At 47.0% G+C, this 72089-nt stretch overlaps 1 protein-coding gene and 2 pseudogenes across 1 annotated transcript; 2 read left to right on the top strand and 1 right to left on the bottom strand.

Annotated features, from left to right (window-relative positions):
* Window positions 1-14916: 14916 nt before the first annotated feature.
* On the bottom strand, window positions 14917-16707 carry LOC123185419 (transcription factor BHLH156). Its single transcript, XM_044597298.1, has 3 exons — window positions 16066-16707; window positions 15546-15947; window positions 14917-15234 (listed from the first exon to the last, which is right to left on the bottom strand). The coding sequence occupies exons 1-3, from the start codon at window positions 16564-16566 to the stop codon at window positions 15121-15123; spliced, it is 1017 nt and encodes a 338-aa protein (XP_044453233.1). The 5' UTR covers window positions 16567-16707; the 3' UTR covers window positions 14917-15120.
* Window positions 16708-22247: 5540 nt separating this feature from the next.
* On the top strand, window positions 22248-22979 carry LOC123191712 (uncharacterized; annotated as a pseudogene).
* On the top strand, window positions 22825-24180 carry LOC123185420 (cytochrome P450 81Q32-like; annotated as a pseudogene).
* Window positions 24181-72089: the final 47909 nt, after the last annotated feature.

Consider the following 72089-nt stretch of genomic DNA (forward strand, 5'->3'; position numbering starts at 1 on the left):
GAATGATGTGATTGACTTGACCCATTCCGTTAGCTTAGCACCCGATCGTTTAGTATGTTGCTATTGCTTTTTCCATGACTTATACATGTTCCTATGACTATGAGATTATGCAACTCCCGTTTACCGGAGGAACACTTTGTGTGCTACCAAACGTCACAATGTAACTGGGTGATTATAAAGGTGCTCTACAGGTGTCTCCGAAGGTACTTGTTGGGTTGGCGTATTTCGAGATTAGGATTTGTCACTCTGATTGTCAGAGAGGTATCTCTGGGCCCTCTCGGTAATGCACATCACTTAAGCCTTGCAAGCATTGCAACTAATGAGTTAGTTGCGGAATGATGTATTACGAAACGAGTAAAGAGACTTGCCGGTAACGAGATTGAACTAGGTATTGAGATACCGACGATCGAATCTTGGGCAAGTAACATACCAATGACAAAGGGAACAACGTATGTAGTTATGCGGTCTGACTGATAAAGATCTTCGTAGAATATGTGGGAGCCAATATGAGCATCCAGGTTCCGCTATTGGTTATTGACCGGAGACATGTCTCGGTCATGTCTACATAGTTCTCGAACCCGTAGGGTCCGCACGCTTAACGTTTCGATGATAGTTATATTATGAGTTTATATGTTTTGATGTACCGAAGGTTGTTCGGAGTCCCGGATGTGATCACGGACATGATGAGGAGTCTCGAAATGGTCGAGACATGAAGATTGATATATTGGAAGCCTATGTTTGGATATCGAAAGTGTTCCGGGTGAAATCGGGATTTTACCGGAGTACAGGGAGGTTACTGGAACCCCCCGGGAGGTTAATGGGCCTTAGTAGGCCTTTACGGAGAAGAGAAGAGGCGGTCAGGGCTGGGCCGCGCGCCCCTCCCCCCTAGTCCGAATAGGACAAGGAGAGGGGGGGCGGCGCCCCCCCTTCCTTCCTCTCTCCCTCCTCTTTCCCCCTCCCAAATCCTAATCCAACTAGGAAAGGGGGGAGTCCTACTCCCGATGGGAGTAGGACTCCTCCTGGCACGCCCTCTCTCCTGGCCGGCCGCACCCCCTTGCTCCTTTATATACGGGGGCAGGGGGCACCCTAGAGACACAACAATTGATTAGTTGATCTTTTAGCAGTGTGCGGTGCCCCCCTCCACCATAGTCCGCCTCGATAATACTGTAGCAGTGCTTAGGTGAAGCCCTGCGTCGGTAGAACATCATCATCGTCACCACGCTGTCGTGCCGACGAAACTCTCCCTCAACACTCAGCTGGATCGGAGTTTGAGGGACGTCATCGGGCTAAACGTGTGCTGAACTCGAAGGTGCCGTGCGTTCGGTACTTGATCGGTCGGATCGTGAAGATGTACGACTACATCAACCGCGTTGTGCTAACGCTTCCGCTTTCGGTCTACGAGGGTACATGGACAACACTCTCCCATCTCGTTGATATGCATCACCATGATCTTGCGTGTGCGTAGGATTTTTCTTTTTGAAATTACTACGTTCTACAACAGTGGCATCCGAGCCAGGCTTTATGCGTAGATGTCATATGCACGAGTAGAACACAAGTGAGTTGTGGGTGATATAAGTCATACTGCTTACCAGCATGTCATACTTTGGTTCGGCGGTATTGTTGGATGAAGCGGCCCGGACCGACATTACGCGTACGCTTACGTGAGACTGGTTCTACCGACGTGCTTTGCACACAGGTGGCTGGCGGGTGTCAGTTTCTCCAACTTTAGTTGAATCGAGTGTGGCTACGCCCGGTCCTTGCGAAGGTTAAAACAACACCAACTTGACAAACTATCATTGTGGTTTTGATGCGTAGGTAAGAACGGTTCTTGCTAAGCCCGTAGCAGCCACGTAAAATTTGCAACAACAAAGTAGATGGCGTCTAACTTGTTTTTGCAGGGCATGTTGTGATGTGATATGGTCAAGACATGATGCTAAATTTTATTGTATGAGATGATCATGTTTTGTAACCGAGTTATCGGCAACTGGCAGGAGCCATATGGTTGTCGCTTTATTGTATGCAATGCAATCGCCCTGTAATGCTTTACTTTATCACTAAGCGGTAGCGATAGTCGTAGAAGCATAAAATTGGCGAGACGACAACGATACTACGATGGAGATCAAGGTGTCGCGCCGGTGACGATGGTGATCATGACAGGTGCTTCGGAGATGGAGATCACAAGCACAAGATGATGATGGCCATATCATATCACTTATATTGATTGCATGTGATGTTTATCTTTTATGCATCTTATCTTGCTTTGATTGACGGTAGCATTATAAGATGATCCCTCACTAAATTATCAAAGTATAAGTGTTCTCCCTGAGTATGCACCGTTGCGAAAGTTCTTCGTGCTGAGACACCACGTGATGATCGGGTGTGATAGGCTCTACGTTCAAATACAACGGGTGCAAAACAGTTGCACACGCGGAATACTCAGGTTAAACTTAACGAGCCTAGCATATAACAGATATGGCCTCGGAACACGGAGACCGAAAGGTCGAGCGTGAATAATATAGTAGATATGATCAACATAGTGATGTTCACCGTTGAAACTACTCCATCTCACGTGATGATCGGACATGGTTTAGTTGATATGGATCACGTGATCACTTAGAGGATTAGATGGGATGTCTATCTAAGTGGGAGTTCTTAAGTAATATGATTAAATTGAACTTAAATTTATCATGAACTTAGTACCTGATAGTATCTTGCTTGTCTATGTTGATTGTAGATAGATGGCCCGTGTTGTTGTTCCGTTGAATTTTAATGTGTTCCTTGAGAAAGCAAAGTTGAAAGATGATGGTAGCAATTACACGGACTGGGTCCGTAACTTGAGGATTATCCTCATTGCTGCTCAGAAGAATTACGTCCTTGAAGCACCGCTGAGTGCCAGGCCTGCTGCTGATGCAACTGACGACGTTAAGAACGTCTGGCAGAGCAAAGCTGATGACTACTCGATAGTTCAATGTGCCATGCTTTACGGCTTAGAACCGGGACTTCAACGACGTTTTGAACGTCATGGAGCATATGAGATGTTCCAAGAGTTGAAGTTAATATTTCAAGCAAATGCCCGAATTGAGAGATATGAGGTCTCCAATAAGTTCTACAGCTGCAAGATGGAGGAGAATAGTTCTGTCAGTGAGCATATACTCAAGATGTCTGGGTACTGCAATCACTTGATTTAACTGGGAGTTAATCTTCCGGATGATAGCGTCATTGATAGAATTCTCCAATCACTGCCACCAAGCTACAAGAGCTTCGTAATGAACTATAATATGCAAGGGATGGATAAGACAATTCCCGAGCTCTTCGCAATGCTAAAGGCTGCAGAGGTAGAAATCAAGAAGGAGCATCAAGTGTTGATGGTCAATAAGACCACCAGTTTCAAGAAAAAGGGCAAAGGGAAGAAGAAAGAGAACTTTAAGAAGAACAGCAAGCAAGTTGCTGCTCAGGAGAAGAAACCCAAGTCTGGACCTAAGCCTGAGATTGAGTGCTTCTACTGCAAGCAGACTGGTCACCGGAAGCGGAACTGCCCCAAGTATTTGGCGGATAAGAAGGATGGCAAGGTGAACAAAGGTATATGTGATATACATGTTATTGATGTGTACCTTACTAATGCTCGCAGTAGCACCTGGGTATTTGATACTGGTTCTGTTGCTAATACTCCCTCCGTCCGGAAATACTTGTCGGAGAAATAAATGAAAATGGGTGTATCTAGAACTAAATTGCATCTAGATACATCCATTCCTCCGACAAGTATTTTCGGACGGAGGGAGTATTTGCAACTCGAAATAGGGGCTACGGATTAAGCGAAGATTGGCTAAGGACGAGGTGACGATGCGCGTGGGAAATGGTTCCAAAGTCGATGTGATCGCAGTCGGCACGCTACCTCTACATCTACCTTCGGGATTAGTATTAGACCTAAATAATTGTTATTTGGTGCCAGCATTGAGCATGAACATTATATCTGGATCTTGTCTGATGCGAGATGGTTATTCATTTAAATCAGAGAATAATGGTTGTTCTATTTATATGAGTAATATCTTTTATGGTCATGCACCCTTGAAGAGTGGTCTATTTTTGTTGAATCTCGATAGTAGTAATACACATATTCATAATATTGAGGCCAAAAGATGCAGAGTTGATAGTGATAGTGCAACTTATTTGTGGCACTGCCGTTTAGGTCATATCGGTGTAAAGCGCATGAAGAAACTCCATACTGATGGACTTTTGGAACCACTTTATTATGAATCACTTGGTACTTGCGAACCGTGCCTCATGGGCAAGATGACTAAAACACCGTTCTCCGGTACTATGGAGAGAGCAACAGATTTTTTGGAGATCATACATACAGATGTATGTGGTCCGATGAATGTTGAGGCTCATGGCGGATATCGTTATTTTCTCACCTTCAAGATGATTTAAGCAGATATGGGTATATCTACTTAATGAAACATAAGTCTGAAACATTTGAAAAGTTCAAAGAATTTCAAAGTGAAGTTGAAAATCATCGTAACAAGAAAATAAAGTTTCTATGATCTGATCGTGGAGGAGAATATTTGAGTTATGAGTTTGGTCTTCATTTGAAACAATGGGGAATAGTTTCGCAACTCACGCCACCCGGAACACCACAGCGTAATGGTGTGTCTGAACGTTGTAATCGTACTTTACTAGATATGGTGCGATCTATGATGTCTCTTACTGATTTACCGCTATCATTTTGGGGTTATGCTTTAGAGACGGCCGCATTCACGTTAAATAGGGCACCATCGAAATCCGTTGAGACGACGCCTTATGAACTATGGTTTGGCAAGAAACCAAAGTTGTCGTTTCTGAAAGTTTGGGGCTGCGATGCTTATGTGAAAAAGCTTCAACTCGATAAGCTCGAACCCAAATCGGAGAAATGTGTCTTCATAGGATACCCAAAGGAGACTGTTGGGTACACCTTCTATCACAGATCCGAAGGCAAGACTTTTGTTGCTAAATTCAGAGTTTTTCTAGAGAAGGAGTTTCTCTCGAAAGAAGTGAGTGGGAGGAAAGTAGAACTTGATGAGGTAACTGTACCTGCTCCCTTATTGGAAAGTAATTCATCACAGAAACCGGTTTCTGCGACACCTACACCAATTAGTGAGGAAGTTAATGATGATGATCATGAAACTTTAGATCAAGTTGTTGCTGAACCTCGTAGGTCAACCAGAGTAATATCCGCACCAGAGTGGTACGGTAATCCTGTTCTGGAAGTTATGTTACTAGACCATGACGAACCTACGAACTATGATGAAGCGATGGTGAGCCCAGATTCTGCGAAATGGCTTGAGGCCATGAAATCTGAGATGGGATCCATGTATGAGAACAAAGTGTGGACTTTGGTTGACTTGCCCGTTGATCGGCAAGCAATTGAGAATAAATGGATCTTCAAGAAGAAGACTGACGCTGACGGTAATGTTACTGTCTATAAAGCTCAACTTGTTGCGAAAGGTTTTCGACAAGTTCAAGGGATTGACTACGATGAGACCTTCTCACCCGTAGCGATGCTTAAGTCTGTCCGAATCATGTTAGCAATTGCCGCATTTTATGATTATGAAATTTGGCAAATGGATGTCAAAACTGCATTCCTGAATGGATTTCTGGAAGAAGAGTTGTATATGATGCAACCGGAAGGTTTTGTCGATCCAAAGGGAGCTAACAAAGTGTGCAAGCTCCAGCGATCCATTTATGGACTGGTGCAAGCCTCTCGGAGTTGGAATAAACGCTTTGATAGTGTGATCAAAGCATTTGGTTTTGTACAGACTTTTGGAGAAGCCTGTATTTACAAGAAAGTGAGTGGGAGCTCTGTAGCATTTCTAATATTATATGTGGATGACATATTGTTGATTGGAAATGATATAGAATTTCTGGATAGCATAAAGGGATACTTGAATAAGAGTTTTTCAATGAAAGACCTCGGTGAAGCTGCTTATATATTGGGCATCAAGATCTATAGAGATAGATCAAGACGCTTAATTGGACTTTCACAAAGCACATACCTTGACAAAGTTTTGAAGAAGTTCAAAATGGATCAAGCAAAGAAAGGGTTCTTGCCTGTGTTACAAGGTGTGAAGTTGAGTAAGACTCAATGCCCGACCACTGCAGAAGATAGAGAGAAAATGAAAGAGGTTCCGTATGCTTCAGCCATAGGCTCTATCATGTATGCAATGCTGTGTACCATACCTGATGTGTGCCTTGCTATAAGTCTAGCAGGGAGGTACCAAAATGATCCAGGAGTGGATCACTGGACAGTGGTCAAGAACATCCTGAAATACCTGAAAAGGACTAAGGATATGTTTCTCGTTTATGGAGGTGACAAAGAGCTCATCGTAAATGGTTACGTTGATGCAAGCTTTGACACTGATCCGGACGATTCTAAATCGCAAACCGGATACGTGTTTACATTGAACGATGGAGCTGTCAGTTGGTGCAGTTCTAAACAAAGCATCATGGCGGGATCTAGGTGTGAAGCAGAGTACATAGCTGCTTCGGAAGCAGCAAATGAAGGAGTCTGGATGAAGCAGTTCATATCCGATCTAGGTGTCATACCTAGTGCATCGGGTCCAATGAAAATCTTTTGTGACAATACTGGTGCAATTGCCTTGGCGAAGGAATCCAGATTTCACAAGAGAACCAAGCACATCAAGAGATGCTTCAATTCCATCCGGGATTTAGTCCAGGTGGGAGACATAGAAATTTGCAAGATACATACGGATCTGAATGTTGCAGACCCGTTGACTAAGCCTCTTCCACGAGCAAAACATGATCAACACCAAGGCTCCATGGGTGTTAGAATCATTACTGTGTAATCTAGATTATTGACTCTAGTGCAAGTGGGAGACTGAAGGAAATATGCCCTAGAGGCAATAATAAAGTTATTATTTATTTCCTTATATCATGATAAATGTTTATTATTCATGCTAGAATTGTATTAACCGAAAACATAATACATGTGTGAATACATGGACAAACAGTATGTCACTAGTATGCCTCTACTTGACTAGCTCGTTGATCAAAGATGGTTAAGTTTCCTAGCCATTGACATGGGTTGTCATTTGATTAACGGGATCACATCATTAGTAGAATGATGTGATTGACTTGACCCATTCCGTTAGCTTAGCACCCGATCGTTTAGTATGTTGCTATTGCTTTCTTCATGACTTATACATGTTCCTATGACTATGAGATTATGCAACTCCCGTTTACCGGAGGAACACTTTGTGTGCTACCAAATGTCACAATGTAACTGGGTGATTATAAAGGTGCTCTACAGGTGTCTCCGAAGGTACTTGTTGGGTTGGCGTATTCCGAGATTAGGATTTGTCACTCCGATTGTCGGAGAGGTATCTCTGGGCCCTCTCGGTAATGCACATCACTTAAGCCTTGCAAGCATTGCAACTAATGAGTTAGTTGCGGAATGATGTATTACGGAACGAGTAAAGAGACTTGCCGGTAACGAGACTGAACTAGGTATTGAGATACCGACGATCGAATCTCGGGCAAGTAACATACCGATGACAAAGGGAACAACGTATGTAGTTATGCGGTCTGACCGATAAAGATCTTCGTAGAATATGTGGGAGCCAATATGAGCATCCAGGTTCCGCTATTAGTTATTCACCGGAGACGTGTCTCGGTCATGTCTACATAGTTCTCGAATCCGTGCGGTCCACATGCTTAATGTTTCGATGACAATTATATTATGAGTTTATATGTTTTGATGTACCGAAGGTTGTTCGGAGTCCCGGATGTGATCACGGACATGACGAGGAGTCTCTAAATGGTTGAGACATGAAGATTGATATATTGAAAGCCTATGTTTGGATATCGGAAGTGTTCCGGATGAAATCGGGATTTTACCGGAGTACCGGGAGGTTACCGGAACCCCCGGAAGGTTAATGGGCCTTAGTGAGCCTTTACGAAGAAGAGGAGAGGCGGCTAGGGCTGGGCCGCGCGCCCCTCCCCCTAGTCTGAATAGGACAAGGAGAGGGGGGCGGCGCGCCCCTTCCTTCATCTCTCCCTCCTCTTTCCCCCTCCCAAGTCCTAATTCAACTAGGAAAGGGGGGAGTCCTACTCCCAGTGGGAGTAGGACTCCTCCTGGCGCGCCCTCTCTCCTGGCCAGCTGCACCCCCCCTGCTCCTTTATATACGGGGGCAGGGGCACCCTAGAGACACAACAATTGATCAGTTGATCTTTTAGCCATGTGTGGTGCCCCCCTCCACCATAGTCCACCTCGATAATACTGTAGCGGTGCTTAGGCGAAGCCCTGCGTCGGTAGAATATCATCATCGTCACCACGCCGTCGTGCTGACGAAACTCTCCCTCAGTACTCGGTTGGATCGGAGTTCGAGGGACGTCATCGGGCTGAACGTGTGCTGAACTCGGATATGTCATGCGTTCGGTACTTGATCGGTCGGATCATGAAGACGTACGACTACATCAACCGCGTTGTGCTAACGCTTCCGCTTTCGATCTACGAGGGTATGTGGACAACACTCTCCCCTCTCGTTGCTATGCATCACCATGATCTTGCGTGTGCGTAGGATTTTTTTTGAAATTACTACGTTCTACAACACCGCGCCCCTCCTCTCTCTTCCCTGTTTCCCACGCGCCTCGCCGCGCACGCACCTGCGCCTGCCGCTGCCGCAGCCACCCCGTGCCTCCCTGTCCGCGCGCTGCTCGCACCCGCGTCGACCGCACGCGCTCACCGCGGCCGCCTCCATGTCCGATGTTCGCCGCCCCGACGCCCCTCTGCTCCTGCCCCGCGCGCGTCGTCGCCGCTCCGGCGCGCACCTCTGCAGCCGCCGCCGCTGGCCTCTACCGCCCGCGCCGACATCCCGCCGAGCCCACCACCGTTGCCGTCGAACCATGACATGTTGCACGCGCCGCCCGCCATTGACCTTCCCTGGCCGCCGCCCGGTCCGGCCCCGACCGCGCGCCCGCTCTGCGCCATGGCCTCGCTCGTCGCCGCCCCCCTGCTGCCTTGGACGCTCGTCACCGCTCGGTTCGTACCCCGCCTCTGCTCGCCCACCGGCTGCCCGCGCTGTCCGTGGCTCACGCGTAGCCGCCCCTGCTTCCCCCTCGACGCGCTCGTCTCCCGCCTCACTCGTCACTGTCCTTGGCCTCGCCCCGTCCACCGCAGCTCGTCCCCCCCACTGGCCGGCGTTCTGGCCGCCGACGCCCATTCTGTGGGTTGCGTCCAGGGCCAGCCCCGTTCGGCCTCTGGCACGGGCACCACGCCCGCACCCAGCGCCCGTAACCCGCATCGGCCACATGGGCCCATGACAGTTGGGCCCCGCCCCCTGTGACAATGACTGGTGGGCCAAGCCCCACAACGATTTAAAAAAAGAATAAAAAAATATAATAGTAAAAATAATTAATTAAATAATTAACTTAATTAAACTAAACAATTAATTAAGTTAACTAATCATAATTAGATTAATCTAATAACTAATTAAACTAACTACTGTTAGTTAATTAGCCTTAGTCAATGATAGTGGGGCCCACCCCTAATTAATCCTGGTTAGGTTAATTAAAATGTGTCACTAACAGGTGGGACCCACATGTCAGGTTGACCAGTCAACCCCTGTTGACTGCTGATGTCAGCATGACATCATGTTGATGTCATAAATCCAATTTCGAATTAAATTAAATAATTAATTAAATTCCAGAAATTAATAAATTCTTTTGAAAATCATATCTTTTAATCCGTAACTCGTATTAAAATACTTTATACATGAAAGTTTCTCAGAACGACGAGACGAATCCGGATACGCGGCCCGTTCGTCCGCCACGCATCCCTAGCATAGCGAACACGCAACTTCCCCCTTCGATTCATCTGTCCGAAAACGCGAAACACCGGGGATATTTTCCCGGATGTTTCCCCCCTTCATCGGTATCACCTCATACCGCATTAGGGCTCCCCTAGCACCGCTACTTGTCTTGTCATGCATCACTATACATCTGTTTGCATTATATTCATTGTTTCTTCCCCCTCTTCTCTCTGATAGACTACGAGACTGACGCTGCTGCTGGTGCCCCAATCGACTACGCTGTTGACGACCCCTCTTTCTTGCCAGAGCAACCAGGCAAGCCCCCCCTTGATCACCAGATATCGCCTATTCTTCTCTACTGCTTGCATTAGAGTAGTGTAGCATGTTACTGCTTTTCGTTAATCCTATTCTGTTGCATAGCCTGCCATTGTTGCTACAACTGTTGATACCTTACCTGCAATCCTACATGCTTAGTATAGGTTGCTAGTACTTTATCAGTGGCCCTACATTCTAGTCCGTCTGCCATGCTATACTACGGGCCGTGATCACTCAGGAGGTGATCACGGGTATATACATACATATATACATACTATACAGGTGGTGACTAAAGTCAGCTCGGCTCGTTGAGTACCCGCAAGTGATTCCGATGTTGGGGGCTGAAGGGGCAGGTGGCTCCATCCCGGTAGAGGTGGGCCTGGGTTCCAGAAGGCCCCCGACTATTACACTGTGGCGGAGCAACAGGGCAGGTTGAGACCACCTAGGAGAGAGGTGGGCCTGGCCCTGGTCGGCGTTCGCGGTTATTTCAAGACTTGGTATTTGATATGAGTCTGGCCACTGGCCTATACGCACTAACCAACTACGCGGGAACAATTATGGGCACTCGATGTCGTGGTATCAGCTGAAGCCTTCGTGACGTCAGCGATTGAGAGGCGCGCACCGGGTTGGACCGCGTAACGCAACTTCCTTTGTAATGGAGGTTGCTAGGTCTGCTCTCCAGCCGCCCACGCAACGTGCAGGTGTGCAATGGGCGATGGGCCCAGACCCTGTGTCAAAGGATTTAGACCGGCGTGCTGACCTCTCTGTTGTGCCTAGGTAGGGCTGCGACGTGTTGATCTTCCGAGGCCGGGCATGACCCAGAAAAGTGCGTCCGAACAAAGGGGATCGAGCGTGTTGGGAAATGTGGTGCACCCCTGCAGGGAAGTTAATCTATTCGAATAGCCGTGATCTTCGGTAACAAGACGACTTGGAGTTGTACCTTGACCTTATGACAACTAGAACCGGTTACTTAATAAAACACACCCTTCCAATTCCAAGTGCCAGATACAACCCGGTGATCGCTCTCTAATAGGGCGATGAGGAGAGGATCGTCGGGTAGGATTATGCTACACGATGCTACTTGGTGAACTTACCTTCTACTCTCTTCTACATGCTGCAAGATGGAGGTGGCCAGAAGCGTAGTCTTCGATAGGACTAGCTATCCCCCTCTTATTCCGGCATTCTGCAGTTCAGTCCACATATGATACCAATGCATACATATGTAGTGTAGCTCCTTGCTTGCGAGTACTTTGGATGAGTACTCACGGTTGCTTTGCTCCCCCTTTTTCCCCTTTCCATACCCGATTGTTGCGACCAGACAATGGAGCCCAGGAGCCAGAAGCCACCGTCGACGACGACTCCTACTACACTGGAGGTGCCTACTACTACGTGCAGGCCACCGACGACGACCAGGAGTGGTTTAGGTGGATCCCAGGCAGGAGGCTTGCGCCTCTTTTGATTTGTATCCTGGTTTGTGCTAGCCTTCTTAAGGCAAACTTGTTTAACTTATGTCTGTACTCCGATATTGTTGCTTCCGCTGACTCGTCTATGATCGAGCTCTTGTATTCGAGCCCTCGAGGCCCCTGGCTTGTAATATGATGCTTGTATGCCTTATTTTATTTGTAGAGTTGTGTTGTGACATTTTCCCGTGAGTCTCTGATCTTGATCGTACACGTTTGCGTGTATGATTAGTGTACGATTGAATCGGGGGCGTCACAGGCGGCTGCCACGGCACCAGCATCGACCCGGTGGCGATGGTTGGTGGCGCGGCCGGCGGCAGCTCGTAGGGCCCGGCCAAGTAGAGGCAGATCCCCTGGACCGCGGTGGCGAGATTGCGGATTGCTCCGGTGACCTCCTCCGAAGAGAAGACGACGGCGACCGGCGCGGCGGTGGTGACGGCACCAGCGGGGGAGGCGCGCTGGCCGTTATGGACAGCAGGGCGGTGGTGGCGGTGGGCAGCAGGAGGGATGGGGTGGGCGGCGGTGAAGACATGATCGCAACCGAGTTAACTGATACCAAAGTGGTAGGAACTAGGGTTCTACCGGGTCTAGGCCGAAGGTTGTAGGGGAAGGAGGGAGCTGGACGTGGATGAACACGCGGCCGCCGGCGGCTGGGCGCCGTCATGCACGAGGGAGGAGGAGGCGGCGTTGGCAGGAGACGGCTAGGGTTAGGTCTCCCGGCTCCCTAAGGAAGCCGAGTAGATATGATTGCTTCTTGCTTAATCCCAAAACGGGTCCTTACACGAGTTTATATAATCCTCCTAATAAGATAATTGGGCTAAGCCCCTAATACCAATAAGATAAACTTAGGCCACAACTAACTGGGTTAAGCTCCTAATATGCCGGTCATAACAAAATGCTACTCCCTCCGTCCTATAATTTAAGACGTTAGGGAGTATAATTTAAATTTGTGTTTGATTAATCAGATTAAACTGTTTTTATTTTATTTTGGAGTTCTTTTTAGATTTGAGTAATCTTGGAATTTTATCAATTCACAAATTGACATACTGAGAAACTGGTAATAAGTGATCGCTCGTGGGAATAATCAGCGCTTTTGAACATTGTTGTATGGGTCTTCTGTGGCAACTACAAAACATAATCGGTGCGCCTGACGTAATAATACAGATACAACATGTATTTGACATTTCACGAAAACTCAAATCCGAATCCAGTCCAGAACTCTAGAAACCAAAAGAACAAAGGCAGGGCTGGCAGTGTTAATGGGCAAAATTAATACTCCAACCCAAATTAGTTAGTATTCATAGTCTGATTTTTTTTGCTTCTTGGAGCTGCGGGTAAAATTTTGATTTGAATTTTTGTAGAGCTGTGCATACATATTGTACCTATGTTTTCGAAAAGAAAATAGGATTTGTAGAGTTCAACTGGCGTTAAACAAGACCCGATGCGCTACGCATTGGATGTGTTCTCGTACAAACTATGTCAGCCACACTGCGTGCCTTTTCTTCTTCTTTTGAATAAAAGAAATATATTAATAAAAAAGAAAGATACCAATTACATCCAATTTATCCATTAACATGGTCTCAAGAGCTACTTAGGATATCAAGTGTAGAGGAATATGATGCAACTCTCAGTGTGGCTGACAAATCTATAAGATATCAAGTACATAAGGCAGTCAAATCCTCAGCTATACACAAGGAGGAAGACTTGAAGTACAAGAATACACGTGCTAAATACATTTACTCAACATCAAGGATGCACACAATCAAATTATTAAAAAAGAAAAAGAAGCGAACAACAATAATGTAACACCCCAGGTTTTCACTCGGATCGGCAAGTGGCCCTAAAGTCTGATACTCCTCAAGTGGTGGGAGCTTGTTTGAATTCTTGTATTTTATCCTCTATCTTCTATAAAGCCATGGCACACAGTTTGCATGCTCTAAAAAACATCATCGCATAGGAGATCCCTTCACACCACATCTGTCCCCTCCCCTCCATTTTTCTCCACGACTAACTCAAATCATAAGATTGACAAATCATTATTCCTCGATAAGAAGCCAATCGTCACTGGTAACAAGTTATCAATGACAAAATATTAGTGACGAGTTGCTTGCTTTTCAGTAATGAACGTTTTGGGCCCGTCACTGATAAATGATTCTACAGTAGTGATACTCACACAACAATTGAAGACCCAAGTTAGTTACTTCAAGATTAACAAAGTCACCATATATGCCTAGATGTCGAAGAGATTGCCGCCTTCCGTTGAAAAAATATTTGGGTTCAGTTAGATACAAATAGCTTCCGACATAATGTTTGATCCCCTATGGGATGGGGTATAATAATGACTTCTGCCCTTCAAGCTACATGTAGCTTCTCAATAGAAACATACATAACATTAGAGTAAATTAAAGATATGTCAAATAGCACCAAAACAGCCCTAGATAGGTCTTACTACAAGCTAAGTGAGCAGAGCATCCGAAGAATGCAAGGTGCTTAGACAGCTGCTTGACAAATAACCATTTTCCCCTTCGGAGACACCTCTCTAAATACCTTGCATTGTGCGAACTGAGTGTAGGTTCCTTGTGGTGGGACTAACCCACCAGGGTTCAAGTCCTAAACTTGGCATTGATGGTCACATTTTCCTAGATTTATTTCAGTTCTTCTGGTGATGTGCGTTCACGAAGGGGTCTGCAGTGACTTTGTCAATCTGAAGATAATGTGCCGGCTTAGAGGTTCTCACAGGGGTAAGGTGTGCATGCGTGCGTTCATATGGATAAGTGCAGTGGCGGAAGCAGGAATGCATATAATTGGACGTTAGGGAGGGCCGACTGCAGGTAACAGTAAAAAGATGTCACTGTTCATATGCATATTACCAAGGAAATTAGGATGTTGGGGAGGGCCCGGCCCTGGCTGGCCCCTCTGTGCCTCCGCCACTGGATAAGTGTATATGCAGCAATCTGTACGAGCGTCTGCGCTTATACCGTGTTAAAAAATACTCTGCATTGTACAAGGGCCAATATAACTCAGAAGTCAGAACCAGGAAGTTACAACATGGAAATTATAAAAGACATAACCTACTTAATCGCTTACCTTTACTGTTGAGTCCCTACCAAAGTGAACTTTGCAGTCCTAGTTTATAATCCGTGTCATGGTCTCGATCGAGCACTTGACCGATGCCTACGTGCTTGAATGCGAGCGAATGAGTTACGGAGTGAGTGTGTAACTGGGTACACTGCATATATACCATGGGCAAAAATTGTGTACGAGTGTCTGTTCATGGCACGGCATAGTTGAGCGAACGATAGTGCATCACAGTCACAGGCGGCCATAGCTAGCGTTTGTTACCGTCAATTGCTTGATACATTTAACGGCGCCGTTTGACCAGCCATGCGGGCCGGGCGACGGCCCTGGTCGACTGAAGCACAGCAGCGGTACAACTCGGCCACTTTCTGTAGTACTCAGTTACGGATCGGACGGACAGGGACAAACCAGAGGACACGCCACACGCCACACTACTAACAACACATGGAATGACGACACGTGGCTTAGCAGATCTCCGACGTGGCTTCTGGCCGGAAGCCCTCGCTGAGCAGCGCCGCCATCACCCACAGCTTCACCGTGCGGTCGCTGATCATCACCTCCTCCCTTGCTTCACTAACCTGCACACACGCACGGCGATACCACATCAGTACAACTAAGTATCACTCGTTTGGAGCCCTGGAATTCCATGCACAGAGAGAGCATCACAGTTTCTAGAGGAATCAATCGAGAGAAAAATTCATACTATACTACAAGTACGTAGTATAGATATGTTCTTTCCGTCCGAGTTACTTGTCGCGGAAATGAATAATGATTATTTATGGGAGTCGTTGCTTGCAACTAAAAAAGATGTATTTAGGTGTATTTTAGTTTTAGATACATTTTTTTATCCATTTTGATAACAAGTATTTTCGGACGGAGGGAGTAGTACCTTGAGTGTGAGAGTTGACACGACGCGGTCTGACGAGCAGCCGAGGTTGGAGCTCTCCACCAGGAAGCCGGCGAGGGACTCGACGGCCGCGCAGAGAGGCGCCGCCACGCCGTCCCGCCGCTCGCACTCCACCGTCACGAAGAACCGGCCCTCGCCCACCTGGGCCGCGCTCACTAGCGTCACCCGCGCGCCGCCGCCCCCTCTGGAGCTGCCGCTGTTCCCCTCGTCGTCGCCGCCGTTGCGGCCGTGCCGGCGGCCCTGCTTCTGCTGCAGCTGCTGCCGCCGGCCGGCCAACCCCGGCCGCGCCTCGAGCGTCGCCACGTCCTCCTTGAGCTTCCTGGCGTGCGACTGCAGGTTCTTGACGTACGCCACTGCGTCGGCGATGATGGAGGCCTTGTCCATCTGCAGAGGAAAGTGACGCGCGCTCCCAGTAAGAATTGGTGTGTACTCCACAAACTGTTTCTATCGATCACGACATGAGAGGATCCTGAGTAGTACAAACTAGAGTAGTAGTACTAACCTTTGTGATGTTGGGGACGAGAGCTCTGAGCTCGTATAGCTTCTCCTTCATCCGGAACCTCCTCTTGCGCTCCGACACGATGGTCTTGGAGCGGTCTCGCCTCTTCCTCGTCCCCGACAGGTCGCTGTCGTCGCGGCTGGGCTCGAAGCCCGCGCCTTGCTCCCCGGAGACAGGGCTGATCACGTCGTCGTAGCTGCAGGGGTGGTCGTCCGGGGACGCGCCCTCGCATTCCTGCCGCCATGCCTGGTCAGCAGCAGCAGCAGCGCCCACCATGTCGTTGTCGTCCCCGGCGCCGCCGCCGCCGCCACCACCGCCGAACAGCTCGTCGCCGAGATGCATGAGGTCCTCCATCCAGGCGCCATCGTCGGCGGCCGGCTGCACCGCGAGGAAGCCGGCGTCGTCGCCGTGGAAGTGCATCGGGTCAACGTCGAAGAAGCCCGGGCCGATCATGAGGTGCTCTTGGTGTGGCGACAAATGCAGCAGCCGCTGGTGGTGCTCCATTACCGATTCGATTGGGTACGGCCGGTGGTGGGTTATCTTGGTAAAGTGATTGAGGCAAGGCGGGCGGGAGCTCCGGTGGGTGCCGCGCTTTTTATATATAGCCCTCGCAGCCTTTTGGATGTGGAAGGAATCTTGTTTGGATCCAGTTTGTGCTGCGCCCTACTATATGGAATTTACAGCGGAGGGGAAGAAGATGGTGGTGATTGGAGGGGGTTGTTTATGCCGTCGACGGCCAGCCAGCGGTTTGACACGAAGCAGCTAACCGTATACTACTACAAAATGTTGTTAACAGGCATGAACTGAGCACCTCCCCATGGATCGATTAGATGCACAATAGATTAGATTAGATTAGATTTTTTTGCGGGAAATATTAGATTAGATTAGGGTGACACTTGAACAATTTTCTTTTAATCAAGGTTAACTGCTACTAGTGCATGGGAATCGATACTAGTACTCCCTCCGTCCGGGTTTATTAGGTCTAAAGACAACTTCTCTTAGACCAAGACACATAATAATTTGCTCACATTAATTATTCCATTCCACTCCCAATGCACTCTCTCACATGCATGCAGCCAATGAAAAAGCACACATGAAGTGTATTAACTTTTCAGTCATGGCACCAACAACAATAGCTTTCAATACAACCAATGAAATGGTTGCATGCATGCACCTTTCCAATGCGGGGCCTTATAAAAGGGGACATGCTTGTGATGCTGAGAGGCCTAATAAACTCGGACGAAGGGAGTAGACCGCTACCTAGGTCTATCTTTTTTTTTGCGGGGGGCTACCTAGGTCTATTTGACTGGCCACCTACAAATCTAAACTTGTGTAGACTGTAAGTTGTCTCTAGCTGGGTTGATTCTTGCTTGTTTAAACATGGATATGTAGCTGTGCCAGTTAATTATTGGTTCACTAAGAGCATCTACAACCAGGATTGGTAAATTGCGGCTCCCACACGCCCGCGGGTTTGTCTGGGCACGTCGGTTGGCAATGCCCGGATAGTTGTAATTTTGTCCTCCCTACAACCACGGACACCAAATATTATACCATTTTTTTCTTACAAACACATGCAAAATACACAGATCATACGAGATGGCATAGAACATATCATTTCGGTCATTGAACATCCACAAAGTTCATCCAAAAGGGTCGACGGAGTTCAAATTCACCTTAAAACATAAAAAAAACTACAAATATTAACATAGCAGTGCGGGGTGACCGGAATTCACCACTTCCTAACCGGGCCGTTGCCCTTGCGGTTGGCGGCACGGTGGTTCATCTCCTCCATGTAGGCTTTCGCGGCGGGAGGATCATCGTTGTCGTCATCGTCGTCTGTGGTGGTGCCGCTCTCCTCCGACGAGGAGATGTAGCACGAGAGGCGGCGGAGGAGACACTATTGCTCCTTCGCGTGTCAGGCCGCCTTCGCCTTTGCGGGCTCCTTCTTCCTTGTGAGGCGCTCGGATGCCTCGATGTCGAGGCGAAGCGCCTTCGCGTTCTTGCGCCGGAGGCGTCACGCGTTGGCGGGAAGAGTCAGGCTCCGCCGTCACTGCTCGCGTCGGGCCGCCTTGGGCTCCAACTCCGGCATGCGCATGCACATGAGAAACGCGGGCATGAGCACCCAACACTGCCTGGGCTATGCAACCGTTGGAGGGGAAGGGGACACGCCCGCCCTGCTTCGGATCTGGAGCAGTGCAGAGCGGGCTAGGTGGGCGCGGGATTGGTTGTTGCCGCCAGCATTACGCCGGCGGGATACGGAGGAGCTGGCGGATGCGACAGAGCTCGCGCTTCCTCCGGTTTCGATGCGCTACCGCTCGATGGTGGGAGCGCAAGCTCCTCATTGTCGGGCGTGTCGCTGCTAGATCAGACGTCCTCCTCCTTGACGAGGCCATCCCAGTCTGTGGGATCCGGCTCGTTGCTGGAGCTGGCATCGGAGTTGGCCATAGCGAAGAGGAGGAAATGGAGTTGGGAGGGAGTAGGGAGGACGAGGGGAGCAGAGAGGACTAGTTGACTGAGAGGAGTGAGGGGTTTGACTAGGGTTCGTCCGGTCAGGTGGGTTTTTTGTGGGGACATTGGTTGGGGCGGTGTAGGCCCTAGCATGCCGATCCTATGTGGCAGCGGTGTTCGGACAATCCTATGGAGTTGCCGGTCAGTCCGGGCGTTTGGACCGGATTTAGGGCTCCCAGTTGGCTATCGCTTTTGCGATTGGTCATTGATCGGACAACCCATCCAGACGTTTGGGGGAGGATTTGAGAGGTCCAGTTGTAAATGCTCTGAATGTTGAGTATATATATAATTCCGTCCAAGTTTTTTTAATGGAATTACCCTACCCAACTTGTAACTCAATGATTACATGGTTGATCCTCCATTTGGTCCAAGTTGGGACATGGGCTAGCCATAAGGTAAATATAAATAGAATGTCATTCACTTTTACAAAAAAAACCTACAGATATGATAATGTAATATTGTTGCATGTTCACAAGAGTAAATATTTCTTACCTGCGTATTCAGCTAGGAGCAATAGTCAAAACTGCATGTCCAAAAAAGAGCTCCCTAGAACCATGGAGGCATGGTGGATCCATGTCTTTGCTGGTGGGAGGGCTCTGTTCTGGATGTTTTCTGAGTTTTGTTATGATTTGTGTCCGGTTCAGAAAGACGAGACGACGACGACTCCGTAAAAATGGAATAAGGCTTTCTCCGCCAAGTCTTCGTCCTGGTGGTGCATCTAGCATCGTTGAAGGGCATGTGAAGGTGTGTCTTCGTAGAATCTCATGGAATTCAGTCAGTGGTTGTCTTTGGTGGATCTATTCGGATCCAGTCTTCGTTTTCTACGCTCATGTGTCTTCAAGTTGAATCTTTTATATTTACGCGTCTTTTCATGAGCGGCGGTTGCTGTTCTGATGCATTAGTCCTACGGGGCTTTAGCCCGACGACTTCACGATTGTTTAGTAAAACAAGTTCTGTCCGGCTCTGGCAAGGAATGAGCGATGACGATGGCGCGTCTTTGACTCACTTCAGTGCTTGTAGTCATCGTTAGATGGTCTACGAATCTAAATGAGACTTTTATTATTTTTGAAGAGGAATAGATTAAAAGTTTCTTTAAAAGAATTCATACTTTTTCCCGATAAAAAAACAAACAAACAAAAAACTGCATACTTTCCGGGACAGAACCGTCATGCGTTTCTTCGATAGGGATGGCGGCCTCTCGTTGCCGGTCAGTCAAGGCAGTACATGTGTGTGTACTGGATGTACCATCAAGTTTGGGTCAAAGCGACAAACCCCTGCTTTTCAAGGCGTTCTTCTTGATATCCATTGCAACCAAAACTTCAAGCTGGAGTACAGTTCCTACTCTCAATTGTTAGCTTTAAAGTAATTAATTCACATATATAATCAATATGAATGGTTCATGTCCCATTTTCTTTTTTGGAAAAGGAGGTTAAACCTTCGGTCTCTGCATCAATCGGTGCATATAACCATCTTTATTAATTATTTCACAAAGCTCTGACAGAAAAATACATCAAGTCACCCGAAGCCACTACTCACACCTACAAACTCGATAATGTAAAGTGCTCTCACCCCCACATCTAAAATCGATGTCGTCGTCGATCTATCCACATAACTTATCGGGACCAACATCCGGTGCAGCAGACCTAAAGCGCGCACCACATGCATACGTTTTAGAAGCCAGAAGCCGCCATCATCCTCGACCGCTGACCCATCTCCAGAATAGAGATCCGAATCATCCTTGCCATTTCAGACATCCGTCGACGCTATCACGACGCCCAACGGGGCCACCGCCCTGCGCGCATTCATCCAGACACGAAGGCTCTGGAAGATCTATCGTGCGTAGCACCTGCCGACCAGGCATGACACAGCGTAACACCTGTCGGTCAGGCATGACTTGACATCTCCATCGAAGCTCCGTGCAAGACTTAGCCGCTCCACCTTCTGCCTCTGTCTTCTAGCGCTGCTCCAGAAACGATGCTCCTAAGAGAGTAACGATACCGCAGTACCGCCATCGTCCGATCTGGATGTCCAGATCTTAGGGTTTTTCTCGAAGCAGCACGAGTGGGTCGACAGAAGTTACACGACGATGCCTTTATCAAGATAACTACGCAAAACGCCGCCATCGTCCGCCGTCGGCTCGGTTTTCACCGGCAACTCTGTCTCTCCAACTCGCAGCCGGGACTAGATGCCGGATCTGGAGATCCGACCACCCAGCCTCAGGCCGACCATCTTCGGCGGAGGAGGTGGCCACCACCGCCACGCCCAGGGCCGCAGCCCCCGACGTCCTCAAGTTGCGGGTCGATCCCAAGAACAACAAGCCATTGACGGAACGGTACACGAGGTTGCGGCCTGCCGAAGCCCATCTAGGCCCAGATCGAGCGCCACTGGTCCTGTCGCCGTACGCAACCGCCCCGCACACCCCACCGTAGATCCAGCCATCACGGGCCGCCGCCGTCCTGACCGATGCGCGGGCTGAGGAGAAACGCCGCGGCCGCCACTGCAGCACACAGGCTTTGCCCGCGACGCCCCTGGCGGCGGCAACGGCGGCGGGAGGAGGCGCTGTAGTGAACGGGAGGAGCCGGCCGGCGGGCGGCGCCGCACCGGAGCGGGATAGGGTTAGGTCATGTGTTTGAGAAATTTTTGGTTCCACATTTGTCTCTTTCTAAAGCATTCAAACGCCATTTCACGTGGCAGCTTGGCGGCGGGAGTAAATCGCGCAGAAATGAAATTCGGTAAAGATTTCTGATTATATATGAATCTTACAAGGACTGGAGGATCTTCAAATCAATTTTATTTAAGAATTAATTAATGGCACGATGTGTGTGAAATCTGACAGGTGGTGTGCAGATAAGGTTGTCTGGAATCCACCACCAGGAGGATTTGCTAGTGCAGAGTGACTAATTATCTCGCGCATTCGGTTCTGGCTCATTGCTCGCTGAGTGGTTCTGATCCGAAGTGACACACAGAGGCGGCTCCGGTCGACGAAAGCGGTCTGGTCACTTTGGACGAACCATCGACGGAAATATCACCTGGTTTTTCCTAGAGCGCTTGCTGGATCACCCAATCGCCCACCGGATGAGATTCATCCATCCAATTCACACTACACTTCGCTCCATTGATTCTTGGTTATCTTATCTTAAGTACTAGGACCAAGAAGAAACAGTAGTAAGAACTTTTCCGAAAGCTCTGACAAGTTGGCTGTGAATTGTGTAAAGCCATAAAATGAAACAAAATGGTTGACCTGTTATCATCCAAAATCTCAAATGTATCATCTTGGAGGTAATAGCACCCCAGGTACCCTAACTTGCACCCAATGTGATGATCTAGTCCCAAAGTTGCAAAACTAGATCAACTCATACCCCAACTTGCATACAATGTGATGTTTTAGTCCCAGGCCAATCAGAGCTCGCCAATTGGCTGGGCCGGTCAGCGCACGCAGTTTTGCAGAAACCTCCCTGCCGTTTCCAAAACCTGTTCTATTCTTCAGAGCAGAGCAAGCCGTTGGAAAAAAGAGCACGACGACGCCGGCCTCCGCACGCGCCCGACGACGCCGGCCTCCGCCGCGAACTCCTTGTACCGCTCCGGGGCCGCGGAGCAGCTCGTCCAGCTCCATCTGGAACCCCTTGTCGATCGCCACCAGCTCCCCGTCCTCGCCGCCGCCTCCGCCCCCGGAACCGTTGCCGCGTTTCTTCTCGCCGCCGCCCGCGTCGGACCCGTCCGACGAGTCCCCGCAGGTGTTTGCGCGCATGCACGGGCAGGCGAAGAGCCCTCGCCCCTCCTCGTCCTCCTCGTCGTCGACATCATCCCCGCGCCGGTCGCGCAGCTTCCAGTATATGTACACCACGATGACTCCGATGAGGGCGACGCCGGCCGCGTCGGCGGCCGAGATGAGCACGATGAAGCTGGTCTTCATCGGCTGGCTAGTGCCGCCGGCGCTGCCGCCGGAGCCAGTGGTGGTCGGAGGCGGCGTGGAGGAGGATGCCGACGGCGGGGCCGCGCGGCAGGGGACCTGGAGCGGGAAACCGCAGAGCCCGGGGTTGTTGAGGAAGGCCGTGGCGCCCTGGCTGGCGAGGGACCCGGACTGCGGGATCTCGCCGGAGAGGTTGTTGAAGCGGAGGTCGAGGGTGACGGTCGCCGGGAGACGTCCCAGCTCCGGCGGCACCGCGTCGGAGAGGCGGTTGCGGGAGATGTTCAGTGTGCCGGCCAGCGCCTGGAGCTTGCCGAGCTCAGGCGGGATGGCGTCCGTGAGGGTGTTGGACGACAGGTCGAGCACCTGCAGGCTCTTCATCTGCGGCAAGGCGGCGGCCGGTATGTGACCGGAGAACCCATTGTTTGCAAGGAGCAGCCGCTGCAGCTGCCTGCAGCGCCCGAGCGCCGGCGGGAAGGCGCCGGTGAGGTTGTTGTCGTAGAGGAAGACGGAGCGCAGGGACGTGGCGATGGACATGTCCCTGGAGGCGCAGGAGTTCAAGCAGGTGGTGGACGAGATCATCCCGCTCATCGGCGCGGCCAACGTGTGGGACTACCTGCCGGTGATGCGGTGGCTCGACGTGTCCGGCGTGAGGAGCAGGATCCTGGCCACGGTGAGCAGGAGGGACGCCTTCCTCCACCGGCTCATCGACGCCGAGCGGCGGAGGATGGACGAGGGCGGCGCCGGCGACGAGGGCGAGAAGAAGAGCATGATCGCCGTGCTCCTCACTCTGCAGAAGACGGAGCCGGAGCTGTACACTGATCAGATGATCATCGCTCTGTGTGCAGTAAGTCACTTTTCCACTTGGTTGCTTCTCACATACCCGAGTACTTCAACTGTCAGTTTCTTCATTAAGGACATTGGCAATTTGGCATCATCAGTAGATAGTGGTCATCAGATAGCAACAACTCGACCTGAGTCATTGTGTTAGTCCAGTACTCCACTTTTTATCTGTCTTATCATATATCTAATCAGATAGTGGTCACTCAACGTAGGCGAGTAACACGGCCATGTCACTTAGCTGGATGAATCCCACTTCCAACGTGTTTATTTCTAGTAATTTAATTTTGGCCTTTCCCACTCTCAGCGCCGACGACGTGCCCCGCCTCAGCTACCTCCAGTGCATCATCAACGAGACGCTACGCCTGTACCCGGCGGCACCGCTGCTGCTGCCGCACGAGTCCTCCGCCGACTGCAAGGTCGGCGGCTACGACGTGCGGAGCGGCACCATGCTGATCGTGAACGCGTACACCCGGCTGTGTGGGAGGACCCGACGGCGTTCCGCCCGGAGCGGTTCGAGGACGGCAAGGGCGACGGGCTGCTGATGATGCCGTTCGGGATGGGGCGGCGGAGGTGCCCCGGCGAGGCGCTGGCGCTGCAGACGGTCGGGGTGGTTCTCGGGACGCTGGTGCAGTGTTTCGACTGGGACCGGGTGGACGGCGTGGAGGTGGACATGACGGAGGGGGTGGGGATCACCATGCCCAAGGCCGTGGCTTTGGAGGCCGTGTGTAGGCCGCGCGCGGCCATGCGCGATGTTCTTCAGAAGCTCTGAAGGATCGAACTTCTTGGCATCTCATATGTACAGTAGTTTCCAGTAGCATTGGCCCATATGTACAGTAGTTTCCAGTAGAAGTGGGGGTGACTGCGGGTTGATAATTGGAAACTGCAGGGGTTTTTTTGCAAAACTGCGTGCGCTGACCGTCCAGCCACTTGGCAGCCAATTGGCGAGCTGTGATTGGTCTGGGACTAAATCATCACATGAGGTGCAAGTTGGGGTATGGTTTGGTCAAGTTTTGCAATTTTGGGACTAAATCATCACACTGGGTGCAAGTTAGGGTACCTGGGGTGCTATTACCTCTTGTATTCCTCGCGCTAAATCTATTTTTTCTATGCTATCTTGCTGGCTGACCAGCTTTCTGCACCTCGAGTCAGAGTGGTATGACTGGCCATATGGGTAGCTCTACCGGTTGCTCCCAATATATTTTGTGTTACCTAACACACCCACCCACGTACGTCTTCCACTGTGCACATAAAATTTTCAAACTAAAAAGTATGATGCGTACGGGTGTTAATGTTATATAAACATGTAAAATTTTGAGTTCAACATAGTGTATTTGCGAGCTGTAGAAAACTTATGTTATATAAGCACGCGAAATTTCAAGTTATTATTGAGCATTATACAATTACAAGTTCAAACATAGTGTATTTGTAAGCTACAGAAGAGATTCAACTTGAACTCTGATTCTTAGTTCTCTCTCGCTATTCGTTCATTTGTTCCTTCCATTTCTCTCAAATGTTATTGAGTTTGGCCTTCAAATTCACATGTTTATAGAACATCAGTTTCTTAAAATATTTTATTTCATACTTGTATACGTAATTTTCCATAGTTTTTCTACTACAAGGTTGTTTTCCGAATTTTTTGCCTAAACGGCTGCAGCCGTCGATCTGCCATGACCCGGACACATGTTTCCACGAAAATTGTTTGGAAAATGGATGGAAATTCTGAACTACCTGAAAACAACACAGTATATGTGTTTATTTTGTACAAATACTTCCGTGGACCCTTCTTATACGTCTTTCTACCTGTGCGTATGTTACGCCCCCTTTTCTGTTACATACTCTGTTCCACGAGTTTGCCACACTGCTCATCTTCTTCTTCCTTGGTCCATGTCCTGTTATGCTCTTATGTTCGAGTTCTGTTTCGTCCTCTTCTTTTTACATTTGCTTCCCTCTACGTCATCTCCCCTCATTAGTTCATCGTGTGCTATCCCTTCGCTAATTCATGCATCGTTCTTCCCATGAAAAATTTCTACACTCGTTCTCTCAAGTTTTCTTTTTTCTTTTCTCAAATGCGCATCCTTCTATCCTTCAACAGTTGCATCCTTATGTTGACGCTCAAAAGTGGCATAGTCATAAAATTAGCTTAGGCTATATAAAGACTAATTCAAACTCAGGATGGGAGGTCACGCCGGATGGCTCTCTTTAATAAGATCGAGATGGATATGAAGATGGTATATAGAGGAGCTCAGATGTAATAGTTATGACAAGTTCGGAGATGCTTATGTTGACACCAGATTAAATAATGGCATTAAACTCAATTAAGACGACCTCCGATGGAAAACGTTTCAACATGAAAGTTGTGCGTCTCGTCGAAACGGTGGATTTTGATATAAAAATCGTCTTAATACGAGGTCGTACGCAATCTGTGGAGGCAAAACAAGGTCAGAAACAGAAGCTGCAGAGTCATTTCGGACCGACCGAGTTTATTTGATCGGTGAGACAGAGTTGGTCCGAAAATTTACCAGAGAGTTGACAATGTTGACTTGGTAGGACCGAAGCAAACCAATCGGTAAGACCGAGATTGATCCGGAAATTACACAAAGTTACAGAGAGTTGGCCACGTTTACTCGATGGGACCGAAGCAAACCAATCGGTGAGACCGAGATTGATCCGGAAATTGCCAAAGATTCCTGTCCAAGTTAGGTTAGGGTTTTTGATGTTTTGGACGGAATTTTTAGTCTTTTTCTTGTACGGAAAGTCCAGCCGCCTCATAAATAGATGTGAGGTGACGACCGATTGAACAACACACAATCGCAAAAAACACATCTACTACTTTTTCATCTATGTTTTGTCCCTCCCTTGTTTTTGCTTCCTCGTTCTTCGTCGTTCTTCGTGTTGGAGAGCTGCAAATCCCGAGGCTCTAGGGGCGGTTGGACCGACCTAGGGCAGCCCATAGCCGCCGCACTCCCTGACGGGGTCCCTCCCGGGAGTGTGGGGTTTCGGGTCCTCAAAAGCTCTCGACGGTCGACTTGCGAATCGCGCTTCCGGTGAGACTCCTTCGACGTGAGCTGCGGTGCATCACCCCCGGCGTCGAGGGTACACGTGACGTGTTCATGTGCGAACACACTTTTTGGCGACTCCGCTGGAGATCGAAGCTTTGAACGGTCTCCAGCCCGTTCTTGCTACGAAGAGATTGTCATCTAGGGTTTGCAATCTACAAAGGTAATATGAATACCCAATTCCCTACTATAGATGCAAATAATTCATATGGTGTTACTAGATCGTTCAATGAGTATACTCTATCGGCCAGCCCTAGTTTGTTCAATCATGCATCTAATTACGTGCATAGGCCGATTCAAAGTAATTTACATGCTTCAACTTTTTATGATACTAGTAACATGCATCATATGTATCTCAACTCTCATGCATCGACAACCCCACAAATTTATATGCCGATGAACAACATGATGAGTTCGGTTAATCAAGTTGAAACACCTCATGCAAGAATTTTCAATAACATGCAACAAAGTGTTTCACCTTTTTATTCATCGGCAACTAATTTGCAACATGTTAATCTGAACATGCCGGTGGATAGGGGAATTAGCCATAGTACTAGTTATTTAGCCAATTGCCATCAACAATCATATGCTACACCTCATGCTTCTAATTTTTGGGCACCATATGCAACTGAAGGTATTCATAATTCGGCTTCGCACCTTCTTGCTAATGACCGAATAAGTGAAAATTCTATAGGATCACATGTGTGTTCACCTACTACTGTAACATATAATGTTCCCCCTACACAATTACAGAATTTCGGCAACATCTCATTGCCGAAAGAGTCTAAGAGCATCGGGGGGCAACCATATCCAGACTGGGTAGTTGAGAACAAGCTTACATTCTATTGGGATTTGTGCAACTCCATTCGAAAGGAACTAATAGAAGGCGGGAAGCCTCATGATTTTGCTGCAGTAAAAGCTAGAGTTGTGCAAATGATGCAGTCGCCCAGTGTTATACCATCCAGTGCACCCCCTAAACAATTGCAAAGTTTCGGCACCTCATTGCCGGAAAAGTCTAAAAGTATTGGGGGGCAATCTCATGAGGAGTTGATGGAAATTGAGATGAAAAAGTTTAAAGCTCGCCAAGCTGAGATGTGGTAAAATTAGACAAGAGCGAGAAGCCTTGCAAATTAAAAAAGATAAAGTTATTGATTTAGGTAACAGAGAAAATTCGGTTGTTGGAAAAGCCGAATCAAGTAGTATATATTCTGAGTCCATCAAATCTAAAGAGGCAAGCATTATTGAGAAAGGGCATGGAAAGCCTAGCAAAACAACCATGCTTGGTTTTTCTGAAATTAATGGAACCTACTTCCTTCCCTACGAGTTTTGTGCCATAGAAATTGACGAGCTTCATGGACAAGAACAAATAGCCGAACAAAGTTCGGTTGAAAAAGATCTTCAAACTAATGATGCACGGAATCAAGAAAAAGATCATGAAGAGGCATTGGGGAGCCATCCAAAGGCGGATCAAGATATTGTTCAAGTCACACCACCATCATGCTCTCCCAACATATTTGAAGAGGTATGTTTAGCAAGTAATTTACCTATTTTCAGATTTGGTCAAAACTTTATTGTTGATGCATCTATTAGAAAAATCCTCTTAAGTAATGTTGAAAGACCAATGAAGAAGGGTAATTTACTTGTTAGCAATAAAATCATTATAGAATATATCGGTCAACCCATTGCGCCATTTATAAAGACCGATAATGACTTATTGTTGCAGCCAAAGCTTTCCCTGTTGCTTTATTTAAAGTTCGTATCTACATGGGTAGCTTTGCTTGTTTCATACTTGGCTTACTCTTGGTCTCAATTGAGGCATGCATGTTCTAACTATTTTTGTTTCAGAAACTTAAAGCCAAGGTTAGATTCTTTTCAGAAAACCGATGTTAGTATAATATCTTATCCAATGACACTGGTAAGAGAATTCAAAATAAAATTCATAGCCGAATGGGGTGATACAAAATCTGAACCATTCGTTTGCTTAACTCCAAAGCCATTCTCACAGCAAGGTCGGCTAGAAAATAAAAAATTTACCTTCAATTCAAGCATGTGTGATCAAATATTTGATTTGTTGCTGAAAAATAATTACATAAGAATTCTTGATCACCATGTCAAGCCATCAATTCAAGGACGAATATATTGTAGGTTGCATCATTCGTTCAAACATAATTTTGAGGATTGCAATATGTTTCGTCAAATGGTTAAATCGGCCATTGATAAAGGACGATTGAGAATTGTTGAAACACCAAAGGATGACCAGTCTATTCTGATTGGTCTTGATGGCAAAAAGTTTTTGCATCGGCTACTTCAAGCCGCTCCATCTAAAGAGAAGGTAAAAACTGCAGGTGACGGGATCATGCTTTCAAGTAAAGAAGTTGTTGAAGAGCACAATGAACATAAACTTGAGGGCGAGAATTCCATCGAAGCTACAATGAAGACGCCAAGGACTAGGGGGGCAGCAAGGAAATCCAATGATCAATGAAAGCAAACCAAAAGAAAACAAAGGCCGAAATAAGCGCAAGTGTAAGAGATCAAAAGTCACCTTCGCTGAACTATTGGATAAATATCAAAAGAAGAGTGAAGAGCAGAATGCTTATCGGCCAAACCATGCAAAGAAACCAAGATCACCCCAAGGCGCAAATATGAGGATCGGTATTGGCAAAGTGAGAATCTTCATGCAACCTATTCATATCCTTATTTTGGGCCGCCAATGCCAATGCCGTGGATGCCTCCCTATGCTCATATAGATCCATATCCATCATGGGACAGGTATGATACAAGGGCACATTCTCCATCTTATTTTAGACCATCTCACCAATATTATGCAGCTCCGAGAAGATCAACATTTGAACAATCACATGTTGAAGACCATTTCAATCATAAGGAATCGGTCCAGAGCTCAAGGAAGAAGAAAGAGGTGGTCAAGCAAGTTTACCGTGTTAAAAGAGATGGTCGTAAGAGTGCAACTTCAGATTTGATCTCAAATGAAAAGGAGCCAATTAAAGTGTTGACATTGGCTACTAAATGCAATGAGACGAAGAAACCAATTATTGAGAGTCAAAGTGCCAAATCTGAAGAGAATAAGTTGAGAGTGCACAAGGCCAAAAAAGAATTGCCATTGGTCAAAACAGAATCACAGCCGAGATGCACACTCGGCTTATCGTATTGGCAAAATAAGGAATTACAAAATCTTAGTGCACATGAGCTGAGACAGAAGAGCATGACATGGGTTCCCAAGAGGATCAATCATAACAAAAATGATGTGCATGCTTCTACTGCAACAAGTACAATAAAAGTGAAGAAAAAGAAGAGTGGAAGCAACAAACAATTAAGCCGAAGGTGTGCATCACAACCTAAAAATCTTCAGTTAGCACATCATCCATTTTCTTTGATCATGCCATTGATGCCTTTGCCATGGAATTCATCCATAGGTATGATCAATTACCCTCCATGGATTTATTTTGATCCATGGATGCGACATAATTTTCTATATCATGACAGGATATTACCAAATCACTATACATTTGGTTAGTTACATCTTTGTTGCTAATACAAAGGGGCCAAAATATTTTATTGCTATTTCATTTGTTTATTTCGGCTATACATACTTTGGTGGGTGAATTCTACATGGACCTCATAGTAATGGCCGACATTTATCTATCGCCCTAAGAATATATCTAACAATGGCCGGTGTGGTATTCTAACATCATCCTTAGTTTGAGTAGAGATTGAGATAAGTGCTTGCAAAGGAATTTGTCAAATTGATGCCATTGAAGATATTATGCATAGACCAATTCACCAAAATTGCAAAGTGAACTTATGTTTTGATTGGGTGTGCTTTGGCTTATTAGTTTTCAGAATTTACATAAGGCCAAATCATGGTTGATCTTATTATTGATCATCATATTGACATCATGCATAATATTGATTTTAGCTTGATCTCTCTAGTACCATGGAGATTATATATTGATGGTTAAATTTGTAGCAATGGCCAAGGTGTTGGTGTTGTTTTATATATCTCCTTATGGTGCTATTTTGTGAAGCCTCATGCCGCTTAAAATATTTTTGCACAATGATCAAAGCCGAATATGCATTGTCATTCGGATTGGAGCTTTGCCTTGCTATTGGTGCTATACATATTGAGGCTTCCGGTGATTCGTTATTAGTAGTGAAACAAATATCTAAGGGTTATCAATGTTTTGACGAATCACTTATAGTTTATCTTTTGGTATGTCTAGATACAAGATTTACCTTGGGTTGCTTTAAAATTATTCATATATCTAGACATGACAATTCGAAAGAGTTGGCATAGCAAGCATCCAGCTACCATGTCCGTCATGGTGTATTGCACATCTATCAATAGCCGATGCTTATTCTTTCCAACATAGGTAAGGCCGAATTGGAGCTCACCACCTCGGCCACTAATGAAACTTTTATGCAGGCAAAGCAAGGATTGGAGGAAGTTCATTCTTGATTATCTGTAAAATCCTAGCGAAAGGGTGAATAATATGATTCAGAGGATGGCTTTGAGATACATATCTATGGAACCTTATCATCGGATTGTTATATAAATTGAGAAGTTTTCACCCAAGTTGCATCAAGAGGTTCAAATAAGCAACGACCGATATATGACTATCGTCCCTAAGCAAAGACATGGTCGATAAATAACTATCACCCTTAGCATAAACATGACCGTACATAATTATCGCCCTGAGAAATATAAATGGCCGATGGAGTGTTGGTATCGTCCTTAGAACAAATACATTGCAAATTATTTTTCGGCACGCAAGTTTTGCCGAAAAACAGGGGGGCATGTGTTGACGCTCAAAAGTGGCATAGTCATAAAATTAGCTTAGGCTATATAAAGACTAATTCAAACGCAGGATGGGAGGTCACTCCGGATGGCTCTCTTTAACAAGATCGAGATGGATATGAAGATGGTATATAGAGGAGCTCGGATGTAATAGTTATGACAAGTTCGGAGATGCTCATGTTGACACCAGATTAAATAATGGCATTAAACTCAATTAAGACCACCTCTGATGGAAAACGTTTCAACATGAAAGTTGTGCGTCTCGTCGAAACGGTAGATTTTGATATAAAAATCGTCTTAATCCGAGGTCGTACGCAACCCGTGGAGGCAAAATAAGGTCAAAAACAGAAGCTGCAGAGTCATTTCGGACCGACCGAGTTTATTTGATCGGTGAGACCGAGTTGGTCCGAAAATTTACCAGAGAGTTGGCAATGTTGACTCGGTAGGACCGAAGGAAACCAATCGGTAAGACCGAGATTGATCCGGAAATTACACAAAGTTACAGAGAGTTGGCCACGTTCACTCGGTGGGACCGAAGCAAACCAATCGGTGAGACCGAGATTGATCCGGAAATTGCCAAAGATTCTTGTCCGAGTTAGGTTAGGGTTTTTGATGTTTTGGACGGAATTTTTAGTCTTTTTCTTGTACGGAAAGTCCAGCCACCTCATAAATAGATGAGAGGTGACGGTCGATTGAACAACACACAATCGCAAAAAACACATCTACTACTTTTTCATCTACGTTTTGTCCCTCCCTTGTTTTTGCTTCCTCATTCTTCGTCGTTCTTCGTGTTGGAGAGCTGCGAATCCCGAGGATCTAGGGGCGGTTGGACAGACCTAGGGCAGCCCATAACCGCCGCACTCCCTGACGGGGTCCCTCCCGGGAGTGTGGGGTTTCAGGTCCTCAAAAGCTCTCGCCGGTCGACTTGCGAATCGCGCTTCCGGTGAGACTCCTTCGACGTGAGCTGCGGTGCATCACCCCCGGCGTCGAGGGTACACGTGACGTGTTCGTGTGCGAACACCTTGTATTGTCAAATGTTCATTTGTCGAAAGAATTTGATGCCTTGTGAATTTTCCCCTACCAGACAGCATTTGCATTTCATTCTTCAAATGCACTACTTTTTGTATGATTTTATTTCATTTTCAGCCCTAACATATTTTCTCTTGTTCTACCAAGTTACAGTCTTCGAAACAGACAGGTTTTATCATGAAACTTACTTTGTACATTCCATTTTGCCCCTAGGAACTTGTGCCGATTCAACTTATTAATGCGCACAACCTACAAATCGTGCCGCCAATGTAGCTCTTTTTAGGTGAGCGTCCAACTTAGCTGATATTAATATTAATATTTATGGTGTGCAGACCGCAGACGCCTCATCTTCTTTCTCGCTCCTATTTCCTACTCTCATCCTTTAGAGATTTGCTATACCTAGACTCCTACCGAATGTTGCTGCCACCGCTTGCCGGATGTTGACTGTGACAATCAACGACAAAGATGACGGCGATCGTGTGTGGTTGTATACATTGCCGCTCGAAGAAGAGCCAGAAAAAAACCCAGTCAACCTCAACACAGTTCATGTTGAGGTAAATCACGATGCTTTTAATCTTGTAAAATCAGGTCCGACTACTTTTTTGTACTAAACTGCCTGTTGATACTATTCTAATGCCCAGTTTGTAACGACCACACAGCCTTGTGCCACAAGGACAACATTCGGAAGAACAGCTGCTTCTCTCTCTCATTTTTCGCATTGTTGTATAGAAAGAACGCAAGTTTCAAATACTTATTCCAATCTTATTGATCAGGTGTCTGATTTAATTACTAGTTCAATATAGATTTTGCATAACTATGTGTTCACTTACTGACTGCCCATATGTAGATCCAACATTCTTTCAATCACCTTTGTTTATTTCATCATGTTTTCAAAGTTTTGCATTATTTCAATTACCTGACATGTCCTTTTAATATATCCTGATTACCACTACCTAACAGTATATCAGTTGCCCCAACAAAATTCTGAAGATAAACTACTTCTCTCTCTTTTTTCCACATCGTTGTACAGAAAGAACGACACATTTTAAATATTTATTCCAATCTTGTTGATCAGATGTATGATTTAATTGTTAGTTCATCATAGGTTTTGCATAACTATGTGTTCGCTTAATGATTGCACAAGATGTAAATTCAACATTATTTTAATCGCATCAGTTTATTTCATCATGTTTCCAAAATTTGCCTGATTTCAATTACCTAACATGTCCTTTTAATATATCCTAATTACACTGCCTAACCGCACATAAGTTATATTTCGATAACAAATTCATATTTATGTCTACGTATTTGTAGTTTTCACGTTCCGTCACATGAAACTTCTTGCATTTCAATACTAAGCCTACATATCGTTATCTAAAATATATCTTTATTGAAAACAATATCTCAAACAAATAGCCTTTTTTCGTGAGGAATATTTAGTTCATTGTTCTCTGTAACAATAGTTATTTTTTACTTCCATTTTCATTAGATCATCCTCTGCTTTGCAAGAAATGATTTCTTAAACATATCGACATTACAAGATCTGTTCCAACTCAACTTACAGTCTTTTTTAGAAAAAAAGGCCAAGGCCCGACTTTATAAATAAAGCCACACGGCAGAGTCACAGAGCAACCACAACAACAACGGGGACGAAGCCACCACCAGTTCACCCAAACACAGACACACAACGACGAGCACGAAAGTATGACGGATACATGGCACCCTGCCAGACATGACACGCAAGCCGGATAACTAAGGAAAGACATAGCCAGCAACTAAGTCGAAGAACCTCCAAAATGTGAGATCATACATCAGGATCCTGCCTAGAAAGAGACGATGCCGAGGCCCGAACTTTAGATATGAGCAGGTCAAGAGCATCCCGGTTATCCACTTTAGTCAATAATCTCCACTGCTGCAAGAAGATACAAGATTTAAATAAACAATCAGCTGGTTTAGTAGGAAAGGCATGTTCGATCGTAAATTTGTTCCTAATGGTCCATAACGACCAGCACATGGCACCCAGACCAACCCAGAAGACCCTCTTTGTCACACCAGCCAACGAATTGGCAAGGCCTCTCAGCTCATTAAAGGAGGAGGGATCCCAAGTGACCTGAAGCCAGGATCTGACACAACTCCAAACTAGTTTAGCAAGCACACAATGGAAGAAAATATGATTCATGTCCTCCAAGTCACCACAGAGAGCACAAACTTCCGAGCCTAGTCCATTCCTCTTATGGATTTGGTCAGCCGAGGGAAGACAGCCGCTAAAGGCCTTCCAGAGGAAGATTTTGACTTTCGGAGGCACACGAGAACGCCAAATGCTAGAAAATCTATTAGTAGGGGCACCACCAATAAGTTTAGAATACAAAGACTTAACCGAGAAACGGCCCAAGGCGGTATGAGGCCAGACCACCGAATCCGGAATCTCCGAGAGCGTGGGGAATAAGGCAGAGAGACTTTGCCAATCTTCCAACTCTTCAGGAGAAAGGGAGCGGTGGAAAGCCAGGTACCAATTATTAGCTGACACCTCCACGCTGGAGATATTCGGGTTAGGGCAGTAAGAGAAAAGAATAGGAAATCTCACAGAGAGAGGAGAGTCTCCGCACCACCAGTGAAGCCAAAAACGAACCGAGGAACCGTCTCCTACGATAAACTTAACATGTTCGAGGAAAAGAGGCTAGACTTTAATAGGGTCTTTCCAGAATTGAGATCCATGTCGGGCCCCTGCAAACATCGGGCTAGAATGGGGAAAATACTTAGCTTTAAGAATGGAATACCATAAAGAACTGGCCCCACTAGACATGATCTTCCACCACCATTTGATCATAATGCATTTATTCATGACAGATGTGTTAACGATGCCCAACCCCCCGAGGTTTTTAGGCCTACACATGAGTTGCCATTTAACAAGCCTATATTTTCGTCTGTTGTCAGCAGCATTCCAATAGAAAGCACCCATGTGTTTGTCAAAACCCGCATGGGTCACAGCCGAGAGAATATAAAATCCCATTAGGTACATAGGAAGGGAAGACAAACAAGCATTGATCAAAGCTACTTTCCTGGCGTTAGTATTATATCTGCCACGCCAGGGAAGAACCCTATTTCCCACCTTAGAGACAGCCGGAGCAAAGTCTTTTGAGTGAAGCAAGTCTGGTGAAATGGGAAGGCCCATGTATTTAAAGGGGAAGGAGCCCAGGTTACAATTGAGGAGCCGGGCCACTCTCAACGCCTTCGAATCATCAACGCCAGTGACAAAGACCTCACTCTTAAAAAAATTAATTTCCAGTCCTGAAACGGCCTCAAAGCACAGGAGGATAAACTTGAGGTGGGCAATGCAATCGTCATTCAAGTCAACCATAATGATGGTATCATCAGCGTACTGCAAGTGAGTAACACCCTCCGGAATTGGATGAGAAACAACCGGCGTAATATGACTATGATGGGCAGCCCTAGACAAGATGCGGGAGAAGGCATCGGCAGCGAAGTTGAACAGCACAGGAGACACGGGGTCACCCTGTCGCAGGCCCCTGCCATTGACAAAGAAGTTACTAACGTGACCATTAACAGAGACCGCACTGTGGCCCCCCGAGACCAGCTGCATAATACGGTGAACATACGCCCCATCGAAGCCTTTCGCTAAAAGAACCTTTCTCAGGAAAGGCCAACTGACCGAATCATAGGCTTTCTCAAAGTCTAATTTGAGGATAACAACTTTAGAGTTACGAGATTTCAAGTCATGAACAATCTCATGGAGGCAAATAATACCGTCTAAAATGAAACGCCCTTTGATGAAAGCAGATTGGAACGGGCTGATAGCTCTATGAGCGACGGGGGAGAGACGGTTCGCAAAACCTTTAGCCGGAAACTTGGTGAAGTTATTGGTCAATGCAATAGGCTTGATATGGGAAATCAGCTCGGCACCTTTAACTTTAGGGATCAAGGTGATCACCGCATAGTTGAGGCGAGATATATCAATGGTGCCCAAACAAAAACCCTAAATAACATGGCAGACCAACTGTCGCAATTGTGGCCATAATTTTTTGAAGAAGGGGATCGAGAACCCATCCGGCCTAGAAGCAGTGTTGGGGTTGGCAGAGTTAACCACATCCAAAATTTCCTTATCAGAGAGGGGAACCATTAAGGCTTCATTTTCCTCGGCCGAAACTTTCATATTATTGTCCCACAGGGAGGATGAGATAGTAAAGCCAGAAGGAGGTTTGGCCCCTAATAAAGTAGAAAAAAATCCACCACATGAGAGAGGATCAAGGATTGGTCCGAGGACCGAACACCATTAATGATTAGGCTATTTATAAAGCACCGCCTTCTTCGACCATTGGTGATGGCAAAGAAATAAGCAGTAGGGGAGTCCCCTTTTAGCGTCCAGTTCAACGTGCCACGTTGGCGCCAATAGATTTCTGCCTGATGATGCAACCGCATCAAGGCAGCCTCGAGGTTATAGTGCATAGCCCACCCAGCATCGGAGAGACCCAAGGTATCAGCCGTTCGGTCAAGGTCCTTAATTTGGGATTCAAGAGCATCCTTCTGAAGGAAATATGCCCTAGAGGCAATAATAAAGTTATTATTTATTTCCTCATATCATGATAAATGTTTATTATTCATGCTAGAATTGTATTAACCGGAAACATAATACATGTGTGAATACATAGACAAACATAATGTCACTAGTATGCCTCTACTTGACTAGCTCGTTGATCAAAGATGGTTGAGTTTCCTAGCCATAGACATGAGTTGTCATTTGATTAACAGGATCACATCATTAGGAAAATGATGTGATTGACATGACCCATTCCGTTAGCTTAGCACTTGATGTGATTGACATGTTCCTATGACTATGAGATTATGCAACTCCCGGTTACCGGAAGAACACTTTGTGTGCTACCAAACGTCACAACATAACTGGGTGATTATAAAGGTGCTCTACAGGTGTCTCCGATGGTGTTCGTTGAGTTGGCGTAGATCAAGAATAGGATTTGTCACTCCGATTGTCGGAGAGGTATCTCTGGGCCCTCTCGGTAATGCACATCACTATAAAACCTTGCAAGCAATGTGACTAATGAGTTAGTTACGGGATGATGCATTGCGGAACGAGTAAATAGACTTGCCGGTAACGAGATTGAACTAGGTATTGATATACCGACGATTGAGTCTCAGGCAAGTAACATACCGATGACAAAGGGAACAACGTATGTTGTTATGCGGTTTGACCGATAAAGATCTTCTAGAATATGTAGGAACCAATATGAGCATCTAGGTTCCACTATTGGTTATTGACTAGAGACGTGTCTCGGTCATGTCTACATAGTTCTCGAACCCGTAGGGTCCGCACGCTTAAAGTTCCGTGACGATCGGTATTATGAGTTTTTGTGTTTTGATGTACCGAAGGTAGTTACGAGTCCCGGATATGATCACGGACATGAAGAGGAGTCTCGAAATGATCGAGAAGTAAAGATCAATATATTGGACAACTATGTTCGGACACCGGAAGTGTTTCGGGGTTTTTCGGACATATACCGGCAAGGTTGTCAGAATCGTGATTTTGAATCGGATCGGAGCTCCGATGGTAGGATCGTAAATCATAGAATCTTCACTATCAGGATCGTAGAAATGTTGATTCTATGAAGTAAAATCGTAGAATCGGAGGGGTTAGTTTGGATCGTAAAGTGGTAGAATCATATAACGGAATCACGATTCTGACAACCTTGTATACCGGAGTACCGGGGGGTTACCGGAACCCCCCGGGGAGTATATTCTGACAACCTTGTATACCGAAGGTAGTTCGGAGTCCCGAATATGATCACGGACATGACGAGGAGTCTCGAAATGGTCGAGACATAAAGATCGATATATTGGACGACTATGTTCGGACACCAGAAGTGTTTCAGGAGGTTTCAGACATATACCGGAGTATCGGGGGGTTACCGGAACCCCCCGGGTTGTATATTGGGCCTAATGGGCCCTAGTCGGAGAAGAGGAGGGGCGGCCAGGGGAGCCGCACGCCTCTCCCTCTCTAGTCTGAATTGGACAAGGAGGAGGGCGCGGCGCCCCCCTTTCCTTCTCTCCCTTCCTTCTCCTCTCCTACTCCTACTTGGAAGGGGGGAGTCCTACTCCCGGTCATTGAGTCTTACTCAACTTCACACCTTGTAACACATGCAAGAACCCTTTCTTTGCTTGATCCATTTTGAACTTCTTTAAAACTTTGTCAAGGTATGTGCTTTGTGAAAGTCCAATTAAGCGTCTTGATCTATCTCTATAGATCTTAATGCCTAATATGTAAGCAGCTTCACCGAGGTTTTTCATTGAAAAACTCTTATTCAAGTATCCCTTTATGCTATCCAGAAATTCTATATCATTTACAATTAGTAATATGTCATCCACATATAATATCAGAAATGCTACAGAGATCCCACTCACTTTCTTGTAAATACAGGCTTCTCCAAAAGTCTGTATAAAACCAAATGCTTTGATCACACTATCAAAGCGTTTATTCCAACTCCGAGAGGCTTGCACCAGTCCATAAATGGATCGCTGGAGCTTGCACACTTTGTTAGCTCCCTTTGGATCGACAAAACCTTCTGGTTGCATCATATACAACTCTTCTTCCAGAAATCCATTCAGGAATGCAGTTTTGACATCCATTTGCCAAATTTCATAATCATAAAATGCGGCAATTGCTAACATGATTCGGACAGACTTAAGCATCGCTACGGGTGAGAAGGTCTCATCGTAGTCAATCCCTTGAACTTGTCGAAAACCTTTTGCAACAAGTCGAGCTTTGTAGACAGTAACATTACCGTCAGCGTCAGTCTTCTTCTTGAAGATCCATTTATTCTCAATTGCTTGCCAATCATCGGGCAAGTCAACAAAAGTCCACGATTTGTTCTCATACATGGATCCCATCTCAGATTTCATGGCTTCAAGCCATTTCGCGGAATCTGGGCTCACCATCGCTTCTTCATAGTTCATAGGTTCATCATGATCTAGTAGCATGACTTCCAGAACAGGATTACTGTACCACTCTGGTGCAGATCTTACTCTGTTTGATCTACGAGGTTCAGTAGCAACTTGATCTGAAGTTCTATGATCATCATCATTAACTTCCTCACTAATTGGTTTAGGTGTCACAGAAACCAGTTTCTGTGATGTACTACTTTCCAATAAGGGAGCAGGTACAGTTACCTCATCAAGTTCTACTTTCCTCCCACTCACTTCTTTCGAGAGAAACTCCTTCTCTAGAAAGGATCCATTTTTAGCAACGAATGTCTTGCCTTCGGATCTGTGATAGATGGTGTACCCAACAGTCTCCTTTGGGTATCCTATGAAGACACATTTCTCCGATTTGGGTTCGAGCTTACCAGGTTGAAGTTTTTTCACATAAGCATCACAGCCCCAAACTTTAAGAAACGACAACTTTGGTTTCTTGCCAAACCATAGTTCATAAGGCGTCATCTCAACGGATTTTGATGGTGCCCTATTTAACGTGAATGCGGCCGTCTCTAAAGCATAGCCCCCAAAACGATAGCGGTAAATCTGTAAGAGACATCATAGATCACAAGTAAAGTACGATTACGACATTCGGACACACCATTACGTTGTGGTGTTCCAGGTGGCGTGAGCTGCGAAACTATTCCGCATTGTTTCATATGTAGACCAAACTCGTAACTCAAATATTCTCCTCCACGATCAGATCGTAGAAACTTTATTTTCTTGTTACGATGATTTTCAACTTCACTCTGAAATTCTTTGAACTTTTCAAATGTTTCAGACTTATGCTTCATTAAGTAGATATACCCATATCTGCTTAAATCATCTGTGAAGGTGAGAAAATAACAATATCCGCCACGAGCCTCAACATTCATCGGACCACATACATCTGTATGTATGATTTCCAACAAATCTGTTGCTCTCTCCATAGTACCGGAGAACAGCGTTTTAGTCATCTTGCCCATGAGGCACGGTTCGCAAGTACCAAGTGATTCATAATCAAGTGGTTCCAAAAGTCCACCAGTATGCAGTTTCTTCATGCGCTTTACACCAATATGACCTAAACGGCAGTGCCACAAATAAATTGCACTATCATTATCAACTCTGCATCTTTTGGCTCCAACATTATGAATATGTGTATCACTACTATCGAGATTCATTAAAAATAGACCACTCTTCAAGGGTGCATGACCATAAAAGATATTACTCATATAAATAGAACAACCATTATTCTCTGATTTAAATGAATAACCGTCTCGCATCAAACAAGATCCAGATATAATGTTCATGCTTAACGCTGGCACCAAATAACAATTATTCAGGTCTAAAATTAATCCCGAAGGTAGATGTAGAGGTAGCGTGCTGACAGCGATCACATTGACTTTGGAACCATTTCCCACACGCATCGTCACCTCGTCCTTAGCTAATCTTTTCTCAATCCATAGTCCCTATTTTGAGTTGCAAATATTAGCAACAGAATGGTAAGCAGTATGACTTATATCGCCCACAACTCACTTGTGTTCTACTCGTGCATATAACATCAAACCATAAAACCTGGCTCTGATACCACTGTTGGGGAACGTAGTAATTTCAAAAAAATTCCTACACACACGCAAGATCATGGTGATGCATAGCAACAAGAGGAGAGAGTGTTATCTACGTACCCTCGTAGACCGAAGCGGAAGCGTTGACGCAACGTAGAGGAAGTAGTCGTACGTCTTCCCGGTCCAACCGATCCAAGCACCGTTACTCCAGCACCTCCGAGTTCTTGGCACACGTTCAACTCGATGACGCTCCCCGGGCTCCGATCCAGCAAAGCTTCGGGGAGGAGTTCCGTCAGCACGATGGCGTGGTGACGATCTTGATGTTCAACTGTCGCAGGGCTTCGCCTAAGCACCGCTACAATATGACCGAGGTGGAATATGGTGGAGGGGGGCACCGCACACGGCTAAGGAACGATCATGAAGATCAACTTGTGTCTTCTAGGGTGCCCCCCTGCCGCCGTATATAAAGGAGCCAAGGGGAGGGGGCGGCCGGCCAAGGAGGGCGCGCCAAGGGGGAGTCCTACTCCCACCGGGAGTAGGACTCCCTTCTTTCCTAGTTGGAGAAGGAGAAGTGGGAAAGAGGAGGAAGAGGGAAAGGAAAGGGGGGGGGGGGCGCCACCCCCTCTCTCCTTGTCCTATTCGGACTAGGGAGGGGAGGGGCGCGTGGACACCTCTTGCCTCCTTTCCTCTTCTCCCTTAGGGCCCATGTAGGCCCAATAACCCCCGGGGGGGGGGGTTCCGGTAACCCCCTGGTACTCCGGTAAAATCCCGATTTCACCAGGAACGATTCCGATATCCAAATATAGGCTTCCAATATATAGATCTTTATGTCTCGACCATTTCGAGACTCCTCTTCATGTCCATGATCACATCTGGGACTCCGAACAACCTTCGGTTCATCAAAATACATAAACTCATAATGAAACTATCATCGTAACGTTAAGCGTGTGGACCTTACGGTTCAAGAACAATGTAGACATGATCGAGACACGTCTCCGGTCAATAACCAATAGCGGAACCTGGATGCTCATATTGGTTCCTACATATTCTACGAAGATCTTTATCGGTCAGACCGCATAACAACATACGTTGTTCCCTTTGTCATCGGTATGTTACTTGCCCGAGATTCGATCGTCGGTATCTCAATACCTAGTTCAATCTCGTTACCGGCAAGTCTCTTTACTCGTTCCGTAATACATCATCTCACAACTAACTCATTAGTTGCAATGCTTGCAAGGCTTATGTGATGTGCATTACTGAGAGGGCCCCGAGATACCTCTCCGACAATCGGAGTGACAAATCCTAATCTCGAAATACACCAACCCAACATGTACCTTTGGAGACACCTATAAAGCACCTTTATAATCACCCAGTTACGTTGTGACGTTTGGTAGCACACAAAGTGTTCCTCCGGCAAACGGGAGTTGCATAATCTCATAGTCATAGGAACATGTATAAGTCATGAAGAAAGCAATAGCAACATACTAAACGATCGGGTGCTAAGCTAATGGAATGGGTCATGTCAATCAGATCATTCACCTAATGATGTGATCTCGTTAATCAAATAACAACTCTTTGTCCATGGTTAGGAAACATAACCATCTTTGATTAATGAGCTAGTCAAGTAGAGGCATACTAGTGACACTCTGTTTGTCTATCTATTTACACATGTATTATGTTTCCGGTTAATACAATTCTAGCATGAATAATAAACATTTATCATGATATAAGGAAATAAATAATAACTTTATTATTGCCTCTAGGACATATTTCCTTCATATACATGTTCCTATGACTATGAGATTATGCAACTCCTGATTACCGGAAGAACACTTTGTGTGCTACCAAACGTCACAACGTAACTGGGTGATTATAAAGGTGCTCTACAGGTGTCTCCGATGGTGTTTGTTGAGTTGGCATAGATCGAGAATAGGATTTGTCACTCCAATTGTCGGAGAGGTATCTCTGGGCCCTCTCGGTAATGCACATCACTATAAAGGCTTGCAATCAATGTGACTAATAAGTTAGTTACAGGATGATGCATTGCGGAACGAGTAAAGAGAATTTCCGCTAATGAGATTGAACTAGGTATTGAGATACCGATGATCGAATCTCGGGCAAGTAACATACCGATGACAAACGGAACAACGTATGTTGTTATGCGGTTTGACCGATAAAGATCTTCATAGAATATGTAGGAACCAATATGAACATCTAGGTTCCGCTATTGTTTATTGACCGAAGACGCGTCTCGGTCATGTCTACATAGTTCTCGAACCCGTAGGGTCCGCACGCTTAAAGTTCCATGACGATCGGTATTATGAGTTTTTGTGTTTTGGTGTACCGAAGGTAGTTCCGAGTCCCGGATATGATCACAGACATGATGAGGAGTCTCGAAATGGTCGAGACGTAAAGATCGATATATTGGACGACTATGTTCGGACACCGGAAGTGTTTTGGGGGGTTTCAGACATATACCGGCAAGGTTGTCAGAATCGTGATTTTGAATCGGACCGGAGGTCCGATGGTAGGATCGTAAATCATAGAATCTTCACTATCAGGATCGTAGAAACGTGATTCTATGAAGTAAAATCATAGAATCAAAGGGGTTAGTTTGGATCGTAAAGTCGTAGAATCATATAACGGAATCGCGATTCTGACAACCTTGTATACCGGAGTACCGGGGGGTTACCGGAACTCCCCGGGGAGTATATTGGGCCTAATGGGCCCTAGTGGGAGAAGAGGAGGGGCGGTCAGGGCAGCTGCACGCCCCCTCCCCTCTAGTCCGAATTGGACAAGGAGGGGGGGCGGCGCCCCCTTTCCTTCTCTCCTTCTCTCCCTTCCTTCTCCTCTTCTACTCCTACTTGGAAGGGGGGAGTCCTACTCCCGATGGAGTAGGCCTCCTCATGGGGCACGCCATAGGAGGCCGGCCCCTCCCCCTCCTCCACTCCTTTATATATGGGGAGGGGGACACCCCTTGGAGACAACAACAATTGATCATTGATCTTTTAGCCGTGTGCGGTGCCCCCCTCCACCATAATCCACCTCGGTCATATCATAGCGGTGCTTAGGCGAAGCCCTGCGTCGGTAGCTTCATCAACACCGTCACCACACCATCATGCTGATGAAGCTCTTCCTCGAAGCTCTACTGGATCGTGAGTTCGCGGGACATCACCGAGTTGAACGTGTGCTGAATGCGGAGGTGTCGTACGTTCGGTACTAAGGACCGGTTGATTGTGAAGACGTACGACTACATCAACCGCATTGTCATAACGCTTCCGCTGACGGTCTATGAGGGTACGTAAACGACACTCTTCCCTCTCGTTGCTATGCATCACCATGATCTTGCGTGTGCGTAGGAATTTTTTTGTAATTGCTACGTTCCCCAACATCTTCGACCTACGTTCCTCCGCAACATGGTTTCGGGACCAACCTCTAAGGAATTTGCGAAGTTCATAGGAATAGGAATGCCAGTCATCCATAGGGCCAAAGGAAGGAGAGTTGGGGGCCAAGAAGTTAAGGTCTTAGTAGCCAGCATGTCAGTAAACCAATAATCAGTTTTGCTTGAGACAAAACAAGGATTCAATTTTCTTATCAATGTCACCAATAATCAAGAAAAAACTTATTTCACTTGCAAATGAGTTCTTATATGGGTACCACCTGCACCTGGGATTTCATGAGGAGATGCACCTCACATCATGTGGCAACCCAGGTTGCTCCATATCTGTCCAGCTCTCAACTCGTCCAAGTATTCATCCATGTATGTATCTACCATAGTTCTGTTCAAATCTCCTTCTCTTATACTTGCACATTTTCATAGTATTATCACTAGTTACTACTTGTACTGGTAGTATTACACCATTATTTACTCCTTCTCCTCAAGTTTGAGCTTACTATTTAAATAACCTTTCTCATATACATGTCATAGCTTATTTCCGATTGGATCCAACACAGAAAGAAATTGTGAGGAACATTGATAGTAAAAATAGCACATACGATAGTTGGAAAGACATGGGCCGTGCAATTAAAGTTATTAATCGTATTCAACATTTTTCGAAAGAAATACAGAATTCAGATTCCTGATCATCTGTATACTCCACTATTGCACTCCACTACTGCAGGATGGTGCTAACGCTAATGCGACACATGTATCAGAGACCCTTCGACCAAGCTGTGTGCATTGCATGAATCGCAAATGATATCGTAATAAAACCGTCACTAGAAAAACGAACTGTGTGCGATGGTAGAGACATCAAGCATGATTCAGATTAGAGTCGTGTGTGTGATACGAGGCATATAGTTGATCCATACAAAGTGTTTGTGATTAGCCAAAACAACAAAAATGGTCAGCCAAATCAAAATTTGTGTGATAGACGGTATACAGTTTTGTTGAATTCTGTTTGCGGTGAGCCAAAACAACATAAACGGTCAACCAGATCAAGCTGTGTGTGATAGATGGCAAACATTTCACTCGGATAAAATGTTTGCGATGAGCCAAAATAAACACAAATGATTCAACTTAACAATATGTGTGTGATACGCGGCAAACGAGTTAGTAATCAAAAATTGTGTGGGAAGATGGATAATAACACAGACAATTCCTGCTAATAAGCCATGTGTGCTGTGGGCAAACGTTTACTGGTATACAGTTGTCAGCGATTGATGAAATCATCACCGACGGGTTCTGTAGTTCAGCCTGTGTGTGATGTGATTTGCTTAGTTGGGCACACGCGTCGTGCTAGCTCGCGCTTCCTTCTTTGCTAAGTTTTCCATCAATTGATGGTGTTTGGTGAACACGCCACTGTTTCCCGCCACCAGTGATTTCGCATATGCCTAGGCGGGTGCGACACACAGAGGCAGAAGCGCAGCCTATAGCCCCTCTACCTTTCCAATCATGCCAACCACCGAAGCGCTCTGCCATCAACCTCCTCGATGAGGAAAACGAGCCGGCAGGTGCAGGCACCATGGCCCGTCGAGGCCGAGGGCGTCCCCAGCAACGCGACGGACGATGCTGTATTGTGCCTAGTTGCCAGTGTTGAGCATACCCTTGGCGCAGGGCGCGACAACATCGATCAAGATAGGCGCGTCAGCACCGAGAGGCTGCGGCTTGCTGCACAACATGATCGGTGGTCCGCCACAGTGCAAGATAGGCGTGTCCGTGTCGATAGGCTGCGACGCGCCGCACAATTAGACCAATGGAGTGCCACAGAGCGAGAGGCGCGGCGCGCTGCACAACAAGAGCGGATCCATTGGTGCTTGCCTTCCGTCGACAGGGCATTGCAACTGGGTACATGACCCGTCAGTAGCCCCATTCCTCGCCAGGAGCAGAGCCATCTGTGTCGTACTTGCACCGGAGGCAGGCCGCACCGTACTTGGACCGGACGCCGGCCGCACCATTCGCATGGGTCACGCTGTTCTCCTTGTCCGCGGCCCTCTTGATGCCAACGTGCTGGTCGCTACTCTCGAGCGCCTCCTTGGTCCAGGTGTCCACCTAGGCATAGTAGAGGAACATGGCCTTCGCATCCTCGAGCTGATGATCTTCAATGAAATAGCCAACTTGGAGCTCAAGATCGCGCTCCAGATGTACCGCGAGCGTGTCAACCGTTTGGACAAATGCCTGCATGAGTTCAGGTAGAGCCAAGAGCTTTCGTAGGCAAAAGTGGTGGTCATGGACATGTTTTATTTTGTTGAGTCGTTTTGAAGTTGATCGCTATGTATTCACAACAATGATAAATTTGCCCTGTTTCAATGTGTGTACTCTATTTTCCCTTCTTGTATATTGTTCTATTTCAATGTGTCTATACTTTCCATTCTATACATGTGGACGGTTGAAGAGGAAAGGGTGGTGCAGCAAAGTAGCATAAGTATTTCCCTCAGTTTTTGATAACCAAGGTATCAATCCAATAGGAGGCTACGCGCCAGTCCCTCGCACCTACACAAAACAAATAAATCCTGGCAACCAACGCGATAAGGGGTTGTCAATCCCTACACGGTCACTTACGAGAGTGAGATCTGATAGATATGATAAGATAATATTTTTGGTATTTTTATGATAAAGATGCAAAGTAAAATAAAAGCAAAGTAAAAAGCAAAGGAAATAACTAAGTGTTGGAAGATTAATATGATGAAGATAGACCCGGGGGCCATAGGTTTCACTAGTGGCTTCTCTCAAGAGCATAAGTATTTTACGGTGGGTGAACAAATTACTGTTGAGCAATTGACAGAATTGAGCATAGTTATGAGAATATCTAGGTATGATCATGTATATAGGCTGTCGGTGTACTAGAATAGGGGTACCCTAGTACCCCGAACTTGTGCACGGGCAGTTGCAGCACCCCGCGGCAAGGCTTGCCAGGTGAACGCCAAGATCCCCCAAGGTTCCCTTGGAGCCATCCAAGAACAAAGTATTTAAGCTAAAGAGACAAGGCCCCGGCAAGAGGAGCTTGCCGGGAAGGCCAACCAAGGCGCTCCAAGGAACTTGCCACGACGCGCCACGCGCTCCGGCAAGGCAACAAGGCCCCGGCAAGAGGAGCTTGCCGGGAAGGCTAAACAAGGTACCCCGAGGCCCGGTGAGCGACGAGCTTCTGGACCCGACAAGATAACAACAGCGGCAAGGCGCTTGCCGCGGCAGGCGGCCACTCTGCGCCCACGCTCCAGCGCATCCACCAACGTGTCGCTCTAGGGGCTTCTCCGGGCGCGCGTGGCGGGAGGCTGTGCAGCCAGCGGTGCGCAGTGGCATGCGAAGCTGACAAGATCGCCATCGTGGCGAACGGTGGCGCCCCTAACGGTCCTTTTCTGCACTGTTTGGGCGACTCAGACGGGCATTTAATGCCCTTGTCCCCTGCCGTCAGGGTTAGGTAGGGTGCACTGTACAAGTAACTGTATCAACTACCTCGCTTTTTACGTTTTTACCCTCCTCTGCGTTGCCACCTGTCGGTGACCCCTTTAGCATATAAAAGGAGGCCCATGCGCAACGTAGAGGAGGTTCGGACAGTTTGCTTCGATTCATTCGTAGCCCAGAAAACATCACGCTCTCTCTCTCTCGAGCAAGAATACCAGATAATACAACCAGACAAGCAGCAGTAGGAGTGTTATCTCTCCGGAGAGCTCCGAAGCTGGGTAAACTGCTCGTGTGCCTCGCCTCGATCTGCTCTTCGTGCGATCTCCGCCCCCCGCCGAACCGAAAGGGGCCCGGTCCGCCGGCCCCATAGGTGTTCGCGGATCAGTTTCCCCGACATCTTTGGCGCGCCAGGTAGGGGGCGTCGAGATTGTGTGAACCTGATCCGGCGTTCACACGAGCTAGATTTTCATTCCCTTCATCAACATGCCACCGAAGAAGAAGACTTCGGCGGCAGCCGCTCCGTCCACGTCACTTCCGCCACCGTTGGAGCAAACGGGTGGTGGAATGGACGCCGGCGGAAGAAAGGACGTCGACGAGGAAGCTCATGATGCCGCCAGGTCCAAGAACAAGGCTGCACAAACCTCGGCGACTGTACATGTTCCACGCCACTCTCAGGAGGCGCAAGATCAATAGTGTCATGGCACTAGCAGTGCCATTCGCATGATAGGCCAAGACCAAGCTGGTGGATCTCGGGGCGCTCAAGACCAGCATGCACGCCAGTGTGCTGGCACGAGCGGGGCACAGTCGCCTGGACGGGATACTGCTCCTTCTAACATAGTTAGAAGTTCGAGCACGTCCCGCTCCTCGCGCCGTCCGCCACTGCTAGCCACCACTCCAGCAGAAGCTTTGGCACGAGCTCAACTTTTCCTAGATTACCCTCCAACGTCGGACAAGATCGACGAATGGAGAGACACCATTCAGAGTCTCATCGGTTACGCCAACGGCGACACTCCACGGCGGCCGAGCGCGTCGCCACCGCGGCAGGGCTGCTGGACGCGAGCCGGTGGCGACGAAACTGGCGGAGGTGCAACTACCATGCAATCACCGCCCCGAAGGCCAAGATCACCGACTCGCCGGATCCACCTCGACAGCGACTCCACTGCATCGTCGGATCCACGAGCTCGTCACGATCAGCGCCAAGTTCTTCATGATCGACAACAAGAAGACGCTCGAACCCGTATCGAGCGCCAAAGAGAAGCGCGACGTCAATCCGACAAGCGCGCTGGGCCCTCTATTGACATGCATGCGCCAAGGGAACCAGGCGATCTGCCGTACGCGGTAGGTTGTCCTGCGTTCACTCGTGAGCTGCGGCAAGTCCAGTGGCCCAACACAAAGAACTTCAAGCCAGACGTACCGGAGAAGTACGCCAGCAAGACGCATCCGTCGGAGTTCCTCAGCATCTACACCATTGCGGTACAGGCTGCCGGGGGACAAGATGACAAGATCCTTGCCAACTACTTCCCGCTGGTGCTCAAGCCCAACGTCAGATCCTGGCTCATGCACTTGCCGGACAACTCCATATCCTCTTGGGCTGATCTGTGCCATCAGTTTGTCGGCGCCTTCACAAGCGAACACAAGCCTCATGGCCAGGAGAGTGATCTTCATCTGCTCGCCCAGAAGGAAGGAGAGCCCCTGCGCAAGTACATTCAGAGATTCAGTAGTGTGCAGCACAACATCCCAGATGTCCACCCTGCCGCGGTGATCAGCGCGTTCCATCAGAACGTGCGAAACCGCAGGATGCGGGAGGAAATGGCGATGTGCAAGATCAGGGACGTCAATGAGTTATATGCACTGGCCGACAAGTGTGCACGTGCTGAGGAAGGGAGGAGACTCCCCGGAGAAAATATAGGAGCGGGAGGATCTGACAGTGAAGATGCTGCCCCGACAAGGAAAAACCGGCGGCGGAACAACAGAAGGAGGAAAGGCAAAGAAGTGCTAGTTGCTGAGCAGTCCGGCAACGGTGGCGGCGCCAAGGAAGCCAAAGCTGGTGACTCCGATAAGGAGGTTGCCGCGGAGGCGGTTGTCACCGACAAGCAGGACGACACCAACAAGCAGTATTGCAAGATCCACCGCACCAAGGGCCATGATCTCCAGAACTGTAAGAAAGTCGAACAACTTGTTGAGCAACAGAAAGCTGAATACGAGCGGCGCGACAAGGAGAAGGCCCAGGAAGGAGCTGGTGGATCCGGCAAGAAACGTCCCGGTCGAGGAGGACACCGCGGCAAGGCCAAGCAGTGGCAAGGAGACAGACCTCCTCGCGGCCGCGACAAGGATGAAGATGACGACGACGATGAAGATATGGATGATGAGGAGACTGATGAGCAGGAGTTCCAGAAAGCAACAGAGGTCCTGTGCGTTGACGGCGGTGCTTCTCTGCATGCCTCGCACCGCCAGCTCAAGCAGTGGGTGCGGGAAGTTAATGCAGCAGAACCACCCGTCGAGTCATGCAAGCCTCTGAAATGGTCCGGCACGCCTATCATCTTTGATATTGAGGACCACCCGGATCGCATAACTGCGGTCGGGTGCTTGCCGATGTTGGTTTCACCAACAATCCGCAACCTCAAGGTCACTAAGATGCTAGTTGAAGGCGGGGCCGGCTTGAACCTGATCTCCTCCGTGGTGCTTCACAAACTCCAGATCCCTGACAGCGAGCTCGAAGAGACTGGTACATTTCAAGGAATCAACCCGGGAAGGAGCAAGCCGAAGGGAAAGATCACGTTGCCGGTAACATTTGGCAACGAGCTGAACTTCAGGACTGAGAGGGTCACGTTTGACGTTGCCGACTTTCCATTACCTTACAATGGAATCCTTGGCCGACCGGCACTCGCCAAGTTCATGGCAGCCTCTCACTATGCGTACAATGTACTGAAAATGCCAGGCCCAATAAGTGTCATCTCTGTCCCTGGAGACAAGAAGGATGCTCTTATCTGTGCCGACAAGATCTACCGGGAAGCAGCAGCCGCAGCAGAACACAAGACACTTGCCGCTGAAGCTCCCGGGGGGAAGAAGAAGACCAAGTCCGGCAAGAGCTCTGATGCCCACTCCGGCAAACGCACCTCTTCGGAGTGCTGCGCTACCGTCGAGGACGCACCATCGAGCTCCACCGGCAAGTGTAAGAAGGCAATGACAGCTCCACCTGAGACCAAGAAGGTGTCCGCCAAGGAGGGCGGCACTGGTGGTACCTTCACCATCAGCGCCACTCTTGACCCCAAATAGGAAAGCGCGCTGGTTGCTTTCCTGCGGGCGAATGTCGATGTGTTTGCGTGGCAACCGTCTGATATCCCCGGTGTTCCCAGGAAAGTAATTGAGCACCACCTTGCCGTGTTTCCTCATGCGCGGCCCGTCAAGCAGAGAGTCAGGAAGCAGGCAGTAGAGCGCCAAGAATTCATCGCAGAAGAAATCAAGAAGTTGGAAGCAGGAGGCCTTGTCAGAGGAGTACTCCATCCTACGTGGTTGGCCAATCCTGTTGTTGTGCGCAAGGCTAACGGGAAATGGAGACTTTGTATTGACTTCACTGATGTTAATAAAGCTTGTCCCAAAGACCCATTTCCCTTGCCGCGTATTGACCAGATTGTTGACTCCACAGCCGGATGTGATTTGCTTTCATTTCTTGATGCATACTCAGGATACCATCAGATCTTCATGGCAGAAGAAGATGAAGAGAAAACCGCATTTATCACCCCGTGTGGCACGTAATGCTTCGTACGGATGCCTTTTGGTTTGAAGAATGCTGGTTCAACATTCGCAAGGGTAGTCCACCATGCTTTTGAGCCGCAAATGCACAGAAATGTGGAAGCTTACATGGATGACATAGTGGTCAAGAGCAAGAACGAGGCGACCCTGATTCAAGATTTAGACAAGACATTTGCAAATCTGCGCAAGATCAACCTCAAGCTTAACCCTGAGAAGTGCGTGTTTGGAGTCCCTTCCGGCAAGCTTCTCGGGTTCTTCGTGTCTCAGCGGGGAATTGAAGCCAATCCCGACAAGATCAAAGCCATTGAGCAGATCGAAGCACCAAAGCGCATCAAGGATGTACGAAGGCTTGCCGGTTGCGTGGCTGCTCTCAGCAGGTTTATCTCTAGATCTGCTAAGCGCGCCCTGCCATTTTTCAAAATTTTGAAAAAGGCAGGTCCAATGAAATGGACTCCGGAAGCGGAGGCTGCGCTGTAGGACTTGAAGAGATACATGTCCTCCACTCCAACACTTGTCGCACCTAAGCCGCAAGAGAAGTTGCTGCTGTATATAGCGGCAACCAATCAAGTGGTTAGTGCTGCGTTAGTGGCGGAGAGGGAGGCGGATGATGAGCCAGCAACCACGGCAGATCCATCCAGCGACAAGCAGGGGGCTTCGCCGACAAGCTCTGGTCCCGACAAACATGGGTTTGCGCAGGAGCATGATAAGATGCCGAAGAGAATGGTGCAGCGCCCAGTTTACTTTGTCAGTTCTCTTCTGCAGGGGGCTAGATCAAGGTACTCTGGTGTGCAGAAGTTGCTTTTCGGCCTCCTCATGGCCTCGAGAAAGCTGCGCCATTACTTCCAAGCACATGAGATCACAATCGTCACTCGCTTTCCGCTGAAGAGGATACTGCAAAATCCAGAAGCAACAGGCAGGATTGTCGAGTGGGCGCTGGAACTGTCAAGCTTTGGCCTCAAGTTTGAGAGCACTTCAACTATCCAAAGCAGAGCATTGGCAGAGTTCATAGCAGAGTGGACGCCAACCCCAGATGAAGAAATTCCAGAAACAAGCATCCCCGTCAAAGAGGCAAGCAAAGAGTGGCTGATGTACTTTGATGGTGCCTTCTCGCTACAAGGCGCCGGTGCAGGCGTGCTGCTTGTCGCACCCACCGGAGAGCACCTCAAGTACGTAGTCCAGATGCACTTTCCCAAAGAGCAAGCAACCAACAATACTGCAGAGTATGAAGGATTGCTTGCCGGTCTCAGAATCGCAGCAGACCTTGGGATCAAGAAGCTCATTGTCAGGGGTGACTGACAGCTTGTCGTCCGACAAGTGAACAAGAACTACCAGAGTCCGTTGATGGAAGCGTATGTTGATGAAGTGAGGAAGCTAGAAGAGCACTTTAACGGCCTACAAATGGAGCATATCCCAAGAGCTCAGAATGATATCGCTGATGGCCTGTCAAAGTGCGCCGCACTAAAGTTACCTGTGGAACCAGGGATCTTTGTGCTTAAGTTGACTCAACCATCCATAACACCATCAACTGGACAAAGCAAGAAGAGGAAGTTGGTTTCTGGTGACTACTTTCCGGCAGAGCTCCCCGTAGCCGCCGCCAAGAAAGTCCCCAAGATCAACACCAAGGAGGCTGAGGGGCAGTCTGCTCCGGCAAGCCTTATGGTTTGTTCCGTTGGAGCAGACGCTCCCGACAAGTTTTGCTCCAGCAAGCTTGCCGGGGAACATCAAGCTCCGGCAGGACCACAAGTCCTTGCCGTGGAAGCGGATGTTCCCGCAGCAGCAGATGCGCCTTTAGTTCTTGTTGTTGAGCCACAAGCTCCAGCATGGGCACAACAGATTGTTCACTTCCTTCAGACAGGAGAACTTCCCGAAGAACAAGAAGAAGCGAAAAGAGTAGCCCGGCAGTCAAGTATGTACCAGTTTGTCGATAGCATACTGTACAGAAGAAGACTCAACGGTGTGAAATTGAGGTGTATTCGCCGGGAAGATGGACAAAAGCTGTTGGCAGAGATACATGGAGGCATATGTGGCCACCACATTGGCGCAAGAGCACTTGCCGGCAAAGCTTTCCGGCAAGGTTTCTTTTGGCCGACAGCCCTCCAGGATGCAACTGCACAAGTAACCAAGTGTGAAGCGTGCCAGTTCCACTCCAAACAGATACACCAGCCAGCTCAAGCTCTCCAGACGATCCCTTTATCCTGGCCATTTTCGGTCTGGGTGCTCGATATCCTCGGCCCCTTCCCCCGAGCTGTCGAGGGCTTTGAGTACTTGTACGCCGCAATCGACAAGTTCACAAAGTGGCCGGAAGTGCAGCCAGTGAGGAAGGTGACATCACAGTCAGCAGTCAAGTTCTTCAGGTCAATTGTTTGCCGTTTCGGGATCCCGAACAGGATCATCACCGACAACGGCACGCAATTCACGAGCCGCACCTTCATGCAGTACGTCCAAGACCTTGGCGTCAAGGTCTGCTTCGCTTCTGTTGCTCATCCAAGAAGCAACGGTCAAGCAGAGAGGGCAAATGCTGAAGTGCTGCGCAGGCTCAAGACCAGAACTTTCGACAGGCTGCACAGGTGCGGAAGGAACTGGATCGAGGAGCTGCCGGTGGTTCTTTGGTCGATCAGAACGACGCCAAATCGAGCCACTGGCCAGACACCTTTCGCTCTAGTCTATGGAGCAGAGGCAGTTCTCCCCACGGAACTCGTATACGGGTCACCTCGAGTGCTCGCTTATGATGAGCTTGAGCAAGAACAACTGCGACAAGACGACGCGCTGCTCCTTGAGGAAGATCGTCTTCAGGCTGCTGTACAAGCTGCTCGATACCAGCAAGCTTTGCGCCGCTATCATAGCCGCAAAGTTAAAGCCAGAAGCTTCGAGGAAGGCGACCTTGTTCTTCGGCGCGTTCAGTCCGCCAAGAATTCCAACAAGTTGACGCCGAAGTGGGAAGGCCCTTATCGGGTGAGACGAGTCACAAGGCCTGGCGCTGTCCGCCTTGAGACCGAAGATGGCATTCCGGTGAGCAACTCCTGGAGCATAGAACATCTTCGTAAGTTTTTCCCATAGGGCGCGGTTGCCGGAACCCGTTCCGGCAACCACCTTTTGTACAAGTCTTGCCGCTGTTGCATGTAATCCTTTGTACAAAGCCGGGCGCAGATCCCGTGCATAAGTAAAACCCCATGTGCTCCGCACAACTTGTCCATTTCATGCGTTAGTTCCTTTCTTGCATGCGATTATCTGACACTTTGTGCAGCACCTACATCCGGTAAGTAGTAACGAGCCGAAGAGCTCCATATTATTATTTTCTCTTCTTTCTCCTTTGTTTAAAGGAAAAGAAGGTTCTCTCGCACACAAGTTTGCCGGGGGGGGGGAGAGAAGATTGTGGTATGGGCCAGGCATCGTCCAAGCAAAGACTTGCCTTACCAGGAAGCATATGACAGAAAAGCTAAGTTGCCAAAGTTTGAGCAATCACTTTTTAAATTTTTGAGTTATCTTCCTCGAACGACCCTGCTTTGTATGGAAAACCTGTGCGCGGAGGAACCAACTCGTGGCTAGTTGCGCCCTTACTTTGTTTCGAGTCCGCTCAACAGCTTAAGCGTGCTGCATCTAGTCGCGACAAGGTTTCTTGTCGGAAGCAGCGCCGTCAGTAGGCTGCTGAAGTTCCGCACTCAGCGCTCGCGGCTCGGGCGCCTGCGCCGACAAGTTCCCTAGAAGCGTAGGGTAAAAACATACAAAGGAAGGAATCTAGTAGAGGAAATAACATAGCAATTGATAACAGAAATAAAGTTATATTACAAGATAACTTGTCGCAGCTCTAACAGACTGTTTTCATAACATGATTAGCAGCGACAAGGGAAAAGAAGAAATGGGTGGCCTAGTCTATGCGTCCGCCCTCGACCCTCTTGATCTCGCTCACCTTGTCCACAATGGGTGCGACAAGGGCCTTGAGTGCATCTAGATCAGCGTCAGGCGGCAAGGACCTGAGGACGTTGGTGAAGCTGAGGCCTGGATTGCGGAAGGCTACCTTCATCAGCACCTTCTGGAGAACCCCAGCGCAGATTTTGCGCGACTCGTCGGCCAGCTGCTTCGGGATCCTCTCCCGGAGCCGCTGGAGTGTCGTCGCCACGCCCTTGAAGAACAGGCTGAGCTTGGCGCTGGGTTGAAGACTCTCGTCGGAAGGATACCCAAAGTCCTCCATCCCCAGCTGCGCCAGCTCCTCGTTGATGACTGCGGCAATGTTCACCAGACCCTCGGTCCAGTGCTCCACAGTGTCTCTAAACAAGTTCTGGGTAACTGCAATGCTCTCCAGCAGCGCCGCGTCAGCCTTGACCTTCTCCGACAAGGTCTTCTCCCGTTCCTTGGTGGCCTCCAGCGTCTGCGTCAGTGTGGCCAGCTTCAGCTCCAGGTCTGCTTTGGAATCCTTGGCGGCGCTGAGCTCTTTGCCCCTCTCAGCGAGAAGACCTTGCAGCTCACCGTGGGCGGCAGCATCCTTCTCACGCTCACGCTTGAGCGTGGCAAGCTCCTCGCCGCTCTTCCCAATGTTGGCCTCCAGCTGCGCCACCTTCTCCTCCAGCTCTTTCTTGGCGGCCTCTGCAATTGCCACAACATCCTTTGCCTCCTTGAGCGCCCCGCCAAGTGCTTGCTCGCGCTCGATGAGCTCTTCCTCGTAGCTGTCGAGGTGAGCCTTCCGCTGCACTAGTTCACCTTCCCGCGTGGACTGCTTCTCGGTGGCCAGCCTTTGCTCCTCCTCAGCCTCGGCCTTCTCGAGAAGGAAGGCCGTGCGCTCCTCGTCGAGTCGCTCCCACTCCTGCGCCAGGGACCGGAGAGTTTCTTGATTTTGGCCCCGGAGCTCCTCCGCACGCTTCTCCATGTCAACTCCCGCCTTCGCGACAAGCGCTTCCCGGGAAGCTAGTTTGGCTTGCCGGGCGCGGTAGAGTGACAGTAGCTTCCGCAGCAGCTCCTCCTCCTCAGGCTCACTCCTGCTGCTGCTGGGCACGTCAACCAACGACAGTCCAGCAGAGGCGAGCACCTCCCCATCGAAAGCTTCCCCCTCGACTGGCGCTCTGGAGCTCGACGCCCAGGGTAGCTTGATGAAGATACCGTCGCCGGCCTTCAAGTAAGCGCCGGGCTGGGGCTCCTCGGAGCCCAGCTCCGCAGAAGCAGCAGAGGGATCGGCGGTCGGTGCAGCGCCTGGCGCTCCTGCGGCCTCAGGGTTGTCAGTGCGATCACCCGACCCCTCGCCGGCTTCTGCGGCGGCAGCCCTGGCGGCCTCCTCGCCGGCGGCCTCGTCAGCACCGGCCCCTTCCTCGCCGGCGCACTCTGTCTCCATTGGCTCAGCCGCAGATGGGTCTGAAGAACGAAGAAGGGAGGAAAATCAATCAAAAATCCAAGAGAGGAAAAACGGAAGAAGCAGAACCCAAGGGAAAGTTTCTGGGCAAGTGGATTACCTGCGCCAAGATCTGCAGTTGCGGCCTCGGTCGCCGCAGGATCAGCAGTGCCGTCCCTTGCTGGAGAGTTCCCCCTTGCCGGAGAGCGCTCCCTTGCCGGGGACTCCTCCCTTGGCGGCGCAGTCGAAGCAGGTGGCACTTCGGGACCAGCTTCCGGGCGCTCCTAATGAGACTGCTCTGCTCCTGCACAAGTCAACAAGCAAGATATCAACAAAGGAAAAAGCACTCAAGTGCGCCCGACAGCAGAAGGCTAAACTATGAACTTACGCTGGGGGCTGCGCTGGGGGCTGCTTTGAGGAGTGATTGCCGGGTCCGTCAAGGTGGTCTCGGACCCACCTCCTGCTGACACGATGGGGTCATCCTCGATGACGATCACCGCGGCCTTGGCCCTCTTCGCCGCTCTCTGGGCCAGCGTCCTGAAAAGAAAGGAGTCTAGATTGGAGCAAGTCAGATACAAGATATAAACAGCAAGATTGAAGAACTACAAGAGCACCAAAGAAACTTACTCTTCTTCCTCCTCGTCGGAGCTGAGCGCGGAAAGATCGAAGTACGGCCCTCCCCCGGTGCGGCGAGGTGGAGGAGTAGGATCCCTTGCCCGCTTGGCGGGGACGGTGGTGGTGGCCCGGGAAGATCCCGCTCCAGTTGCCGCTGTTGCGTGAGGCGCTCCCGCGGCAACATTGCTTGCCGCGGTAGAGCGCGTCGCACGGCTCGGTGGCTGTTGACCCGGCTGCCGCCCCGCTGCGTCCCCGGCCCTGTGAAGGCGCCTTCTTGGCGGGGCCGGGGGCTCCACCTGCGGCAAGTTTTCTGAAGGCTCGGGCTCCTCCTCGCCGGCCTCGCTCGGCTCGGCTTCGGAACTGGCAGGCTCCTCCTCGCCCATGAACTCCGCGCGCTCGGCAAGGTTTGCCGCCTCCGCAGCCTCCGCCTCCTCCACAATGAACCCAAACGCGCCCGCAGCAGCTGCGGCCGCAGCCTCTTCCGCCCTAGTAGCGATGCGCTGCAGCTTCTCGTCGGTGGTGTCACGGGTGAGGCTCTTCTGCTCGTCAGCGTGGACCAGCACTTCCTCCAAGGTGTCGAAGAATGCTCGCACAACGTCATCCGCAGGCTCTTGCCAAGTTGGGACGATTCCGTGTGAATCGCACAACGGCATCATGGCGCGGATCCGGTCAAGCGAAGAGTTATTGCACAAAGGAACTATGCCCCTCGGCAGTGCGAATGGGTGCTGGGGGTCGCGTTTGAATAACTCCAAGAGCATTGCATCCAGCTCCAAGACGGTGAAGTTGTAGTTGAGGCCCGGCCGTAGCCTCATGATGTCCGCCGAATTCTTGAATTCCCAAGCAGGCCTCCCCCTCTCCTGCAGGGGGGCAATGCGGCGGCGGAGGAAATCTGCCCCGACAGCACCTACGGTGAGCCCGGCAAGCCTGTGGCGAAGAATCCTAGTGATGGCGATCTTCAGCCTCTCGTCGGCGGTGAAGGGCTGCGGATTCTCCTCAACGATCCAGCACCACTCCGCTCTCCACTCCTCCCACTTGCTGCGGAGCTCACCCTCCAAGTACGCCTCTTTCTTGCCGACTCTCGAGATCCAGGCAATCCCTCCGGCAAGCGGCTCTCCTCTCTCTACCCGAGGTATGAAGAAGTGGCGGAAAAGGGCAACAATAGGGTGGACTCTGACAAAGTTTACGCACAAATGTGCGAAAACTGCCATGGTCAGGACAGCGTTGGGGGTGAAGTCAAGGAGGCGGACGCCATATGTGTTCATGATATCACAGAAGAACTCCGAGAAGGGCGGGCAGAGCCCGCAATAGAAGAATAGCGCGAAGAACGGGTACCCGTTTGGAGCCAACTCCGAAGCAGCGGCCGGGAGTACCCCCGTGCGCGGATGCGCACGCGTCTCCGTCGCCCAAAAGAGGTAGAAGTACTCCCTCAGCTCTTGCACCCCGAGCTGGGGGGTGAAGATCGCCCGCTCCTTCCGCAGCGCCACGAGCCGCTGCGCCTCAGCCGACTTCACGCCCTTTCCCTTGTCGGCTTTCGGGGCCATGGCGGAGGTGGTGGGGAAGGTCGACGGCGTTGGTGATGCTGGTGGCAATGGGGGGCGGAGCGCTCCTCTCTCAGCTTCGAGAAGAAGGGGGGAGCGGCGGAGTTTATTGAAGATGAAGTAGCAGCAACCAGCGAGGGGGAACGAACTGCCCCTGTTTCCTCTGCTTATAAAGAGGGACGGGGCGGACGTTTCGGCCTTCCAAATAAACAACCACCCACGATCTCTCCCACGGTGCCGCATTCAACGCGTGCCGTTATGGGAGAGCGCGGTGGATATGGAGCAAGATTCGGTGTGGCCCAGTCCGCGTGTGCCCGTGCCCTGACTTGGGCCTGGCCCAACAGCGCTCGGCACCGTGTCTGGCCCAGGCCCGGGGGCTCCTATCGGTGTACTAGAATAGGGGTACCCTAGTACCCCGAACTTGTGCATGGGCAGTTGCAGCACCCCGCGGCAAGGCTTGCCGGGCGAATGCCAAGATCCCCCAAGGTTCCCTTGGAGCCATCCAAGAACAAAGTATTTAAGCTAAAGAGACAAGGCCCCGGCAAGAGGAGCTTGCCGGGAAGGCCAACCAAGGCGCTCCAAGGAACTTGCCGCGACGCGCCACGCGCTCCGGCAAGGCAACAAGGCCCCGGCAAGAGGAGCTGCCGGGAAGGCTAAACAAGGTACCCCGAGGCCCAGTGAGCGACGAGCTTCTGGACCCGACAAGATAACAACAGCGGCAAGGCGCTTGCCGCGGCAGGCGGCCACTCTGCGCCCATGCTCCAACGCATCCACCAACGTGTCGCTCTGGGGGCTTCTCTGGGCGCGCGTGGCGGGAGGCTGTGCAGCCAGCGGTGCACAGTGGCATGCGAAGCTGACAAGACCGCCATCGTGGCAAACGGTGGCGCCCCTAACGGTCCTTTTCTGCACTGTTCGGGCGACTCAGACGGGCATTGTAATGCCCTTGTCCCCTGCTGTCAGGGTTAGGTAGGGTGCACTGTACAAGTAACTGTATCAACTACCTCCCTTTTTATGTTTTTACCCTCCTCTGCGTTGCCACCTGTCGGTGACCCCTTTAGCATATAAAAGGAGGCCCATGCGCAACGTAGAGGAGGTTCGGACAGTTTGCTTCGATTCATTCGTAGCCCAGAAAACATCACGCTCTCTCTCTCGAGAGCAAGAACACCAGATAATACAACCAGACAAGCAGCAGTAGGAGTGTTATCTCTCCGGAGAGCTCCGAAGCTGGGTAAACTGCTCGTGTGCCTCGCCTCGATCTGCTCTTCGTGCGATCTCCGCCCCCCGCCGAACCGAAAGGGGCCCGGTCCGCCGGCCCCATAGGTGTTCGCGGATCAGTTTTCCCGACATAGGCATCACGTCCGAGACAAGTAGACCGACTCCTGCCTGCATCTACTACTATTACTCCAGACATCGACCGCTATTCAGCATGCATCTAGAGTATTAAGTTCATTAGAACAGAGTAACGCCTTAAGCAAGATGACATGATGTAGAGGGATAAATTCATGCAATATGATAAAACCCCATCTTGTTATCCTCGATGGGAACAATACAATACATGCCTTGCTGCCCCTACTGTCACTGGGAAAGGACACCGCAATATTGAACCCAAAGCTAAGCACTTCTCCCATTTCAAGAAAGATCAATCTAGTAGGCCAAACCAAACTGATAATTCGAAGAGACTTGCAAAGATAACCAATCATACATAAAAGAATTGAGAGAAGATTCAAATATTGTTCATAGATAAACTTGATCATAAACCCACAATTCATCGGTCTCAACAAACACATCGCAAAAGAAGATTACATCGAATAGATCTCCACAAGAGAGGGGGAGAACTTTATATTGAGATCCAAAAAGAGAGAAGAAGCCATCTAGCTAATAACCATGGACCCAAAGGTCTGAAGTAAACTACTCACACTTCATCGGAGAGGCTATGGTGTTGATGTAGAAGTCCTCCGTGATCGATGCCCCCTCTAGCGGAGCTCCGAAACAGGCCCCAAGATGGGATCTCATGGATACAGAAAGTTACGGCGGTGGAATTAGGGTTTTGGCTCCATATCTGATCGTTTGGGGGTACGTAGGTATATATAGGAGGAAGGAGTACGTCGGTGGAGCAACAGGGGGCCCACGAGGGTGGAGGGCGCGCCTGGGGGGGGGGTAGGCGCGCCCCCTTCCTCGTGGCCTCCCTGTTGGTTGCTTGACGTAGGGTCCAAGTCTCCTGGATCTTGGTTGTTTCAAAAATCACGTTCCCGAAGGTTTTATTCCGTTTGGACTCCGTTTGATATTCCTTTTCTTTGAAACCCTAAAATAGGCAAAAAACAACAATTCTGGGCTGGGCCTCCGTTAGTAGGTTAGTCCCAAAAATAATATAAAAGTGAATAATAAAGCCCAATAATGTCCAAAACAGAAGATAATATAGCATGGAGCAATCAAAAATTATAGATATGTTGGAGATGTATCAAGCATCCCCAAGCTTAATTCCTGCTCGTCCTCGAGTAGGTAAATGATAAAAACAGAATTTTTGATGTGGAATGCTACTTGGCATAATTTCAATGTAATTCTTCTTAATTGTGGTATCAATATTCATATCCGAAAGATTCAAGACAGAAGTTTAATATTGACATAGAAATAATAATACTTCAAGCATACTAACTAAGCAATTATGTCTCTCCAAAATAACATGGCCAAAGAAAGTTATCCCTAAAAAATCATATAGTCTGGCTATGCTCTATCTTCACCACACAAAGTATTTAAATCATGCACAACCCCGATTACAAGCCAAGCAATTGTTTCATACTTTTGACATTCTCAAACTTTTTCAATCTTCACGCAATACATGAGCGTGAGCCATGGACATAACACTTTAGGTGGAATAGAATGGTGGTTGTGGAGAAGACAAAAAGGGAGAAGATAGTCTCGCATCAACTAGGCGTATCAACGGGCTATGGAGATGCCCATCAATAGATATCAATGTGAGTGAGTAGGGATTGCCATGCAACGGATGCACTAGAGCTATAAGTATATGTAAGCTCAAAAAGAAACTCAGTGGGTGTGCATCCAACTTGCTTGCTCACGAAGACCTAGGGCACTTTGAGGAATCCCATCATTGGAATATGCAAGCCAAGTTCTATAATGAAAAATTCCCACTAGTATATGAAAGTGATAACAAAGGAGACTCTCTATCATGAAGATCATGGTGCTACTTTGAAGCACAAGTGTGGTAAAAGGATAGTAGCATTGTCCCTTCTCTCTTTTTCTCTCATTTTTTTATTTGGGCCTTCTCTTTTTTTATGGCCTCTTTTTTCGTCCGTAGTCTCACCCCGACTTGTGGGGGAATCATAGTCTCCATAATCCTTTCCTCACTTGGAACAATGCTCTAATAATGATGATCATCACACTTTTATTTACTTACAACTCAAGAATTACAACTCGATACTTAGAACAAAATATGACTCTATGTGAATGCCTCCGGCGGTGTACCGGGATATGAAATGAATCAAGAGTGACATGTATGAAAGAATTATGAACGGTGGCTTTGCCACAAATACAATGTCAACTACATGATCATGCAAAGCAATATGGCAATGATGGAGCGTGTCATAGTAAACGGAACGGTGGATAGTTGCATGGCAATATATCTTGGAATGGCTATGGAAATTCCATGATAGGTAGGTATGGTGGCTGTTTCGAGGAAGGTATATGGTGGGTGTATGATATCGGCAAAAGGTGCGCGGTATTAGAGAGGCTAGGAATGGTGGAAGGGTGAGAGTGCGTATGATCCATGGACTCAACGTTAGTCATAAAGAACTCATATACTTATTGCAAAAATCTACAAGTTATCAAAGTAAAGTATTATGCGCATGCTCCTAGGGGGATAGATTGGTAGGAAAAGACCATCGCTCGTCCCCGAGCGCCACTCATAAGGAAGACAATCAATAAATAAATCATGCTCCGACTTCATCTCATAACGGTTCACCATACGTGCATGCTACGGGAATCAAAAGCTTTAACACAAGTATTTCTAAAATTCACAACTACTCAACTATCATGACTCTAATATCACCATCTCCATATCTCAAAACAATTATCAAGTATCAAACTTCTCATAGTATTCAACACACTCATAAGAAAGTTTTTACTAATCTTGTATACCTAGCATATTAGGATTATTTAAGCAAATTACCATGCTATTTAAGACTCTCAAAATAATCTAAGTGAAGCATGAGAGATCAATATTTTCTATAAAACAAATCCACCACCGTGCTCTAAAAGATATAAGTGAAGTACTAGAGCAAAACTATATAACTCAAAAGATATAAGTGAAGCACACAGAGTATATATTCTAATAATTTCTGAATCATGTGTGTCTCTCTCAAAAGGTGTGTACAGCAAATATGACTGTGGTAAACTAAAAAGCAAAGACTCAAATCATACAAGACGCTCCAAGAAAAACACATATCATGTGGTGAATAAAAATATAGCTCCAAGTAAAGTTACCGATAGAAGTAGATGAAAGAGGGGATGCCTTCCGGGGCATCCCCAAGCTTTGGCTTTTAGGTGTACTTAGATTATCTTGGGGGTTCCATGGTAATCCCCAAGCTTAGGCTCTTTCCACTCCTTGTTCCATAATCCATCAAATCCTTACCCAAAACTTGAAAACTTCACAACACAAAACTTAAAGTAGAAAATCTCGTGAGCTCCGTTAGCGAAAGAAAACAAAAGACCACTTCAAGGTACTATAATGAACTCATTATTTATTTATACTGGTGTTAAACCTACTGTATTCCAACTTCTATATGGTCTATAAACTATTTTACTAGGCATAGATTCATCAAAATAAGCAAACAACACACGAAAAACAGAATCTGTCAAAAACAGAACAGTCTGTAGTAATCTGTAGCTAGAGCAAGATCTGGAACCCCAAAAATTCTAAAATAAATTTCTGGACGTGAGGAATTGATCTTTTAATCATCTTCAAAAAGAATTAACTAAATAGCACTTTCCAAATAAAAATGGCAGCAGTTCTCGTGAGCGCTGAAGCTTCTGTTTTTTACAGCAAGATTAACAAGACTTTCCCCAAGTCTTCCCAACGGTTCTACTTGGTACAAACACTAATTAAACACAAAAAACGCAACCAAAACATAGGCTATATAAATTATTTATTACTAAACAGGAGCAAAAATCAAGGAATAAAAATAAAATTGGGTTGCCTCCCAACAAGCGCTATCGTTTAACGCCCCTAGCTAGGCATAAAAAGCAAGAATAGATCTAGGTATTGCCATCTTTGGTAGGTAATCCATAAGTGGCTCTCATAATAGATTCATAAGGTAATTTAGTTTTCTTTCTAAGGAAGTGTTCCATGCCTTTCCTTAACGGAAACTGGAATCTAATATTTCCTTCCTTCATATCAATAATTGCACCAATCGTTCTAAGGAAAGGTCTACCAAGAATAATAGGACATGAAGGATTGCAATCTATATCAAGAACGATAAAATCTACGGGCACATAATTCCTATTTGCAACAATAAAAACATCATTAATTATTCCCATAGGTTTCTTAATAGTGGAATCCACAAGGTGCAAGTTTAAAGAGCAATCATCAAAATCACGGAAACCTAACAAATTGCACAAAGTCTTTGGAATCGTGGAAACACTAGAACCCAAATCACACAAAGCATAGCATTCATGATATTTAATTTTAATAATAATAGTTGGTTCCCACTCATCATAAAGTTTTCTAGGGATAGAAACTTCCAACTCAAGTTTTTCTTCATAAGATTGCATCAAAGCATCAACGATATGTTTGGTAAAAGCTTTATTTTGACTATAAGCATGAGGAGAATTTAGCACGGATTGAAACAAGGAAATACAATCTGTCAAAGAGCAGCTATCATAATTAAATTACTTGAAATCCAAAATAGTAGGTTCATTAACATCTAGAGTTTTGATCTCTTCAATCCCACTTTTATCAAATTTAGCATCAAGATCTAAAAACTCCGAATTTTTGGAAGCCTTCTAGGTAAAGGTGGATCATATTCAGTCCCATCATTACCAAGATTCATATTGCAAAACAAAGATTTAATAGGGGACACATCAATAACTTTTATATCTTCATCTTTATTTTCATGGAAACTAGAAGAACACGCTCTTATAAAGGTATCTTTCTTAGCACACATCCTAGTGGTTCTTTATTTGCACTCATCAATGGAAATTCTCATGGCTTTGAGAGACTCATTGATATCATGCTTAGGAGGAATAGATCTAAGTTTCAAAGAATCAACATCAAGAGAAATTCTATCAATGTTCCTAGCCAACTCATCAATCTTAAGCAATTTTTCTTCAATCAAAGCATTAAAATTCTTTTGCGAAGTAATAAATTCTTTAATATTAGATTCAAAATCAGAGGGCATCTTATTATAATTTCCATAAGAATTGTTGTAGGAATTACCATAATTATTAGAGGAATTGCTAGGATAAGTCCTAGGATTAAAGTTTCCTCTATACGCATTGTTACCAAAATTGTTCCTACCAACAAAATTAACATCCATAGATTCAATATTATTCTCAATCAAAGTAGACAAAGGCATATCATTAGGATCAGAAGAAACACTTTTATTAGCAAATAATCTCATAAGTTCATCCATCTTTCCACTCAAAACATTAATTTCTTATATCGCATGCACTTTCTTATTAGTAGATCTTTCAGTGTGCCATTGAGAATAATTAACCATAATATTATCTAGGAGTTTAGTAGCTTCTCCTAAAGTGATTTCCATAAAAGTGCCTCCCGCGGCCGAATCTAAAAGATTTCTAGAAGCAAAATTCAATCCGGCATAAATTTTTTGTATAATCATCCAAAAATTCAAACCATGCGTAGGGCAATTACGTATCATTAATTTCATCCTCTCCCAAGCTTGTGCAACATGTTCATGATCAAGTTTCTTAAAATTCATAATATCATTTCTAAGAGAGATGATCTTAGCGGGAGGAAAATACTTAGAGATAAAAGCATCTTTGCACTTATTCCAAGAATCAATACTATTTTTAGGCAAAGACAAAAACCAAGCCTTAGCATGATCTCTAAGCGAAAAAGGAAATAGCTTCAATTTAACAATATCATTATCCACGTCTTTCTTCTTTTGCATATCACACAAATCAACGAAGCTATTTATATGGGTAGCGGCATCTTCACTAGGAAGGCCGGAAAACGGATCTTTCATGACAAGATTCAGCAAGGCAGCATTAATTTCACAAGATTCAGCATCGGTAAGAGGAGCAATCGGAGTGCTAATAAAATCATTATTGTTGGTATTGGGAAAGTCACACAATTTAGTGTTATATTGAGCCATCATGACAAGCAAGCAATCCAACACACAAGCAAACGAGGAACGGGCAAAAAAGAGGCAAATAGAGAAAGAGAGGGAGGATAGAGAGAGAGAGGGAGAATAAAACGGCAAGGGTGAAGTGGGGGAGAGGAAAACGAGAGGCAAATGGCAAATAATGTAACGCGGGAGATAAGGGTTTGTGATGGGTACTTGGTATGTTGACTTTTGCGTAGACCTCCCCGGCAACGGCGCCAGAAATGGCTCGTTGTCGGGAGTCAAATCTTGACTTGACTTGGCGCGAATCTCCCTGGCAACGGCGCCAGAAATCCTTCTTGCTACCTCTTCAGCACTTGCGTTGGTTTTCCCTTAAAGAGGAAAGGGTGGTGCAGCAAAGTAGCGTAAGTATTTCCCTCAGTTTTTGAGAACCAAGGTATCAATCCAGTAGGAGGCTACGCGCCAGTCCCTCGCACCTACACAAAACAAATAAATCCTCGCAACCAACGCGATAAGGGGTTGTCAATCCCTACACGGTCACTTACGAGAGTGAGATCTGATAGATATGATAAGAAAATATTTTTGGTATTTTTATGATAAAGATGCAAAGTAAAATAAAAGCAAAGTAAAAAAGCAAAGGAAATAACAAGTGTTGGAAGATTAATATGATGAAGATAGACACGGGGGCCATAGGTTTCACTAGTGGCTTCTCTCAAGAGCATAAGTATTTTACGGTGGGTGAACAAATTACTATTGAGTAATTGACAGAATTGAGCATAGTTATGAGAATATCTAGGTATGATCATGTATATAGGCATCACGTCCGAGACAAGTTGACCGACTCTTGCCTGCATCTACTACTATTACTCCACACATCGACCGCTATCCAGCATGCATCTAGAGTATTAAGTTCATAAGAACAGAGTAACGCCTTAAGCAAGATGACATGATGTAGAGGGATAAATTCATGCAATATGATAAAAACCCCATCTTGTTATCCTCGATGGCAACAATACAATACGTGCCTTGCTGCCCCTACTGTCACTGGGAAAGGACACCGCAAGATTGAACCCAAAGCTAAGCACTTCTCCCATTGCAAGAAAGATCAATCTAGTAGGCTAAACCAAACTGATAATTCAAAGAGACTTGCAAAGATAACCAATCATACATAAAAGAATTCAGAGAAGATTCAGATATTGTTCATAGGTAAACTTGATCATAAACCCACAATTCATCGGTCTCAACAAACACACCACAAAAGAAGATTACATCGAATAGATCTCCACAAGAGAGGGGGAAAACTTTGTATTGAGACCCAAAAAGAGAGAAGAAGCCATCTAGCTAATAACTATGGACCCGAAGGTCTGCAGTAAACTACTCACACTTCATTGGAGAGGCTATGGTGTTGATGTAGAAGCCCTCCGTGATCGATGCCCCCTCCGGCGGAGCTCCGGAACAGGCCCCAAGATGGGATCTCGTGGATACAGAAAGTTACGGCGGTGGAATTAGGGTTTTGGCTCCGTATCTGATTGTTTGGGGGTACGTAGGTATATATAGGAGGAAGGAGTACGTCGGTGGAGCAACAGGGGGCCCACGAGGGTGGAGGGCGCGCCTGGGGGGGGGGGGGTAGGTGCGCCCCTACCTCGTGGCCTCCCTGTTGGTTGCTTGATGTAGGGTCCAAGTCTCTTGGATCTTGTTCATTCCAAAAATCACGTTCTCGAAGGTTTTATTCCGTCTAGACTCCGTTTGATATTCCTTTTCTTCGAAACCCTAAAATAGGCAAAAAAAACAGCAATTCTGGGCTGGGCCTCCGGTTAGTAGGTTAGTCCCAAAAATAATATAAAAGTGAATAATAAAGCCCAATAATGTCCAAAACAAAAGATAATATAGAATGGAGCAATCAAAAATAATAGATACGTTGGAGACGTATCAATGGTAACAGCTAGATAGAAATTAGTACGAAAGCAGATAGAAATATGAAATTCATAATATATATATGTATTAATTGTTCAGTAGTTCATCATATATATATATATAATATCATCACATATACATGATGATACTTAACTACTAGGTACAATGCATAAAAATTGAAAACGAACAATACTTAAACTAATAATCCCTCCTTAGGGGCCAGTGTTCCGGTAGCTCCTCGCCAGCAGCTCCCTGTTGTGCGGCGGCTTCCCGGAGCAGAGATAGTACTCTGCCTCCTTTGCCTTGCAACGGTTGACGTGATGATCTACCTCTTACTGACAGACGTGCGCGAACAATCTTGCCATTACGTTGGGCACCCATCAGAGCTCCTCGTCGGTAGCACGCTGGAGCTCATCGGTCCAGCTCCACGTAGCGATGAGTGATAATCCCCAAGTGCAGGGAATCATCATAGAAATTTCTAAAGCTAAGATCAATATTCTCTCAAGCCCTATCTGCCACTGATACGACTCTACGTACACCGAATGTTTGCTTCCAACTAGAAACGAGAAATAAAACTACGTTGTGGGTATGAAGTCGATAACTTTGTATGCTATCGGAGAGCTAAAATATAAAAGTATGTGTTGTTATCATAAAGTTAGAATATATTACTAAATATTATAAATATGGAGTGTGGAATAATGGTGGATCGGTGTGCGGAATTGTCCTAGGCAATTGTTAACAAGACCTGTAATCACTATTGCAGTTATGAGGGAGAGGCATAAGCTAACATACTTTCTCTACTTGGATCATATGCACTTATGATTGGAACTCTAGCAAGCATCCGCAACTACTAAAGATCATTAAGGTAAAACCCAACCATAGCATTAAAGCATCAAGTCCTCTTTATTCCCATACGCAACAACCCCATTACTCGGGTTTGTGTTTCAGTCACTCACCAACCCACTATAAGCGAATCATGAACGTATTGCAACACCCTACAACGGGAATCCCTCACGCTTGCGCGACACGGAAGGCACCATAGGACAACACCAAAGTAAAACATACAACTCATACCAATCTAGATCATCAATCAACCCAAAGACAAAGGATATCTACTCAAAACATCATAGGATGGCAACACATCATTAGATCATAATATGTGGCATAAAGAACCATGTTGAAGTAGGGATTACAGCGGGGTGCGGGAGAGTGGACCGCGTAAAAGAGATGAGGATGGTGATGATGGTGGTGATGTTGATGAAGACGATCACCGCGGCGATGATTCCCCTCCCGATGGCACTCCGATGCCACCGAGAGAGAGGAGGAGAGGTTCTCCCCCTTGTTCTTCCTCCTCCATGGCCCTCCCCCCGAGATGGGGAGAGGTTCTCCCTCTGGTCCTTGGCCTTCATGGCGATAATGGCCCCTCTGGGATCCTCCTCCATGCCCTCCGGTGATGATGGCCCCCTCCGGCAGGGTGCCAGAGAGGGCCTAGATTGGTTTTCGGTGCCTACGGAGGCTTTTGCGGTGGAACTCCCGATCTAGGTTATTTTCTGGAGGTTTCTGTATTTATATGAATTTTTGGCGTCGGTCTCACGTCAAGGAGGTGCCCGAGTCATCCACGAGGCAGGCCCACGCGCCTGGGGGGGGGGGGTGTGCGCCCCCACCCTCATGGACGCCCCGAGACTCTTCTGGCCCAACTCTTTTACTCCGGGGTCTTCTTTTGGTCCATAAAAAATCGTCAAAAATTGGCACGTTAATTGGACTCAGTTTGATATTCCTTTTCTATAAAACTGAAAACAAGGAAAAAACAGAAACTGGCACTGGGCTCTAGGTTAATAGGTTACTCCCAAAAATCATATAAAATAGCATATAAATGCATATAAAACATCCAAGGTTGATAATATAATAGCATGAATACTTCATAAATTATAGATACGTTGGAGACGTATCAGCATCCCCAAGCTTAATTCCTGCTCATCCTCGAGTAGGTAAATGATAAAAGAAATAATTTATGAAGTGTGAATGCTAGCAACTGCATATGTTTCATCAATGATAGTTCCAATCACTTTTTCTAGCATCATTATATATCATAACAGTAGCTCCTTTTCATAAAACTTTTCATGATCAAGTAACAAGCTATTCACATGTCAAAGTATAGATCATAAACTTTCTTGAAAATAACGAACTATATTCTCAGTCATCAAACAATTGCAATTCATTTTATTTTCAGGAAGGGTCTATGTCAGAGCTTTGATTTAGCAAACTACACATACTCAACCATCATTTAATCCTTCACAATTTCTAACACTCATGTGATATTTATGGGTTCAAAGTTTTAATCAGACACAGAGAAAGATAGGGGCTTATAGATTCGCCTCCCAACCTTTTACCTCAAGGGTAATGTCAACACTAATAGTTCATGATAACTTACATCCAATTGGATATATATATTAGGATCTTTCCAACATAATGTGCTTGCCAAAGGATAAAATGTAAAAAGGAAAGGTGAAGATCACCATGACTCTTGCATAAGGTAGAAGATAAAAGTAAAAGATAGGCCCTTCGCAGAGGGAAGCAGAGGTTGTCATGCACTTTTATGGTTGGATGCACAAAATCTTAATGCAAAAGAACGTCACTTTATATTGCCACTTGTGATATGGACCTTTATTATGCAGTCCATCGCTTTTATTTCTTCCACATCACAAGATCGTATAAAGCTTATTTTCTCCACATTAATAGATCATACATATTTAGAGGGAAATTTTTATTGCATGCACCGATGACAACTTACTTGAAGGATCTTACTCAATCCATAGGAAGGTATGGTGGACTCTCATGGCAAAACTAGTTTAAGGAATGTTTGGAAGCACAAGTAGTATCTCTACTTGGTGCAAAGAATTTGGCTAGCATGAGGGGGAAAAGCAAGCTCAACATGTTGGATGATCCAAGACAATATACTTTATTTCAGATATAAGAAAACATAACCCATTACGTTGTCTTCCTTGTCCGACATCAACCTATTACCATGTCATATTTTAATGAGTGCTCACAATAACAAAAGATTTCCAAGATAGTATATTTATATGTGAAATCTCTCTTCCTTCAATATTCTTTCATGAATTGTTCAAGTGACCAATTCTACGTTTGCTAACTTTCAATAAGTTTACTAACTATACTTATTCTATGTGAAGTCATTACTCCCCATGGTATAAGCATATGAAACATATATAAATTAAGATTTATGATATTCAATTCATTCAACCATTTACTCATAGGATATATGTGAAGCACGTGAGTAAATGACAAACTACTCCAATAAGATATGAGTGAAGGACACTGAGTAGTCAAATAATTAACTAGCCATGGGAGGATTCTTTTTCATTTAAGATTTCAGATCCAATGATTTTATTCAAACATCAAGTAAAATTTAAAATATGCTCCAAGCAAAACACATATCATGTGACGAATAAAAATATAGCTCTGAGTAAGGTATACCGATAGTTTTTGAAGACGAAAGAGAGGATGCCTTCCGGGGCATCCCCAAGCTTAGGCGCTTGAATCTTCCTTGAATATTACCTTGGGATGCCTTGGGCATCCCCAAGCTTAGGGTCTTTCCACTCCTTATTCTCCTCATATCGATATCTCACCCAAAGCTTGAAAACTTCAATCACACAAAACTTAATGGAACTTCATGAGACAGGTTAGTTTGATAAAGAGTAAACCATTCATTGTGGTACTGTCAAAGACAAGACTCATAATTATTCTCACACAATGCCTATTGTACCATATCATTTCTACAATTTATATTGAGAAATATAAGTCATAGAAACTAGAAAACAAGCAAACTATGCAATGAAAACAGAATATGTCAGAAACAGAACAATCTGTAATGATCTGAACACCAACCATACTTCTGCTACTCAAAACATTATGAAATAAATTGGTGGATGTGAGGAATTTGTCTATTAATCTTCTGCAAAAATAATCAGCACCAAACCACTCTTATGTAAAAAATGGAAGCTAATCTC

Source organism: Triticum aestivum, chromosome 2A (assembly GCF_018294505.1).
Source record: "Triticum aestivum cultivar Chinese Spring chromosome 2A, IWGSC CS RefSeq v2.1, whole genome shotgun sequence".
Classification (NCBI taxonomy): Eukaryota; Viridiplantae; Streptophyta; class Magnoliopsida; order Poales; family Poaceae; genus Triticum; species Triticum aestivum.

What these genes read in the sequence shown, in the direction of transcription:
- LOC123185419 (XM_044597298.1), bottom strand. Translation starts at nt 16,566, where the DNA reads ATGGAGCACCACCAGCGGCTGCTGCATTTGTCGCCACACCAAGAGCAC. An exon ending in TCGTCCCCAACATCACAAAG is followed by an intron (nt 15,948 to 16,065) that starts GTTAGTACTACT and finishes TTTCCTCTGCAG; the next exon opens with ATGGACAAGGCCTCCATCAT. An exon ending in TGTCAACTCTCACACTCAAG is followed by an intron (nt 15,235 to 15,545) that starts GTACTACTCCCT and finishes GCGTGTGTGCAG; the next exon opens with GTTAGTGAAGCAAGGGAGGA.